General features: G+C 45.8%; 2 protein-coding genes across 7 annotated transcripts in view; one reads left to right on the top strand and one right to left on the bottom strand.

Annotated features, from left to right (window-relative positions):
* The window catches only part of szt2 (SZT2 subunit of KICSTOR complex), a 195,857-nt gene extending 193,576 nt beyond the window's left edge, over window positions 1-2,281 (top strand). For all 4 annotated transcript variants that reach the window (XM_078218778.1, XM_078218776.1, XM_078218777.1 and 1 more), the window contains one exon: window positions 1,029-2,281. In XM_078218778.1, coding sequence (XP_078074904.1) covers window positions 1,029-1,175 — 147 coding nt within the window. In that variant the 3' untranslated portion in view covers window positions 1,176-2,281. The remainder of the gene's footprint in view (window positions 1-1,028) is intronic.
* An 11,625-nt stretch (window positions 2,282-13,906) lies between these two features.
* On the bottom strand, window positions 13,907-43,862 carry hyi (hydroxypyruvate isomerase). 3 transcript variants are annotated; one of them, XM_078218771.1, is made up of 9 exons: window positions 43,756-43,862; window positions 31,648-31,854; window positions 29,300-29,411; window positions 28,108-28,222; window positions 26,624-26,702; window positions 25,589-25,638; window positions 23,516-23,585; window positions 20,402-20,536; window positions 13,907-15,708 (listed from the first exon to the last, which is right to left on the bottom strand). In XM_078218771.1, exons 2-9 carry the CDS (start codon window positions 31,847-31,849, stop codon window positions 15,620-15,622), a joined length of 852 nt encoding a protein of 283 aa, XP_078074897.1. In that variant the 5' UTR covers window positions 31,850-31,854; window positions 43,756-43,862; the 3' UTR covers window positions 13,907-15,619. The 3 variants fall into 3 exon arrangements, with proteins under 3 accessions (XP_078074897.1, XP_078074898.1, XP_078074900.1); XM_078218772.1 differs by having other exon boundaries at window positions 14,045-15,708; window positions 43,810-43,853; XM_078218774.1 differs by lacking the exon at window positions 43,756-43,862 and adding an exon at window positions 35,072-35,107 and having other exon boundaries at window positions 14,045-15,708.
* Window positions 43,863-72,089: the final 28,227 nt, after the last annotated feature.

Here is a 72,089-nt window from a genome sequence, read left to right as displayed (position 1 = left end):
GTCACTATGACCTTGGACTGCTCTTGCATTTCTATTAGTGATATTGCCAGTTGATGTAAGGAGGATGAACAATTTAGTGGCGACTGAATAGGCGCTGCCTATATCAGAGGATGAGTCACCTTGAGGCTACACATATCCTAGTGATTTTGATTTGATTTGATTTATTATGGTCACATGTATTAGTATACAGTGAAAAGTATTGTTTCTTGCGCACTATATAGGCAAAGCCTACCATTCATAGAGAAGGAAACAAGAGTGTGCAGAATGTTGTGTTACAGTCATAGCTAGGGTGTAGAGAAAGATCAACTTAATGCAAGGTAAGTTCATTCAAAAGTCTGATGGCAGCAGGGAAGAAGCTGTTCTTGTGTCGGCTGGTACGTGACCTCAGACTTTTGTATCTTTTTTCCAAGGGAAGAAAGTGGAAGAGAGAATGTCCGGAATGCGTGAGGTCCTTAATTACACTGGCTGCTTTGCTGAAGTGTAGACAGAGTCAATGGATGGAAGGCTGGTTTATAATGGCAGCTCAGCAAAGGAAGTTTCTGAGAAGGATGCACTTTTGTCTCATGGGGTTTGATTTAGCGAGGCCATTAGCCACGGGTGCAAATCCCTTAATGGCTCCAAATATCGCGAGATTTGCGCCAGAGCAGGTTTCCTCGCTGCCATCTTCCTGTCTTGAATGATAGCAAGTGCTGTGGAGCCATTTAAATACAGTCCCCCCCCCCTTGATTCAAGTACTCAGATGACCCCAGGGACAGAAGAATCAAACACTTTGAATCTCAGACAGTGTTTTTCACATGGGGAAATAAAATTGTCAGTGTCTAATTGTGGTCTGGTTCGCGCTGTCGGCCTGGCAGGAACCGCACAGATATTCACACTGAAAATAACACACTCATTTTTTCAGAAAGTTCTGCCCATGGTGTATTTATGAAGGCTATGGGAACACAGCAATTTACACTGTTTTTATACACATGTGGCTGTGCATTTCTACCACCCCATTCCAATATTAGAAGCTGTTTTCTCTCTTTCAGAATCTGAAGGTTGTATTCCGAGAGCCACTTCCTGCACAGCCACAGAACAGTGACAGCCCGCTACCTCAGCTTGTATCCATGTACTATCACCTGGAGTCTGTCATCAATACTGCATGCTTCAACCTGTGGACTGGCATGCTTCAGTAACAGACATCAAGCCTACCTGCATTGACTTTTGGACTAATCTGCTTTATTACATTCACATTTGTTACTCTTCAATTGCTCAAGGCAAGAAACTGTGATGTAGTGTATTCCACACGCAGAGAGAGAAAGAAGTATTGATTTTAATATGATTCAATCTTCTTATTCCTCTATGTGCACTTGCTTTGAATGCAGAAGCTGTTGGGGCCATCCTTCAACAGATCCGTGGGCAAAAAAGTCAGACAGTCCAACTTTATTAGATGTTTGCATTTGTTAATTTATTTTTATTTACTGAGTTTATAGCTTATTATGCTAATTAATATATGCCACCACATTTTCTTTTTGGTTTTATTTCAAACACACTTCTCCCTTTTCCCCTCTTCACCTCATGTTTTCATCCCCGCAGAATGGCATTTCAAGAAGATAGAACATTGCTTATCCTGTAGCCAGATAGACTTTCAGCTGCAGGGCAAGGTACATGAAAAGTCCTTTCTCTTCCCTTCTTTTCCTCCCTCCCGGATCAAAGTGGTGAACTGACAAACCTCTTCACTGTGTTGTGGATAGATTGAGCAGCTAGACCCTGTGGCAATGAGAGTCTGAGACTACTTGGTTGATGAGCAAGTTGTGTGGGTCTTTGAATCTGAACCTTTAAAAGATTTAATTTCATTAGGTGTCTGCATTATCACACGCACTGGAAAACAGTCGAATATAATTTTCTGTGAGATTCACAGGGATTTTGTTTTAAACATGCAGGTCTGTTGTCATCTCTTAGAAGACATGAAATAAAATCCTAATTTCTGTATTACACTCAGTGCATCAGTGGCCTGGTAGAGGTGTTGCTTTGAGCATGGCATCCTGACCACTCCTACAGTGAAATAAAGATGAATCTGTACTTAGGAATGAATGCTCGGAGTGCATAAGAAGTACCTTTGGTTTTAAAGCACATTCCTTTGTAGAATTTCAACAAGTCAACTATAGATTTAGTTGCAGCTGCACAATGTCTCCTTGCTTGGAGACAATTAATTATAAGTGAATATATTTGATGTATATTTTGTATATAATGAAAATGGCTGAATTATTATTGTAAAATAATAAAGTTCTATTAATCATTTCCTGTGTGAACAGTATATCTCTGTTATTTAAATGTTTTCTACGCTATGGATACAGACGCCCGTGAGCTTTTATTCTCTCCCAATATTATTGAAAAGGGCATCTTGACAAATAGATGAACAGAATGGGAATAGAGGGATAAGGTCCCCAGAAGGGTTAGGGGGTTTCAGTTCAGTCGGGCAGCATGGTCGGTGCAGGCTTGGATGGGCTGAAGGGCCTTTTTCCTGTGCTGTAATTTTCTTTGTTCTTTGTATAACTGTTTTGCTCCTCCATCAGTATTTCCATCTTTTCTTCCTCATTTTTGTTTTTGGGTGGTTCTCGGAAAAATGGGCCGAATTCAGAATAGGGTTCTCAAAAATCCAGGAGAGCCACATATTTCCATGTCTATCAGTGACAGAATTTGACTGATTCGGTCACCATATTCTAGCAATTTTAATTTTTTAAATAAGGAATCACGGAATGTAATTCCAAAACACAGATAAAAGTCATGGAACCTAGAATTTGATTGCTCCAGCCATCGAACAAAAGCAGCCAAGGTGATGCTTGTAAATGTGGTAATCAGTCTGGGAAAGTTGTCTGTAACGTTTAATGTCTCACCCTATCAAAGCTCAAGCTGTACAATAGGACACAAAACTATCAGTTTTTTGCAACTGTTCAATTCCCTTTCCTGTCGTTCTCATCATTCAAACAATACTTGTGCTTCAACTAAATGAAAAGGATGAAGCTTTGAAATAAACTCTGAATGAAACAGCCTGCAAACTAATGCAGTGGGTTAAAAGCAATACTGGATCCCGTATTTAAGGGACCTGGGTTCAATTCCTGGCTTGAGTCACAATCTTTGTGGAGTTTGCACATTCTCCCTGCGCCTGTGTGGGCTTCCTCTGGTTTCCTCCCACACTCCAAAGATGTGCGGGTCAGGTGGATTGGCCGTGATAAATTGCCCCTTAGTGTCAAGGAGACCAGCTAGGATAAATGCATGGGGTTATAGGGATTGGCCCTGGCTGGGATTGTGATTGGTGCAGACTTGATGGGCCGAATGGCCTCCTTCTGCACTGTAGGGATTCTATGATATAAATGTAGTGGAGAGGGTTCAGAGAAAGCTTACTGGATTGATACCTAGACTGAGTGGAGCTGTCTTGTGAGGAAAGGTTGGGCAGGCTGGGCTCATTTCCAATGAGGTTTAGAGAGTGAGGGATGACTTGACTGAAGTATCCAAGATCCTGAACGGTCCTGACAAGGTGGGCAGGGAATGGATGTTTCCCCTGGTGGGTGAGTCCAGAAATAGCAGGGCACTGTTTTAAAATTAGGGGCTGCCCTTTTCGGATAGGTGAGAAGTTTTCTCTGAGGGAGGAGGCAGGGAAGTCATTGAATATTTTTAAGGCGGGGAAGACAAATTCTTGTTAGGCAAGGGAATCAAAGATTATCGAGAGTCGAAGTTAATGTGGAATTCACAACACACACAGATCAACCATAATCTTAATCAATTTGACTAAAGACTAGCGTCTGTGATGTTGGGGGCCTCAGGAGTAGGCCAAGATGAATCTGAATAGAAGGCATTGAATGCCTTCTTTAGCATTCAGAAATTATTCCACTCCTGAGGCTTACAGTGCCAAGCAGAAAAGGGTTATTTTATAGCTTTGTGATAATTATTGCTATCATTTTTTGTTATCTGATGCTATGTACATATTTGTACCGTACAGCTGGGTGCATACTCTTGATCCTTTGTTTTATTTGCATTGCCTGCTTGATGGAAGTCTCAAACCTAATTAGTTTCTTTAGTAGGCATTGCATCATTCTGTCCCTTGTAAATGGGAAAATTGACAGAAAAATAGATAGTGTTAAGGTTCATTAAGAAGTGTGGAATGTTAGTCCTCTCAATGTTGTGGGGCTTTAATCTTATTTTCTCATCTTAACCTGGTTCTCCTTTCAAACTTATCTTATGATCTTTAGTTTCTAGTGCTCAAAACAACCTGATTCAAGTCGATGAGTTTCAGGCTTTTTGTAAGATTTGAGGCTCGCCCAGCCCAAGGGGGCTGTTCAGGCAAGTTGGGTGAGAACTATATTGGATGGGACTGGAATAAAAATTGCAGTTGTGTGCACAGCACCATAACCTCACCTGACAGCAATTTGCATATTTATCGGAAGGGCCCACCATAACCAGGTGGACACCTTTGCTTTTAATCATAGAATCCCTACATTACCATTTGGCCCATTGAGTCTGCACCAACAGCAATCCCACCCAGGCTCTATCCCCATAACCCCACATATTTACCCGGCTAATTCCCCCTGACACTAAGGGGCAATTTAGCATGGCCAATAACAACCTGCACATCTTTGGGCTGTGGAGCACCCGGAGAAAACCCACGCAGACAAGGGGAGAATGTGCAAACCCCACACAAGACAGTGACCCGAGGCCGGAATTGAACTCGGGGTCGCCTGGAGCTGTGAGGCAGCAGTGTTAACCACTGTGCTGCCCAGTTGTCTGCTGAGAAGCGGAGGTTGGAAGACGTGACATCAAGAAAGTTGCCTGATGGATTTTGACTGCACACGTGGCCGGTTTGCACTGAGAGGATGGAGTTCAAAAATACCCTGAAAGTTCAACTGAACATTCTTGGATAATGTATATCGCAAGACAATTGTTAAATGTGAACAGCAGGAGTGCCATTAAAGACCATCAGGAACTTTACCAGTCACAGTTACCCAATTATCTAGCTGAAAGACTCACCATCAATACTGACGCTGTTTCCCATTATCTAACCAATTAATAATTTAATTTGCAACTTCCTCCTGGACCCCTGTGCACTTTCTTTTTATCCATAAATCCCTCGCGAGAGACCTGAATAAATAAAGAATTAACATATTGCAAGTCTGCATTCTCATTTATTTAGCCAGTTGCAACATCAGTGAAATCGGAGAGCTGCCTTTTGTAAACCAGTGTTAATCACCATCTTTTTTCTTCTTGCTAGCTGTTCAGCATTTTTTTTAGAACATGAGATACCACTCGCATCTTGGACGAGGCACTTAAGTGGACACTAATTGGCAACTTAAGGGCCTCAATTGGTGACGGGATTGGAAGGCACTTTCCAGCAGGGACTTAATTGGGGTGGAGGCTGGAAAGTGGCAGGGACTGCTCCTGCCTGAATAAATGCTACTTGCCCCCCAAACTCACTATGATGGCAGGGAGGGGGGAACGACAGGGTGGCTGGGGATCCTTTAAGATCCCAGTGTTTTCAAAGAATCCCTGCAGTGCAGACGGAGGCCATATGGCCCATCAAGTCTGCATTGACTCTCTGATAGAGATCCGACCGAGGCCCTATCCCCGTAATCCCATGTATTTACCCCACTAATCCCCCTAACCAACACACCTTGGGACACTGAAGGCAGTTGAGCACGGAGGCATATCTTCGGATTGTGGGAGGAAACCCACACAGACACGGTGAGAATGTGCAAACTACACATCATCACCCAAAGTCAGAATTGAAACCAGATCCCTACCGCTGTGAGGCAGCAGTGCTCACCACCAGTGTCATTTGTTGGCAATGTTATTGCGGACCACTATTCTTACCTTCCTTGTCTTTGAGTGAACCATCTTTTATTTGTTACTTTGAATTAAACTTTCTCCTAAATTTAGTGGTGATTTCCATGTTGTGTTATTTCCATTATATCTGGATTACAATTCGAGCATTTTCTTTCCCTGTTTCCCCCAATGATCTTGAACTTTTTCACCTTCTTACCTCAATGTACCTGCTTAGCATTATATTTTACTGATATATGCAAGCTTCTTGAGTGTTGTTGGAGCTGCACTCACCTAGGCAAGTGGAGAGTATTCCATCATACTCCTGACTTATGCCTTGTAGATAATGAACAGACTTGGTGGGTCCGGGGCAAGAGATGAGTTACTTGCTCCAGAATTCCTAGCCTTTGACCTGCTCTGGTAGCCACAGCATTAATATGGCTAGTCCAGTTCAGTTTTCTGACCAATGGTAACTCCTGAGATATTGGTAGTGGAAGATTCAGCGATGGTAATGCCATTGAATGTCAAGGGGCAATGTTTAGATCCTCTCTTGTTGGAGATGGTCATTGCCTGGCACTTGTGCGGCACAAATGTCATTTGTCACTTGTAGCCCAAGCCTGGATATTGTCCAGATCTTGCTGCATTTGGACATGAACTGCTTTAGTATCTGAATAGTGCCGAACATTGTGCAATCATCAGTGAACACCCCCACTTCTGGCCTTATGATGGAAGGAAGGTGATTGATGAAGCAGCTGAAGATGTTTGGGCCTAGGACACTACCCTGAGGAACTCTTGCAGTGATGTCCTGGAACTGAGATTGACCTAAAAGCACCACAACCATCTTCCTTTGTGCCAGATATGACTCCAACCAGTGGAGAGTTTTCCCATTGACTCCAGTTTTGCTAGGGTTCTTTGATGCTATAATTGATCAAATACTGCCTTGATGGCAAGGGCAATCACTCTTCCCTCACCTCTGTAGTGTACTCCAGGAACGTGTTGAAGCTGGAAGTTGAATCTCCTCGCTGACACTGAATCTGGAAGATCCACCTGTGGATGCTCCCCTCACCCACTGCAGTGGTGTTCCAGGACCCAGGGTGGCTGTCAGCCTCTATCCTGAAATCCAGAGGCAGCCCCAGGCATTGTTCTGATTTCTACACACCATGTTGTTCCAGATGTGTACTGGATCAACATGCTGGATACATGAAGAATTGGGTGTGGGTGGAAGATTCCGGTCAGGTCTTCATCTGTATCCCATTAGCGGATTGCAAATCAATTTCACACTGGCTGCCAGCAGGTTTCCTGATCCACCGCGATGGGCACCAGCTGAAGATCCCATGGGAAGTTTATGCGGGCATAAAACCCTACTCTTTGATTTACCACATCTTCCCAAATTTGATCCCTTGCCCCCAGTATTTAGTTTCAAACCCTCTCTACTTCCCTAAATATGTAGCTCACAAGCGCACCAATCCCAGCAAGTTTCAAGTGTAGACCATCCAAACAGTACAGATTCCACTTTGCCCAGAATTGGTGCCACTGCCCCCACGAACTGGAACCCACTTCTCCTACACCAGTCTTTGAGCCACGCATTCATTTCTCTAATCTGATTTATCCCATGCCAATTTGCACGTGACTCTAAGATTATGACCTTTGAGGTTTTGCTTCCTAATTTGGTGCCAAGCTCCTCATCCTGACTATGCAGAACCACTTTTTTTGCCCTGCCTATGCTGTTGGTACCTACATGGTCCGTGACAACTGGGTCCTCCCTTCCCACTGCAAGTTCTTCTCCGTCCCCGATCAGATGTCCCGAATCCTGTTTCTTCATTTACACCTTTTCCAAAATGTCTATATTTTCCCTGCCCAACATGCCCCCAACATTTTTATTTCCAACTGTTTCTGCCTAAGTTCGCTCCTGATTGTCTTCAAATCAAGAAACCTGATACTGATATTTTATAACCCCATTGCTCCAAGCTCTACTGTAAACCAAATTTGCCAGTGACACTCAACGGTTACCAAAAATTCACCAGGACTATTTAATAAATGTCAGTTAAAGGATGGCCATGTACTCCCCAAAGTTTTATATTTTTGATTTTATTTTATTATTGTCACATGTATTAGGTATACAGTGAAAAGTATTGTTTCTTGCGCGCTATACAAACAAAGCATACCATTCATAGAGAAGGAAAGTACTTCATAGGACATAGAACAGTACAGCACAGAACAGGCCCTTCGGCCCACGATGTTGTGCCGAGCTTTATCTGAAACCAAGATCAAGCTATCCCACTCCCTATCATCCTGGTGTGCTCCATGTGCCTATCCAATAACTTCCTTCCGAGAGAAAGGCGGCAGAGTGGCACAGTGTTTAGCATTGCTGCCTCACAGTGCCAGGGACCCGGGTTCGATTCCTAGCCTTGGATGACTGTCTCTGTGGAGTTTGCACATTCTCCTTGTGGCTGCGTGGGTTTCCTCCGGGTGCTCCGGTTTCCTCCCACAGTCCAAAGATGTGTGGGTTAGGTGGATTGATCATGCTAAATTGCCCTTTAATGTCCCCAGATGTGTAGGTTAGGGGGATTACTAGGGCAAATACCTGGGGTTACTGGGATAAGGTCTGGGTGGGATTGTTGGCAGTGTAGGCTCGATGGGCCGAATGGCCTACTTCTGCACTGTAGGGATTCCATGAAAGGAGAGAGTGCAGAATGTAGTGTTACAGTCATGGCTCGGGTGCAGAAAAAGATCAACTTAATGCAAGGTAAGTCCATTCAAAAGTCTGACAGCAGCAGGGAAGAAGCTGTTCTTGAGTCAGTTGGTACGTGACTTCAGACTTTTATATATTTTTCCCGATGGAAGAAGGTGGAAGAGAGAATGTCCGGGGCGCGTGGGGTCCTTAATTATGCTGGCTGCTTTGCCGAGGCAGTGGGAAGTGTAGACAGAGTCAATGGATGGGAGGCTGTTTTGCATGATGGACTGGGCTGCATTCATGACCTTTTGTAGTTTCTTGCGGCCTTGGCCAGAGCAGGAGCCATACCAAGCTGTGATACAACCAGAAAGAATGCTTTCTATGGTGCATTTGTGGAAGTTGTAAAAGTATACCGCGCAATCCTGAAAGGTTTCCTGAATTTATGCTACCTGTTCAAAAAAACCTCTCACTGTTCTACTGCTTAATTACTAGCTGATTAAAATCTCCCGTAATCAGTACTCTCCCTCTCTCTGCTTTTCAAAAACTTGGATAATAACCGCAATTTCTCATCCTTGCCCTGCTAATCTATAATGATTCCAAAGTATTAACTTCTTTCCCTGGATATTACATTCTTCCACCCAATTGACAGTCTGCTTCCCCTTATCTGCCGCTGGTATGTCCCTCTTGATTAGTGTCAGGTCCTTTTATGCAGCATTACTCTTTTCTAATATAGTTTCCCGTCTCTTATGAATCCCACTGTATGAAGCTCATGTTTGTCCCAGGGCTTTAACTATATTTTTGGCACGCCAATTATCTTTCCTTCGTTTCATCTACAACCTTTCAATTATATCTTGATTATTGTAGCGTGATCTTGCACAAGGGTGGAAAGGTAAACAGCAGGTTCAAGGAGAGAGATGGCAGAAAGCATCTAATTTCACCAAAATCTTTCATTAGAGATATCAATTTTGACCTGGTTCTACGTTCAGAGTGACTTGCAAGCTTTAATGAAGCAATCTGGTTTTTGCAGTACATAATGAATACTTCAGTTCACTATTGTTCTTCTACACTCTGGCACAGGTACAAGCTTGGTACATGCAAACCAGCCTCCCATCCATTGACTCTGTCGACACTTCCCGCTGCCTCGGCAAAGCAGCCAGCATAATTAAGGACCCCACGCACCCTGAACATTCTCCCTTCTTCCGTCGGGAAAAAGATACAAAAGTCTGAGGTCACGCACCAACTGACTCAAAACAGCTTCTTCCCTGCTGCTGTCAGACTTTTGAATGGACCTACCTCGCATTAAGTTGATCTTTCTCTACATCCTAGCTATGACTGTAACACTACATTCTGCACTCTCTCCTTTCCTTCTCTATGAACGGTATGCTTTGTCAGTACAGTGTGCAAGAAACAATACTTTTCGCTGTATACTAATACATGTGACAGTAATAAATCAAATCAAAGCCAGCCGCAGCCATGGAAATGAAGTAGCAAAGGCAATAGGGGGCTTCTATCTAGCATGGTCATCGGGCACCCAAAGGCAAAGGTGGCAAAACAGATTGGCAGTAAGCCCATTGTGCCTGGGCTCCCTCTTGCCTTTCCCCGAGGATTGGCCAAATCTGCGGGTCAGGTAACCTGTTCAGGAAGCTCTGAAAGGTAAGTTGTCTCTTTTTATGAAGCCCCCCCTCCCCAGTATTGGCCACAGCCGCATGTCTATATGTAGTCCTTCAACTGGGGAATAGACCACGCCGATTAGGGATGGGAGGAGGAGCTGACCCACTCCTGCTGTTGCTAAGTTAAGGAGGATAATTCTGAAGTTGATCTCAGAGCGGGAAGACCTCACCCAGCTAAGTCCTGGCACAAGCAGGTGGACAGGGAAGTTGGGGTGTTCCTGTACATTATTACTCTCCCATCGAGACACTTTTATACTAATGTACTGCTGAGGGTAAATGCAAAGTACTCTTCCAGCCAAAGGCACTTTTCACAAAGGACCGAACATTATCGACTCCTGACAGCATTGGGAACCCACAGAGTTGTGCGTCTTGTGAGCTGTCGTTGAATTAGACGCTTCCTGTGCTCAGCTGCCAGATGTGTGGATTTAGTTCTGTGGATCTGTGTGCCTGACAGCCCCCTGTCGATACCTATACTAGTTACACTGATTCCTTTTCTCTCTTCGCTCACTCAACTATAGTGAAATTGACTTAATAAGAACGAGCTTTTTTGTTTTTCCTGTTACCTTCACAGACGTTCCTGCATTAGATTACGGATGTGCAGCCAGAGAAATCACAGCCTCCCTTCTTTCCCCGCACTGTGTGTTAAATATTAAACCACTTTGTGATCTGTAGTTCCAGCAGCATTGCCATGATTTGGTCAAACAGATTGGCAACACAGGAATAGGTTGAGATTGGATCCACCCAAGGTTCATTTTCAAAATCTTCCTTGTTTGGTTAGTTAATATGCTACATATGGGTATGGAGCATTCCAGTGTGTTTTTTTATGAACTGTCACTTATTATTGTGGGTTTGCGCAGCAGAATTTAGCAATTACACTGTTCCATCGGTGTCACAGTAGTTAACGCTGCTGCCTGACAGCGCTAGGGACCCGGGTTCGATTCCCGGCTTGGGTCACTGTCTGTGTGGAGTTTGCACATTCTCCCTGTGTCTGCATGGGTTTCCTCTGGGTGCTCCAATTTCCTCCCACAGTCCGAAGATGTGCGGGTTAGGACCATTGGCTATGCTAAATTCTCCCTCAGTGTACCTGAACAGGCACTGGAATGTGGCGTCTAGGGGATTTTCACAGTAACTTCATTGCAGTGTTAATGTAAGCCTACTTATGACACTAATAAATAAACTTAAAACTTACACTGAGCTGAAAAGGGATTTGTGACAATAGGGTACTGGAGGTCTGAATTATCATAATGCGTTTTGTTAAACTTTTTTTTATTCATTCATGGGATGTGGGCGTCGCTGGCTGGACCAGCATTTATTGCCCATTCCTGAAGGCATTTTTTATAAGAGTCAACCACATTGTTGTGGCTCTGAAATCACATGTAGACCAGGCCAGGTAAGGAGGGCAGATTTCCTTCCCTAAAGGACATTAGAGAACCAGATGGGTTTTAACGATAATTGACAACGGTTTCATGGTCATCGTTAGACTTTTAATTCCAGATTTTTATTGAATTCAAATTTCACCATCCACCATGGTGGGATTTGAACCTGGGTCCCCAGAGCATTACCCCCTGTCTCTGGATTACCACTCCAGCAACAATACCACTACTCCACCGCCTCCTACCTAAAGACTTATTCAGCGTCCCTTCATTAAAGGATGGGATAATCATTGCCGCGATTCAGCACTCCCTCAAGCAACATGGCCTCACCAACATGTTTTAACCCTAATGCAACAGGAGTGATTTATATTACAGCATGGTAGCATTTCTATTTCTCATAGCTGCCAGCTTTGTTTGAGTAAAAATTGATGATGGTTAGAAAAAGGCCAAATGTGTTCAAATCTTTTCAACCGGCGAACAGCCAGCTTGATTTAAGTTCTCCTTGCAAAGTTAAAACACTGGTTTGATGACCCCACTATATCAACAAGATACATTAGTCACCAGTACTTCCTTCTACCATGAACTAATGCTCCCCTCAACGTTGGTGTCAACTTAAGTGTGAGGAACACCCATTCCCATCAACAACTGTAGGGTGACATGGTGGCACAGTGGTTAACACTGCTGCCTCACAGCGCCAGATACCCGATTGCCAGCTTGGGTCACTGTCTGTGTGGAGTCTGCATGTTCTCCCCGTGTCTGCGTGGGTTTCCTCCGGGTGCATCAGTTTCCTCCCACAGTCTGAAAGATGTACTGGTTAGGTGCATTGGCCATGCTAAATTTTCCCTCAGTGTACCCGAACAGGCGCCGGAGTGTGGCGACGAGGGGATTTTCACAGTAACTTCACTGCAGTGTTATTGTAAGCCTACTTGTGACACTAATAAGTAAACTTAAATACCAAATCAAATATTCTAACAAAAAAGGATGCCGAGCCAAACCAAAGTAATGTGTACTGTGAGAGGTGATCAAGTCCTCTCATTGTTTATTTTTTGATGTGAATATAGTGTTAACTCTTTAAAAAAATAATGTGACAATCCCTTGATCATTTGGGGCAGCACGGTGGCACAGTGGTTAGCACTGCTGCCTCACAGTGCCAGGGACCCAGGTTCAATTCCAGCCTTGGGTGACTGTCTGTGTGGAGTCTGCATGTTCTCCCCATGTCCGCGTGGGTTTCCTCCAGGTGCTCCGGTTTCCTCCCACAATCCAGAGGTGTGCAGTTTAGGTTGTTTGGCCATGCTAAATTGACCCTGGTGTTAGGGGGATTAGCAGGGTATATATGTGGGGTTGTGGGAATAGGGCCTGGGTGGGATTGTGGTCGGTGAAACTCGATGGGCCGAATGGCCTCCTTCTGCAATGTAGGGATTCTATGTGAATAGTTGCTATCAGGAGCAGTGTTTATGGTCTTCTAAATTCAGATAGGAAACCATCCTGGTTGAAACATGACACGCAGGTAGGGCAGCAGCCATGGTGTAAAACAAAGAGAAAAGAGATTTACTAGGATGCTACCTGGATTTGATGGGTTGAGTTATAAGGAGAGGCTGGATAGGCTGGGACTTTTTTTCTCTGGAGTGTAGGAGACTTAGGGGTGATCTTATAGAGGTTTATAAAATAATGAGGGGCATAGATCGGCTAGATAGTCAATATCTTTTCCCAAATGTAAGGGAGTCTAAAACTAGAGGGCATAGGTTTAAAGGTGAGAGGGGAGAGATACAGAAGTGTCCAGAGGGGCAATTCTTTCACACAGAGGGTGATAAATGTCTGGAACAAGCTGCCAGGGGTAGTAGTAGAGGTTGGGAACAATTTTGTCTTTTAAGAAGCGTTTAGACAGTTACATGGGTAAGATGGGTATAGAGGGATATGGACCAAATGCGGGCAATTGGGACTAGTTTAGGGGATTAAAAATAAAAGGGCGGCATGGACAAGTTGGGCCGAAGGGCCTGTTTCCATGCTGTAAACCTCGATGGCTCTACTTGCAGCAATTCCATTCACTAAAACAAGAATATTGCCTCATCAGGCAAATTATTAAAACTTGGACGAGCCTGTCATTGTGTTTATTTCATAATGAGACTCACGGAACGAGTGACAATCAAGCCAGCTGGATTGAAAAGTGACTTGGCAACGTGAAGGCAAAAGGCGGTGATAAAACAGAAAGGAAAATCACTGCCTGGATGACAGTGAGCAACAGCATGGCACACAGATCTGTGTCAGCTCCCCACTGTTCACATGATTCATAAATAACCTGGAGGAATGTACTTACGTCAAATGTGATGATGATTTCAAGCTAAGTGGTTAGGTAATAAACCTAAGGTAGATAAACAACATCTAGAGACCGAGACCAATTAGACATACTGGCTAAGGAGCCAAATATAGATATTAACGCATAATTGTGAAAGTAACAGCAAATGTATAGATAACGAAGAAATACTATATTGTATAATCGAAAACTAACCAGATATAACTACAATCAAGCTGCTTCTGAGATAGCTAAATGAAACAGCTTTATTTTTGTCCTGCAATAAATCAGGGGAAGGAAATGAATCTGGGGGTGCTTACTGATCATCCCGAAAATTTGTAATCACTATGAAGTGCTTTGTATTCATTCTCGGGATGCGAGTGTTGCTGGCAAGCCCAGCATTTATTGCCCATCCCTAACTTCTCTCAAGGCAAATCTAATTAAATCCTGGGATAATGCCTGGTGACATTTAACTCCAGTTATTCTAAACCTGTATCGATGACTATAGTTGATGAGATCAGATTTGGAACGGTTACATGCTTTGGTAGCCTACTCTCCAAGGAGTCATTGCTATGACACAGTGGTTAGCATAGCTGCCTCACAGCGCCAGGGACCCGGGTTCAATTCCGGCCTCGGGTGACTGTGTGGAGTTTGCATGTTCTCCCCATGCCTGCGTGGGTTTCTTCCGAGTGCTCCGGTTTCCTCCCAGACTCCAAAGATGCGCAGGTTAGATGGATTAGCCATGCTAAATTGCTCATTAGTCTCAGGGGGATGAGCAGGGTGAATACGTGGGGTTACGGGAATAGGACCTGGGTGGGATCGGCGCAGGCTCGATGGGCCGAAAGGCCTCCTTCTGCTCTGCAGGGATCCTGTTTCTATAGGATTCAGGGAATAGCGACAGGAATTATTCTGGGATTTAGGGGATTGAAGTTGTGAAGAGAGATGTGTAGAACCACACTTGTCTCAGTTCAAGTGGAGGGACAGCAGGGAAGATTCAAAGATTTTAAAGTGTTCATAGAATCATAGAAACCCTACAGCACAGAAAGAGGCCATTCGGCCCATCGAGTCTGCACCGACCACAATCCCACCCAGGCCCTACCCCCATATCCGTACATATTTACCCACTAATCCCTCTAACCTACGCATCTCAGGACACTAAGGGCAATTTTAGCATGGCCAATCAACCTAACCCGCACATCTTTGGACTGTTGAGGCATACCAATTAATGCAGAAAGAAGCAACTGGAAGATCCAGGGCTTTAGAAATTAATTAGCCTCAAGTGAGACTTGGGACTTGAAGAAATATCTTGATGTTCATTCAATAGTGGCAATGTGGAACAGACCATCGGCTACAACAGCTGAGGCAGAAAATATAGATTCTTTCACAGGGAGAGTTGGTAAGCAGTTGATGGGGAATGTTGTTATGATGGTTAACCGAGTTACAGGTGCTATCCATTTGGGATGGGGAGAAATGATGTTTTTCAACAATGACGAACAACACACTACCATTGAAGGCAGATGATGAGGTCAATTGAATAGAATTCTGTTTTATAATCCTTAGGGATCAAGGAATCATTTTGCGGAACCTTCGCTGAGGAGATGAAGGGTGGATTGTGAGTTTGACATTTCTGACATCTTTAAATTCCACACTTTCTTCTACGCAGACCTGTTCTCAAGGTCTGAAGGTCGCCCTTATGAATGTTCGCTCAAATGATCATCCTTCATCAGCCGTAAATTCAGTCTGAATTAGAATTCGATTTCATAGAAATTAAACTGTTGTTAGTCAATTAGGAAATGCAGCAAATTACTCCTCGTCTCCATTACTGACATTCAGCTCCTTCAGCCGGCTTCTCGCTGCCTTGGTTTCTCCAGTAGCTCCTCAGCCAGCCAAGGCCGTCTACGGTGTTGCCTGTTTTAAAAAAAGAGAAAATAAAATAAATTCACGTTTTAAAAATAATGGTTGCCAAGCCTGATACTCCGAAGCTCCTCCTATTCTTCGAGGGTATTCATTTGAAGCCTTAAAAGAATTGTATTGATCTAATCGTGGACAATAGTGATCAGCAAACCCCCCCCAAAAATTAGTATAATGGGGCAGAACAGTGTCACTGTGGTTAGCACACTGAAGCCTCAAAGCACCAGGGGTGGCATGGTGGTACAGTGGTTAGTACTGAAGCCTCAAAGCACCAGGGGGTGGCATGGTGGTACAGTGGTTAGTACTGAAGCCTCAAAGCACCAGGGGGTGGCATGGTGGTACAGTGGTTAGTACTGTTGTCTCCCAGCACCAGGGGCAGCACGGTGGTACAGTGGTTAGTACTGAAGCCTCAAAGCACCAGGGGTGGCATGGTGATACAGTGGTTAGTACTGAAGCCTCAAAGCACCAGGGGTGGCATGGTGGTACAGTGGTTAGCACTGCTGCCTCACAGCGCCAGGGACCCGGGTTCGATTCCCAGCTTGGCTCACTGTCTGTGCGGAGTCTGCACATTCTCCCCGTGTCTGTGTGGGTTTCCTCCAGATGCCCCGGTTTCTTTTAAACTTTAAAAGAATGTTAAATTGTTCCAGAACTTGCCAACTGATATTTTCTTTCCGTTTATGGACACACTACAATAGATTTTCTAGCATCTTGCAACTTCATTATATAACTCAGAAACATTGACTTATTGTAAAAGATTGAATCAACTGTTTATTTTTTACTTGCCCAGTGAATGTATCAGCTATCAACAATTACATTTTCCGTTTAAGTTTATAAGTTTAAGTTTATTTATTATTGTCACAAGTAGGCTTACATTAACACTGCAATAAAGTTACTGTGAAAATCCCCCAGTCGCCACACTCCAGTGCCTGTTCAGGTACACTTAGGGAGTATTTAGACTGGCCAATGCACCGAACCAGCACGTCTTTCGGACTGTGGGAGGAAACCGGAGCACCCGGAGGAAACCCACGCAGACACAAGGAGAACGTGCAGACTCCGCAGACAGTGACCCAAGCTGGGAATCAAACCTGGGGCCCTGCTGCTGTGATTCAACACTGTTAACCACTGCGCCACTTCAGCAGAACAATACATTGTCAATGTACTGAAATGCTTCTGTTTTTATAATTAAAGGATGTTCTCTAATTTACCATGAGCAAACACTTCTAATCTTCTAATATATGTTTGTACAGTCAGTGTACAGCTTCTCATATAGGATCCAACAGAGGATATATTGACACTTTGACAGTATGTTTACACATCCAATGGAAACAACATATTAATAAGGGAGAAGATAATTTGTGAAAATCCCTAGCAATTAACTGGCTCAGAAAATACCATGGGTGGAATTTTACGAGATTGATTCCACGTGTCCAGCTAGCGTGAATATGGGAGACTTCCTGTTCTGTTTTCTGAACAAGTTTTCACACCCAATTTTATACACTTAGTCATTGAAAAAATGGTGTAGACTGTTTCTAGCTGCTGCAGACACTGGGCTGGGCTTAATTCATCAGCCAGCCTGAAGAGGGAGCTACTGCGCATGTGCAGGCCTTACAGAAGGGGTCTGACAGACAGACAGAGAGAGAGCTGTCAGGCCCCTGCTACTGCAGGCCCCTGGCAATTGCGGGGGCCTGCACCCAATCCAAGCCCCACATGGGCATCTAGCCCCCGCCACCCCCTCTGCTGCCCAGACCGTACGTACCCCCCCGGCCCCCCCGATCCGATCCCGGAGCATTCTGGGAGAAGTTGCCACAGTCAGTCACCCTGACTGTATAGTGGGTGGAGGAAGAACTGATGTCAAGGAGCGTTTATACCCGAAACACTACATTAGTGTTTCCCTCCCTCCCTCTTCCTCTAACTGACACTATGAGGAGGACAAGCAAGGTAAACGGGGCGGCACGGTGGCACAGTGGTTAGCTCTGCTGCCTCACAGCTCCAGGGACCTCTGGGTTCGATTCCCGGCTCGGGTCACTGTCTGTGTGGAGTCTGCGCGTTCTCCCCGTATCTGCGTGGGTTTCCTCCCATGGTCCAAAGATGTGTGGGTTAGGTGGATTGGCTATGCTACATTGCTCTTTAGTGTCAGGGGGACTAGCTGGGGTAAATGGGGTTATGGGGATAGAGCCTGGGTGCGGTTGTGGTCGGTGCAGACTCGATGGGCCAAATAGCCTCCTTCTGCATTGTAGGGATTGAATGAAAAGCAAGATGTGGTCTTACCCTGCTGCAGTAGTAGAGGACACAAGCAAAAGAGCTGACTGGTAAGTAGAAAGGTCGGGTAAAGTATTTAAGCATTTTATCACTTGTAGTCTCAGAGGTCATTTCTGTGGTTTATGGTTTGTAAAGGTTATATTCGGTAGTAACAAGGAGCAGGAAAAAAGGAGCTTAGAGAATTGGATATAATCTGAAATTAAACAGCTTTCAAAAGTTTAATTTAAAGGGGTAAAACACGACTGCTGAGCTCCAAGCCGTGGTTTGCTCCTCTTGCTCCATGTGGCAGGCTGGGGACAGTTCCAGTCCCCTGGGTCAGCATGTGTGTAGAAAGTGTCTCCAGCTACAACTCCTGGAAGCTCAGGTTTCAGAGCTGGAGCGGCGGCTGGAGACAGTGTGGAGCATCCGCGAGTCAGAGAGCATCGTGGATAGCACGGATAGAGAGGTAGTCACAGCACAGGCTCAGACTCCGCAGGCAGGAAGGGAATAGGTGATCACCAGGCAGAGCAAAAGGACTAAGCAGACAGTGCAGGAATCTCCTGTGGCCATTCCCCTGCAAAACAGATATACCGGTTTGGATACTGTTGAGGGGAATGGCCTTTCAGGGGCAAACAGCAACAGCCAAATTTGTTGGTTTTGCTGCAGAGGGGAGGAGTATAAAATGTGGGAATGCAATATTTATTCAATTGTAAGGGGAATGGATAGGTGTTTCTGTGGAGGCAAAAGAGTCACCAGGATGGTATGTTGCCTCCCTCGTGCCAGGGTCAAGGATGTCTCGAAACGACTGCAGAACATTCTGAAGAGGGAGAGGAAACAGCCTGTGGTCACAGTGCATGTTGGTACAAACAACATAGGAAAAAATAGGGATGAAGTCCTAAAAGTAGAATATAGGGAGCTAGGAAGCAAGCTGAAAAGTAGGACCTCGAAGGTAGTGATCTCAGGATTACTACTGTGCCACATGCTAGTCAGAGTAGAAACAGCACGATACATAGGATGAATATGTGGCTGAAAAAAATGGTGTGAGGGGAAGGATTTCAGATTCCTAGGGCTGATTCCTGGGATGGCAGGTCTGTTATCATAGAAATCATAGAAACCCTACAGTGCAGAAGGAGGCCATTCGGCCCATCGAGTCTGCACCGACCACAATCCCACCCCACATATTTACCCGCTAATCCCTCTAACCTACGCATCCCAGGACTCTAAGGGGCAATTTTTAACCTGGCCAATCAACCTAACCCGCACATCTTTGGACTGTGGGAGGAGACCGGAGCACCCGGAGGAAACCCACGCAGACACGAGGAGAATGTGCAAACTCCACACAGACAGTGACCCGAGCCGGGAATCGAACCCGGGACCCTGGAGCTGTGAAGCAGCAGTGCTAACCACTGTGCTACCGTGCCGCCCATTATATGAAGAGACACTAAATTGTTTGGGATTATATTCATTCGAGTTTAGAAGAATGAGAGGGCATCTCATAGAAACTTATAAAATTCTAATGGATTTAGGGTAGATTCAGAAAGAATGTTCCCAATGATGGGGAGTCCAGAACTAGGGGTCATAGTTTGACGATAAGGGGTAAACCTTTTAGAACTGAAGTGAGGAGAACTTTATGTAATTCACTGCCACAGAAAATAGTTGAGGCCAAAATCTGATTTCAAGAAGATATTAGATATCGCTCTTGAGCCTAAAGGGATCAATGGATATGGGGAGGAAGTGGGTTCAGGATATTGAATTTGATGATCAGCCATGATCATAATGAATGGCGGAGCAGACTCAAAGGGCCGAATGGCCTACTCCTGCTTCTAGTTTCTATGTCTCTATGGAATGTATTGCCTGTTAGGGCAGTAGGAAGCTGGATAAATACTTGAAAAGGCAAAAAATGCTATGCTGTTTTGGCCAAGGGATGGGCATTGGGATTATTTGGATAGCTGTATCAAAGAGGGCGGTATGGTGGCACAGTGGTTAGCACTGCTGCCTCACAGCGCCAGGGACCCGGGTTCAATTCCAGCTTCAGGTTACTGTCTGTGTAGAGTTTGCATGTTCTCCCCGTGTCTGCGTGAGTTTCCTCCGGATGCTCCGGTTTCCTCCTACAGTCCAAAGATGTGCGGGTTAGGTGGATTGGCCATGCTAAATTGACCTTGAGTGTCTGGGGGACCAGCGGGGTAAATATGTTGGGTTATGGGGATAGGGCCTGGGTGGGATTGTTGTTGACGCAGGCTTGATGGGCCGAATGATCTCCTTCTCCACTGTAGGGATTCTATGATTCTATTCTATGATTCGAAGAGCTGGCAGTGGCATGATGGGCCAAATGGCCTCATTCTGTTCTGTATGACTCTATGATTAGTAATGTACACTTGCCAATTTCAATCCTGTGCTAGTAGTGTCTAAATAGTGGAAAGTCTGAAGCCAATGCAAGTTCTGGGCTGCCCACCTTTTGGAGCGTATTCACAGCCTATGTAACCTTGATATCCCAGTTTCTCCAGCAGGCTGAATATGTAGCTGTAGCTGATCTCTCCGGGACTATCTGCTTCATTCCGGTTAGGAGCTTGTGCAATTTGGACATGACCTGATGGTAGAAAACACAACACATCAGAGCAGCAATGCAGCATATCCTTCGGGGATCTTAACCAAACAATATGCAAAGTAGGACTCGGGATTAAAAGTGCAATTATCTCTGACAGGAGATCTCTGCATGGAATTCACTGACAGCCATGTATGGCATCGAGCTTGGTGAACTGAATATTTTTTTAATGAAAAACACTGTTCTTAATTATGTTTATGGGAATGACAGCTTTAGCAGTGTATTGATGGTGGCTGGTTCATTCAATATAATATCTCATCAGCCTAGGCAAAAAAAATCTTCAGCGTCCTCTGCAAATTAACAGGCTTTAATGATGTGCCAGTCTCAAATATTATTGCAATATAATGCCCTTTCTGCTGATCTGCGCTGCACAATTCCACTCTGGGCGCTGCTTAGTGTGATTGAATCATCGGGGAATTAAACTACCCAATACAATCATCGGCTGAACCTCAAGCCAGGGACAGGTCATTCGGTGCTGGACAAATGAGCACTGAATAATTCTGCTTCTACATTCCATGCACAGCTCTGCTGTATGCGCCCAAGGACTCTTACATCCTGTACCTTTCCGATGAGACACAAGTCGAGTGAATAATGCAGCTTGCAGCTTTAGTAATTCTCGGGGGAGTGTTTTGTAACCGCAAGGAAAATGCAATCCTTAAAATTTAATTTCAATTCTAATTTCAGAAACTGGGCTGCTGAACCACTCCAATTAGCTTCTTATAATGTAGCGTTCTCTCTCACGGGCAGCAACCCTTTTGCGTGCCGGGAGGGGGGTACTTTACTCCCTAGCTCCTGAAGGCCAGTGCCAAATAATAAAACCCAAATAACACACAGTGAAGATTATCTCAGCACTTCCATGGCGGCCATTTTGTCAGCAGGGTGGCACAGCGGTTAGCACTGCTGCCCCACAGCACCAGGGTCCCAGGTTCAATTCCCGGCCTTGGGTCACTGTCTGTGCGGAGTTTGCACATTCTCCCCGTGTCTGCGCGGGTTTTCTCCGGGTGCTCCGGTTTCCTCCCACAGTCCAAAGATGTGCAGGTTAGGTTGATTGACCATGCTAAGTTGACACTAGTGTTTGGGGGATTAGCAGGGTAAATACATGGGGTTACGGGAATAGGGTCTGGGTGGTGTTTGGTGTAGACCCGATGGGCCAAATGGCCTCCTTCTGCACTGTAGGGATTCTATGATTCTCTCACCTCTCCTAGTCAAATAATTACACAGAACACACAGCACAGCACAAAAACAGGCCATTCGGCCCAACTGGTCTATGCAGGTGTTAATGCCCTGTTTGAGCCATCTTCCATCTTTTCTTATCTAACTCTTATCAGCTGACTGTAACACTACATTCTGCACTCTCTCCGTCTCTATAAATGGTATGCTTTGTCGGTATGGCGTGCAATAAACGATACTTTTCACTGTATACTAATACATGTGACAATAACAAACCAAATCAGCATGACCATCTGTTCATTGCTCCCTCCCGTGCTTCCTCTTAAATGCCTCCCTACTATTCAACTACTCCCTGCGGGAGCAAGTTCCACATTTTAACCCATTTGTTTCTACATTTCCTGTTCGATTCCTCTGTGACCATCTTACATTCATGGCCTCAAGTTTTGTTCCATCCCATGGACAGGAACACTCTGGCCAGAAGTCTACCACCTCGCCGGCCACGGAATTGGCACGGGCGAGGGTCCGACAGCAGATATCTCCGCTGACCTCGGGCGGGAATTTTCGATCTCGCCCGAGCGAGATGGTAAAATCCCGCCCTCTGTCTGTGTCACCTCTATCAAAACCTTCCAGAATTTTAACAATCTCTATTCAGATAAAGAAATACAGTTATCAGTTCAGATCGTTGACCTTTCCCCTCCCCCCCCTTCCCACTACATCTTTCTATACAAGCAGAAAAGATGTTTTTTCACCTCCTCCCACTCCCACTCTGACCTCTCGCTCTCCTCGGCTTCCTACACAGATACAATGAAGCTCAGCGTCACGGCAGCCCGGTGGCACAGTGGTTAGTACTGCTGCCTCACAGTGCCAGGGACCCGGATTCAATTCCAGCCTTGGGTCACTGTCTGTGTGGAGTTTGCACGTTCTCCCCGTGTCTGCGTGGGTTTCCTCTGGGTGCTCCGGTTTCCTTCCACAATCCAAAGATGTGCACATTAGGTTGATTGGCCATGCTATATTGTCCCTTAGTGTTAGGGGGATTAGCAGGATGAATGAGGATTACGGGAATAGGGTCTGGGTGGGATAGTGGTCAGTACAGACTCGATGGACCAAATTGCCTTCTTCTATACTGTAGAGATTCTATGAGAAGCTGGAGCAACAGCATCTCGTTTTTTGATCAGGCTCTTTACAAGGTTCTGGACTTAACATTGAGTTTAACTATTTCAGATCATAACCACCATTCCATGTTTTCAAGCAGCAACAGTTGCCAATGATTCTACTATTTCCATTTACACCTCTGCCAGACCCACCTTCTGTTTCTTTACTCCTGTTACCATCCCCTCGCAACATCATTTCCTTTTGTCATTTAATCTCCCACCCTAACAGAGACCTTCCCTTTTGATTTTTTACTCCCCTTCCCTTCTCCTTGCCTCTGGACCTCGCTACAAATCTGTCAAGTCGCCAAAGAGCTAAATTTTGGTGAAATGTTCATTTTACTTCACTCTGCAGATGCTGCCTGACTTGCTGAGTATTTCCAACGCTTTATGTTTTGATTTATTTATTATCAGTTTCGGTTTTCTGAATGTCATCTCTACGACACAGAAGACAACTGGCACCCACTCCTGGAGTAGCACAACACACAGGTACATTGCTATCCGTGTCTGTACATACATGCTGATCCTCCAAACCTGCTGGAAAATGAACTAACACTGCGCACAATGACGTTTCCAGCATTTGGGGGAGACCAGTGGGTACAATCACTGTAAAACACATATATGTATAAAGAAAGGAGGCACTTGCCTATTAGAGGGAAGTAGTTGGTGATGTTCTGAGTGAGATTCCCATCCATTATCTGGCAGTGAAACAAGTCCTGCATCCAAACACAATGCAGTTAATGCAGCCACATTAAAACAGTCTCTACACAGAAAACTACTGCACAGTACCTCAGTACGAGGCATCAAATACACAGAGCAATCTTGCCCAAAAATTATGTCTGGCCATGATACAAAAGCAGAATGAGACTGAGAATCACATCCCATACTTAGTCAAAGGGTAAGGTTTATAGAATTGTTTTTTGATCAGGCTCTTTACAAGATTCTGGACTCAACATTGAGTTTGACTATTTCAGATCATAACCACCATTCCATGTTTTCAAGCAGCAACAGTTGCCAATGATTCTACTATTTCCATTTACACCTCCGCCAGACCCACCTTCTGTTTCTTTACTCCTGTTACCATCCCCTCGCAACATCATTTCCTTTTGTCATTTAATCTCCCATTACAGTAGAGAAACAGGAACAGCAGGTCTATACAAAGGTGCTTAGCTTCACTCAAGCCTCCTCCCACCTTATTTCATCTCGACACCTCCTTCTATTCCCTTCTCCCTCATATATTTATCTAGTTTCCATTTAAAATGCATCTTTGCTCCTCGCTTCAACTATTCCATATGGTAACAGGTTCTGCATTCTAAGCACTCTGTGTAAAGACAGGGGCGGGAACCCAGGTTCAATTCTGGCCTCGGGTCCCCCTCTGTGTGGAGTTTGCACATTCTCCCCGTGTCTGTGTGAGTTTCCTCCGGGTGCTCCGGTTTCCTCCCACAGTCCAAAGATGTGTGGGTTAGGTTGACTGGCCATGCTAAATTGACCCTTAGTGTCAGGGAGATTTGCAGGGTAAATAGATGGGGTTACGGGAATAGGGCCTGGGTGGGATTGTGGTCGGTGCAGGCTCAATGGGCTGAATGGCCTCCTTCTGCATTGTAGGGATTCTATGAAGACGTTCTTCCTGAATGCCTTATTGGATTGATTAGTGACTTTTCTGGCCTTACCCAAACAGTGAGGCAATGCAAACCAAAGCAAATTTCACTGAGAAAGGTCCACTGGTAAAGATTAAGAGAGGAATTTTTCAACGTTTCATGACACCAGGGATGCCTCACGTGCAACAGAAGACCAGAAAATCATTGGCGAGCTGCCCACAAGTGTCCTGGCATGCAACATTGCAGGTCGTGAACCACTGATAAGATCCTTGCTGTTTGTGAGGCTGGCCAGGGGCATGAGGTTTGGTAAATGTTGCCCTGTAGGTGTAGAAATTACTGCTGGCGCTGACAGCACACAAATGTTTAATGGGGCGAATTTTACCGTCACGCCCGGCACGGGAATCGGGCGAGGGGCGAAACTTGGAAAGGTCCGTTGACCTCGGGCAGGATTTTCCGGTTTCGGGGAGAGCAAAGCTGGAAATTCCCGCCTTATATATCGGCATGAAAATGCTCTGTACACCACAACGGGGCATTAACTTACTCACTGCCAACTGAAACGTCTAATGTACAGTTTTCAGAGTAAATCTCGTTTTACAGAGTGTGACTGGAGCAATTAGGTGGAAGCCTCCATTGATAATTACAATAACGAATCCATCAATATTGCCAATTAGTCCCAGTGCGATCACTTCCACCCACTTTTATGAGTTATTCATGACACCTCAAGCAGAATTCATATTAATATAGAAATTAACTGAGATAGTGTGACGGCCAGCGCAGATCCTGACAGCTTCAGTCAGGGTGATGCACTCACTGAAGGGTTAAGATTTCTGGTGTGATAGCCACAAGGTCACTAGCAACGTGTCTGAGGTGGGTGGCTGAGAAATACTTTCTGCCTCCATTACACAGCAGCAATTGGACACGGGTTTGATATTAACACTCAGAGTGAACACAAATATGCCGGCTGCTGTCCCTCATCAAAGAGACTTGATCACTGATTCATCATGCTCCCTCTTCCCTTTCCTCCTCCCAGTCAAAGCTGTTCTCCATTATTCTTGCATAACCCCAAATCGTTGGCAGCTCGGGAAGTCGGGGAATTATTTTCCATTTACAGTAACACTCACCAGCTGGAGTTTCAGGTTAGGCCTATCCACTTGCTGTAGAATCCTCGCAGCTGAAATGAAACAGCACATCCTTTTATTAACCCGCATGCGGTGGATGCAAGGGAGAGGAAAAAAAGCAGCTGTTCACCAGCAGATTAAACCATTTTAAACCACATTACGACCTTTGAAGGCTGGGATAAGATAGTGATTTTATTCTACTGGGACCTCGTGTAGCAGAAGACTGCAGCATTTTGTGTGTCAGACAGGTTGTGCGTACCCTGTTGGGTATATATTTTGAACCTTAGTCTGGAGACAGGCAAGCCAGCATGTACACCATGAGTGATTGAAAACAGCAATTAATATAATCTCCAAGACAGGTGTTTATTTTAGCAAAATAAGTAATCGCAGAATCATACATCACAGATGGTGCTCATTTGGCCCATCATACCTGAGCCAGCTCTTTGGAAAATTTGATTAATTCGAGTCCTCTGGCTTTTCACTTTTCCTACTCTTTTAAAAGTTTAAGTCCGATTCCAGTTTGGAAGTCGAATCCACTTTCACCACCCATTCCGAATTATAGCAACTCTTCACGTCCAATAGTCTCGTCCCCTCGCTCCTCTCTGGTTCTTTCGCCAGTTATTTTAAACCCTGTATTCTCTTTTATCGAGTCTCCAGCCAGCACGGTGGCACAGTGGTTAGCACTGCTGCCTCACAGCACCAGGAACCCGGTTCGATTTCCGGCTTAGGTCACTGTCTGTGTGGAGTTTGCACATTCTCCCCGTGTCTGCATGGGTTTCCTCCGGGTGCTCCGGTTTCCTCCCACGGTCTGAAAGACGTGCTGGTTAGGTGCATTGGCCATGCTAAATTCTCCCTCAGTGTACCCGAACAGGTGCCAGAGTGTGGCGGCTAGGGAATTTTCACAGTAACTTCATTGCAGTGTTAATGTAAGCCTACTTGTGACACTAATAAATAAACTTAAAACTTTCAGTTAATTGGACTTCCTGGGGTGTTTTACAGACTCCTAATGGAGATGTCTACTCATAGATATATACTTACCTTGGTGCGGTGTATTCAGGAAGTACCGGGGATCTGTGATTCGAGTGTTAATAGGTTCAATCAACCCCAGCAGCCCTTCCTGGATAAAAGGAATACATTTAGAGTTACATTCAGGTACTTAGGCTCAGGAATGAATTAAAACAAAATAAATTTGCTCATTTAGAATCATAGAATCCTACAGTGCAGAAGGAGGCCATTCAGCCCATCGAGTTTGCACCGACCTCAATCCCTCCCAGCCCCTATCCCCATAGCCCCACATATTTACCTTGCTAGTTCCCCTGACACTAAAGGGCAATTTTAGCATGGCCAATCCACCTGACCTGCACATCTTTGGACTGTGGGAGGAAACCGGAGCACCCGGAGGAAACCCACACAGACATGAGGAGAATGTGCAAACTCCACACAGACAGCGACCCAAGCCGGGAATCGAACCCGGGTCCCTGGCGCTGTGAGGCAGCAGTGCTAACCACTGTGCCACCATGTCGCCCAGAGGTTGAGAGAATACAGTACCAACCAGCCCTCCTCCATTCCATCAAGAGGTCAGTGCTGTACAGCCACGGTGAAAGGGCATTGGGGCAGGTAGGGGGGAAAGGCTGTCCGCCCCAAATACAACAGCGGAGAGAAGAATAGCAAAATCGTGTTGAAAGCTCAACATTTTCAGCCAGCTAAATGGTGCCAAATGCTATTACTAATGTTGAATCTCACTAACTGCCCACATCAGTTGTGCTGAGGGCCATAACCTGCAGTCAATAGAAACATAGTAACCCTGCAGTGCAGAAGGAGGCCATTCGGCCCATCGAGTCTGCACCGACCACAATCCCACCCAGGCCCTACCCCCACATATTTACCCGCTAATCCCTCTAACTACACATCTCAGGGACAATTTTTAACCTGGCCAATCAACCTAACCCACACATCTTTGGACTGTGGGAGGAAACCGGAGCACCCGGAGGAAACCCACGCAGACACGAGGAGAATGTGCAAACTCCACACAGACAGTGACCCGAGCCGGGAATCGAACCCGGGACCCTGGAGCTGTGAAGCAGCAGTGCTAACCACTGTGCTACCGTGCCACCCCACTACTATGTCCACGGATAGCACAGAACCTGTTCCCAGTATTTCTGTCTCCAAAGATGCTGCCTGGTCTGCTGAGTATTTCCAGCATTTACTGCCTTCATTTCAATAGCGGCTAAGACTTATGAGTGTCTAATCTCACCGGCTACAGTAACAACCCAAAGCCAACTGTTTTTACCGTTAACGACACGGGAACAATCCGACAAGGACTGGTTCTTAAATTTGAACTTAATGCAGTGAACTGCAGAGGCTGGGAGATGGTTTGGATTAAAGGCCCTCTTTCAACACAGATTTATTGTGAACAGGAGGGAGGAGGAGGGCCCATTAATAGTCACTCTGCACAACAGATATCACCACGCACCACATGAATCATTACTTTCTGACTTTCTACTGTTCGGTTAGATTGCTACCTTCAAGAGGATGTCTGCGGCATACTTCAGATTTTCTATAAATGTGGCCTCCATCGCCTTGGCAACAGATGTTCTGTCTAGGCCCTCTGGAACACGTCCTGCCATCAAATGGATCCTTAAGCGGAAAGAATTTCACTGCTTCTTAAAGAAAATACTCTCACTGAGGTTACACATCATCGCTTCCAAACTTTACCTTGCACACCGCAATAACTCTTCAAATTCATTCTGGGGATGTGGAAGTTGCTGGCATGGCTGGTGTTCACTGCCTATCCCTAGTTGCCCTGGTTTGATACAACTGACCGGTTAATTGTTAGTCCACTTTCACGGGGGGAGTTCAGAGTCAACCGAGGAATCACGCATATAAGCCAGAATTTTACCGCCCCGCCCACCACGGGAATCGGAGCGGCCAAGGGGCGGACCATGGAAAGGTCCGTTGGCCTTGGGCGGGATTTTATAGTTTCGGGACGAGTGAGGCCATAAAATCCCATTCTGGGGAAGGGTGGCAACTTTCCTTCTTTAAGGAAGCTGATGCGTTTTTGTGACGATGCAATCTCGTCATTCTCGCTTTTCTGATTGATGATCTCTGGTTATTTCCAGATCTTAAAATGAACATGGAGTGTTGTTACTGAGTCTGCACTCTGACACTCTCCTTCGCTCCCCCCAGCCTTACCCTAGAACCATGGAATCTCTATAGTACAGAAGGTGGGCAGAATGGCCTTCGAGTCGACACCAACTCTCCAAAAAAGCATTCCTCCCACCTCTACCCCACCTTATCCCCATAACCCCACATATTTACTGAGGTTAATCCACCTAACCTACACATCTTTGGAGTGTGGAAGGAAACCAGAGCACCCGGAGGAAGCCCACGCAGACACGGGGAGAATGTACAAACTCCACACAGTCATCCAAGGCTGGAATTGAACCCGGGTCCCTGGTGCTGTGAGGCAGTAGTGCTAACCACTGTGCCACTCTCCCTCTTTTTCCTGCTCCAGTCTCTCTCTGTCTCCCTGGCCCTCATCTGAGTTTCTCCCCTCTCACCCTGACTCTGTCCTAATCTCTGTCTCTCACTCTCTCTCGGTCTTGCTCTTTGTCCTCCCTGCTCTAGGTCTACACAAAGCCATACGGAGGTTACCACTTCTGTACACACCCATTGTCAAAATATCTGTTAAAAGAGCACCTGGATGACACTTACTGTTTGCACCCCACAGTTTTAGCATATTTCACTGTTAGATCCAGCCCTGTTTGGAATTCTGTCTGTTGCATTGGCAGTGCTCCAAGTCCAAGCTCTCCTTTTGCTTTGTTTCCTGTAAATGAGAAAAGCCAACACAGAAAAATCCAAGAGGAATTCGAGTGAGCTGCATGACTGAAGGACAGTGGGAATATCCAGAGAGAGCATCAGCTGGGTGTCATGGCAACACCTTAGAGGTGAATCTGATGAGGTGATAGAGAGGTTGGCCTGTCCTGTGGACCCCAGTCTCCTGATCATCCTGAACTGTGCAGGCCCAACACTCTCAGATCTTGGACAGTAAAAGCTCAAACAATGAGTGCAGCATCAGAGAACGCCTACAGTGCAGAAGGAGGCCATTTGGCCCATCGAGTCTGCACTAAATCTCCATCAGAGCATCTTATCCAGGCCCTATCCTCATAGCCCCATGTAGTAATCCCACTAATCTACGCATCTTTGGACATTGAGGAGCAATTTAGCATGGTGAATTCATTAACCTGCACATCTTTGGACTGTGGGAGGAAACTGGAGCACACGGAGAAAACCCATGCACACCACGCGTGGTGGGTACCTGGAACGCGCTGCCAGAGGAGGTGGTGGAAATCGGCATATTAGCAACAGTTAAGAGACATTTGGATGGGTACATGAATAGGGAAGGAAGAGCAGGGTACTGACCGAGTAAGGGCAGAAGGTTTTTTTTTTAGTTTAGTTAGGGCATCATGGATTTCCAAAAGGCGTTCGATAAGGTGCCTCACAAAAGGTTGCTGCAGAAGATTGGGGCACACGGAGTTGGGGGTAGGGTGTTAGCGTGGATTGGGGATTGGCTATCCAACAGGAAGCAGAGAGTTGGAATAAATGGGTGCTTTTCTGGTTGGCAGATGGTGACTAGTGGCGTGCCGCAGGGATCAGTGCTGGGGCCTCAACTGTTTACTATTTACATAGATGATCTGGAGGAGGGGACTGAGTGTAGGGTAACAAAGTTTGCTGATGACACGAAGATAAGTGGGAAAATGAATTGCGTGGAGGAAACGGAAGGTCTGCAGAGAATTTGAATAGGATGAGTGGGAGGGCAAGGATCTGGCAGATGGAGTATAACGTTGGCAAATGCGAGGTTATTCACTTTGGAAGAAATAATAGCAAATTGGATTATTATTTAAATGGAAAAAAATTACAACATGCTACTGTGCAAAGGGACCTGGGGGTCCTTGTGCATGAGTCATAAAAACTCAGTCTGCAAGTACAACGGGTGATCAAGAAGGCAAATGGGATGTTGGCATTTATTGCGAGGGGGATAGAATATAAAAGCAGAGAAGTCTTGCTGCATCTGTACAAGGCATTGGTGAGGCCGCAGCTGGAATACTGTGTGCAGTTTTGGTCCCCTTACTTGCGAAAGGATATATTGGCCTTGGAGGGAGTGCAGAGAAGGTTCACCAGGTTGATACCAGAGATGAGGGGTATAGATTATAAGGAGAGATTGAGCAGATTAGGTTTGTACTCGTTGGAGTTTAGAAGGCTGAGGGGTGATCTTATTAGGGCATATAAGATAATGAAGGGGCTGGATAGGATAGAAGTGGAGAGATTCTTTCCACTTAGAAAGGAAATCAGAACTAGAGGGCACAGCCTCAAAATAAAGGGGGGGTCAGTTTAGGACAGAGTTGAGGAGGAACTTCTTCTCTCAGAGGGTGGTGAATCTCTGGAATTCTCTGCCCACTGAAGTGGTGGAGGCTACCTCGTTAAATATGTTTAAGTCACAGATAGATGGATTTCTGATTGGTAAGGGAATTAAGGGTTATGGGGAGCAGGCGGGTAAGTGGAACTGATTCACTTCAGAACAGCCATGATCTTATTGAATGGCGGGGCAGGCTTGAGGGGCTAGATGGCCTACTCCTGCTCCTATTTCTTATTATGTTCTTATGATCGGCACGGGCTTGGAGGGCCGAAGGGCCTGTTCCTGTGCTGTACTTTTCATTGCTCTTTGTTCTAGACAGGGACAAGGTGCAAACTCCACACAGATAATTACCCAAGGTTGGTCTTGAACCTGGGTCCCTGACGCTGTGAGGCAGCCGTGCTAAACACTGTCTGAGATACAAAAAAGACAATTGACTTTAATTCAATAAAAATTGATTCTTGATGATGCTTCCAAAACCGATGGGCTAATTGGACATAATGTTTGTAGATTCACTGCTCGAGTATTTGTGATTGAATCTAAATGTTCCATTAGGGTTGATTACCTATCCTCCCTGCTTTCTCCATCCTAATCATTTGCTTTGTCAGACATGCATTGCGGATCTGATATCAATTCAGTATATATTTACCTGGCGGGGTATTAATCAGTATAAGCTCCACTCCATTCTTCTCCAAAGCTTTCTTTAACTCTGCCGCTTCAGTGTCGTATGGCCATGCCACCTCCACTGCTTTGAATCCAGCCTGGGCAGCTGCCTCGACCCGATGGGACAGATTATCCAACTCTGGGAAAAGCCAGGAAAGGTTGGCAGCGAAGTGTAGCGGACACGACATCGGGACTGCAAATCAAATGGCAGGAAAAGTGTCAGGGAAAAGCTTTGAAATATGTCCAAAAGGTGAAATCTCATTCTCTGAGCGGTATGGACAGGGGGGGGGGGGGGGGGGGGGGGGTGGGTGTAGGGAGCAGCTGTTCCCCCTTGGTTGAGGGGTCAATCACAAGGGGACATAGTTTTAGGGTAAGGAGCAGGAGATTCAGAGGGAACTTGAGCAAAAACAATTCACTCAGAGGGTCGTGGGAATCTGGAATCAGCCTGAGAAGGTAGCGGAGTCCGGAAACCTTACAACCTTTAAAAAATAAAAGCAAATTGCTGCGGATGCTGGAATCTGAAACCAAAAGAGAAAACGCTGGAAAATCTCAGCAGGTCTGGCAGCATCTGTAAGGAGAGAAAAGAGCTGACGTTTCGAGTCCAGGTGACCCTTTGTCAAAGCTCAAAGAGCTTTGTCAAGAGCTTTGACAAAGGGTCACCTGGACTTGAAACGTCAGCTCTTTTCTCTCCTTACAGATGCTGCCAGACCTGCTGAGATTTTCCAGCGTTTCACCTTTAAAAAATATTTGGGTGAGCCCTTGAAATATCATAACATTCAAGGATACACTCAGAGGGTCGTGGGAATCTGGAATCTGCCTGGGAAGGTAGTGGAGTCCGGAAACCTTACAATCTTTAAAGAACAAAAGCAAATTACTGCCTTTTGTGGTAGTTATTCTCAATACAAAACCAATGGGCCGAAGGGCCTTTTCATAGAATCATAGAATCCCTACAGTGCAGAAGGAGGCCATTCGGCCCATCGAGTCTGCGCCCACCACAATCCCACCCAGGCCCTATTCCCGTAACCCCACATATTTACCCTGCTCATCCCCCTGACACTAGGGCCAATTTAGCATGGCCAATCAACCTAACCCACACATCTTTGGACTCTTTTTCTGCACTGTACGAGTCTATGGCTGTGACTCTAAATGTCACGGAGCACAGATAGAAAAAGACGCTAAAATTGCTTGTGCGTATTACCATTACCACACAGCTATTACATATAATGAAGGATATGACTGAATTACTACGATTCACCATTGTCACATACCATTTGTACTCATCTTTAATGAATCATTCTATAATGCTTTAAACACCAGGAAGCAGGTATGATGAAGATATGCTATTTTTCAATGGCCTATTAAACAAATTTAACAGGCTAAAAATCTTCTCATTTTTGGATGACATTCATTAAACAACAAGTATTCCACAATGTTTCTACAAAATATAAATTCATTTGAGAATTCAATTATGGATCTTTATTATCCTTCACAGCGGGTGATCATTTGAAACTACCAACTGTGGGTACATCATTTTGTGCACTTGTTTTAAAGGGCAGTAATAATTTAAAATCTGCCAGGAGATAAACTGTCTTCTTCATTAATTTGTCCGTCTTTTGTTCAGGCTTTGGTTTTCATGTCCTTTAGCAGTGAAAGTTAACAAATCATGAAAATTCCCAGCAGATATTTCTACAGAACTGTCACAAACAAAAATGCCCAGGTTCAGAGTTAACGCCATTTAGATTTCTTGTCAAATTCGTACTTGCAAAGAGTCAGCCCAACGAATTTAAAGCTGCTTTGTAAATGCACGTTGGATTCACTAGAAGGAATTCAATGGGGTTGGAGGAGGGGGGGGGCGTCAGTCTCTGGTACCAGAGTGGCGCACCAATCTGCCCTATAACACGGCCAGTCTAAATACCAAAGGGCCCCAGGACCATCCGCCAAATGTCATGAGGTCAGTGACCAAGATATTGAAGTAAGTTGTCCCCTGAGTCAAGCCGTACTGACGCAGTTTGACTCCATCAACGCGCAATCCAGGAAGTGAGGTTGGGGGGGCGGAGTCCATGGGGGGAGGGGGGTTGTTGGTGGTGTTAAAAGAATATGTTACATGTACAAAAAAAGCATTAGTATGCAAGAAAGGCCCCAGGAAAATTCTAACACCTCATCTCTACAAAGAAACCAAGAAAGTCTCAAGAACAAATTCAAGAACAGCTTCTTCCCTGCTGCCATCAGACTTTTGAATGGACCTACCATATATGAAGCTGATCTTTCTCTACACCCTCACTGTGACTGTAACACTATATTCTGCATTCTCTCCTTTCCTTCTCCCCTGTGTACTCTATGAACGGTATGCTTTGTCTGTACAGAGCACAGGAAAGAATACTTTTTACTGTATCCCAATACATGTGACAATAATAAATCAAATCAAATATCAAATCAGGAAAGCATTTAGTCCTGGTCGTGGTGGATACATGAGTCTGGCTGGGGGCGCCTACGTGCGTGGGAAACTCGTGAGAAAGGATACAGACTAACTGACCAATAACATGAAAGAGAAATGCACTCTCCGTTTGCACTTGGAGAAAGATAAATTGCACTGGAGTGGAAATTAATAATGGCCCATTTCTGCCCCTCCTGTCTGAAGTTGCGCTGATTTGCTTAGCTTGGGGGTGAGCTGCCAGTCCCCTTATCACATTTCTACATACAATCCCTACAGTACAGAAGGAGAAAATACACCCCATTGTACCTACCACAATCCCACCCAGGTCCTATTCCTGTTAGCCCACACATTTACCCCGCTAATCCCCCTGACACTCGGGGCAATGTAGTCAATCAACCTAATCTGCACAGCTTTGGACTGTGGGAGAAAACCGGAGCACCCAGAGGAATCACGCAGACATTGGGAGAATGTGCAAACTCCACACAGTCACCCGATGCTGAACCCGGGTCCTTGGCGCTGTGAGGCAGCAGTGCTAACCACTGTGCCACCATGCATCCCCACGTGCAGCTCTTAGCACTTTGTATGAATGTTGAATCATTGGCCACACCGGCTGTGGTGACGAGGAGGCAAGTCCCAGAATCTGGAGGATTAATCCAGAAACTCAGCTCATGTTCTGGGAACCCGGGTTCGAATCCCGTCACGGCTGGTGAATACGGTGGCGCTAGCCGAACACTCCTGCATTTCCAGGCTCCACAGCAACCTTTATCTGTTGGCAGAAGATGCCCGAGGCTGCAACAGGTCAGGCCCTAGGCCCTGTAAAGGAGTGCACACCTGGTCCCCAAAGTCAGGTCTTGTTGAATGCCCATAAAACAGGCGCAATAAGCACCAACTTGTACCTCACCAAGTCACCTGCCTGCGTGCGAGAGAGAAAATTGCGGCAAATCAGCCAGGTCTGACAGCTTGCAGACGTAATTACCTCTTACTATCGTAGAGAGGAAGTATGAGACTTTACACAGCATAACTAACCCAGCGCTGCCACAGACTGCAGCCTAGAAGATAATGAATTCTACAATCATTAACTTTTATGGTTAATTATTAAATTTTATTCCATCAATGAGAATTAAAATACTAGAGTTCTGGAACTTGGCAGTTGATTTATTATTGATATTTTTGTTCTCCCTATTGCATATAAATTGACTTAAATGAATCAACCCCATACTGGTTTTAAATTAAGTCATTCTAGTAAAAGACCTTAGGGCCAATCATCCTGTTCCATATAAAAAAAAAGAACCTGCTTGGGTTCCCATAACAACAAAGCACTTAAGAGGGAAGAAAGCTGGAGATGCAGAGAAATGGTGAGAAAACACTAATGACAGCTGTTAACGATATTTACAATGAGATGAAAAAGCATGAATTTGGAAAACAGTTGTGTCCAACTCGCTGATTAAATTCACCAATCTGAAGGGCGGCAGGGTGGCACAGTGGTTAGCACTGCTGCCTCACAGCTCAAGGGATCCGGGTTCGATTCCCGTCTTGGGTCACTGTCTATGCGGAGTTTGCACGTTCTCCCCGTGTCTGCGTGGGTTTCCTCCGGGTGCTCCGGTTTCCTCCCACAGTCCAAAGATGTGCAGGTTAGGTTGATTGGCCATGTTAAATTGACCCTTAGGGTCCCAAGGCTTATAGGGATTAGCAGGGTAAATATGTGGGGTTTTGGGGATGGGGCCTCGGGTGGGATTGTTGTTGGTGCCTCCTTCTGCACTGTAGGGAATCTACGAGGATAGGGATCTCTCAACGTGGCAGTGGGTAGGAGGAGGTGTTTGCTGCGAAGGATGAGAGGCTGCAGAAAGTGATACTGGACAAAAGCACACGCCATCATAGTTCGTCCGAATTCCAACTCAGGGAAACAAGACAATTGTTCCGATGAAGAACCCCAAAATAGACAATCGTTCCGATGACAATTGTAAGAACAGGGGCAAGGAAGGAAAACTTGCATTTGTATCACACTCTTCACTACCACTTAACATTTCCAAATGCTTTAAAGCACTTTTGAAATGCTGCGATGGTTGTAATGCAGGAAATCCAAGCGCACAAAGTGAGTGAATATTCACAGAGTCCCGTTTGGCAGAAGGGATTTGATCAGGGATCCAGTTCTACTGGGTCACTAAGCCTTTTGCAGCTGCAATGAAAGATAGTGACAGGGCCTTTGGAGCTGGGTGGCTGTTTCCTTCCCCTGGCCCTGATATCGCTGTAAGAGGCAGCAGGAGAGATGGGCTGACACGCTAACCAGAATACTTGTCTGTTCCACCTATTCTGGAGCCCACACCATCGTATCCTGAGGGCCATCAATCTTAGGCTGATTGACTGCAATTAGAACAGCCCAAAGAATGATTTCTTTTTGTCTTGGACCTCAAGTGCAGCTGAAGGATGCTGCTGTTCCTAGCTGCTTCCCAATGCGAGGACGCTAAGTAAGTACCATCAATGTCATAGGCATTCCTTCCATGCTTGTAACAACAACCTGCATTTATATAGTGCCTTTAATGTAACAAGTGGATGTATTTTCATTTGAGAGACAGGTAGAGGGAGTCAGCAAATTTCCCAGCTCCGCGGGCCACCAAGGGAGAAAGTGTCTCGAAAGGAACCATTAACCTTCCAGGGCTGTGTGTGTGTGTGTGTCTATGTGTGTGTGTGTGTGTGTGCGTGTCTATGTGTGTGCGTTCAGGAGTCGGTCCTGCCATCCCCAGAAGCAGTTCGGAGGTGGCCACAGTGACTGTCGAGTGCTGAGGCAGGCTGGTTAAAAAGGTTCTCTGGGACCATGGCCCATGACCACATTTCATTCAACATTAGTCCTTCCATCACTCGCCCCTCCACACACTCCCATATCCCAGTCATGCTCCTCCACTCATCCCCAATGGTCCCTCATACCCTCCATGTCGACTCGTAGCCCATTCTCCCAGTATACACACTGTATAGAATCAGTCAACCCTTTAGTAACAATGGCAATTTGGGAACAAGCTTAAAAAAGTAATTCATAGCCTTCTTCAAAACCCTGCTGTCCAGATTATCTCCCTATTCCTCTTCCTGGTACCATGTCCTAAGAGAACATGGACAACCATGGACTTCCATTGGATTGGTCCACGATGAGATTTGGCAAAGTACTGCAGTGGTTTGTCATTGCCTTCTGCAGTATGGCCGACCGGGAAACTCTCCTGCCATTTTGGAAGGATTTACAGACTGATCATCAATTTGTTTGGTCACATTATATGAACAGACCTTCCATGGCCATCAAGTCCTGAAACGAGACTTGAACCCAGAGTTTCTGGCCCAGAGGTAGGCACAGTACAACTGAGCCACAAGACCTCCCTTTCCTAGAACTCCCTGAATTAATTTGCCTCATTATAATAGCGACTGCACTTCTTAATGATTTCATTGACCGTGAAGCACTTTGAGTGTCCTAAGGTCACAAAAAGCACTATCAAAATGCATGTTATTCACTCCTATTTGGGAATCTTAGATTATGCAAAATGGCCAATGGGCTTTTGGCTGGCTCTCCAAATTTTGTTTTCATTCATTCGTGGGACATGGGTGTCGCTGGCTGGCTAACACTTATTGCCCATCAATGTGTTGCCCTTGGAGGACAGCTGAGAATCAACCACATTGCTGTGGCTCTGGAGTCACATGCAGGCCAGACCAGGTAAGAATGACAGATTTCCTTTCCTAAAGGGCATTAGTGAACCAGATGGGTTTTTCCAACAATCAACAATGGCTTCACGGTCATCAGTAGATTCTTAATTCCAGATTTTAAAAAAAATTAAATTTCTACCATCGAACCATGGCAGGATTCAATCCCGGGTCCCCACAACATTAGCTGAGTTTCTGGACTAGTAGTCCAGCAATAATACCAATAGACCATTGGCTCTCCTCAAATCTTCTGTTCCCGCCCACAATGACGGCAGGACCAGAAAATCCCAACCTTTGAGGGGTCATTGGGGGTGTGTGGAGGGCATTATTTGGCATGGGGGGTTTAAGGGCCATTGTTTAGATGGGTGAAGGCATGAGTTGTCATGGGAGGGATATTGTGGGTGGGTGAGGTGTACGAATTGACAGAAGGGGCATGGGTAAGATTTTCCGCAGTTATAAAAAGATTCCCTCATCCAGACTATGGTTCATGACACCTTTGAGGGGGCAGTGAACCAGGAGTCCTTGAGAAGCTAGTCTCACAAAAATCAAAGTCATAGAATCCCTACAGTGCAGAAGGGGGCCATTTGGCCCATCGAGCCTGCACTGACAACGATCTCATCCAGGTCCTATCCCTATAACCTCACATATTTACCCTGCTAATCTCTGTGACATTAAGGGGCAATTTAGCATGGCCAACCCACCTAACCTGCACATCTTTGGACTGTGGGAGGAAACCGGAGCACCCGGAGGAAACCCATGCAGAGGAGAACATACAAACTCCACACAGACAGTGACCCAAGCCAGGAATCGAACCCGGGTCCCTGGCGCTGTGAGGCAACGGTGCTAACCACTAGGCCACTGTGCTGTCTAGAAGCTGGCCAGATCAGGAGTGCAAGGTGCTGTCACACTTTCTCCCCACTAGCAAAACTTGGGGAGGGGGACAATATATCTCAGTAAGTACTTCACTTGCTGATGCAGGGACTGACTAAGCAGCAGGTATGATTCCACCAGTTGCAATTCTGAGAAGGGAGAGATACAAAAGGGTCCAGAGGAGCAATTTTTTCACACAGAGGGTGGCGAGTATCTGGAACAAGCTGCCAGAGACAGTAGTAGAGGCGAGTAGAATTTTGTCTTTTTAAAAGCATTTATTCAGTTACATGGGTAAGGTGGGTATAGAGGGATATGGGTCAAATGCGGGCAATTGGGACTAGCTTAGTGGTTAAAAAAAAGGCAGCATGGACAAGTTGGGCCGAAGGGCCTGTTTCCATGCTGTAAACGTCTATGACTCTATAATTCAGTGCAGTGGGCAGTCAGGATTTTCTGGGCTATAATTTACGTCATGCAGGGATTGTCAGTTATTGAAAACTAAAAGAAAAAGGGCGGCACGGTGGTTAGCACTGCTGCCTCACAGCACCAGGGACCTGGGTTCAATTACGGCATTGGGTCACTGTCTGTGTGGAGTCTGCATGTTCTCCCCGTGTCTGTGTGGGTTTCCTCCAGGGGCTCCAGTTTCCTTCCAGAATTCAAAGATGTGTGGGTTAGGTGGATTGGCCATGCTAAATTGCCCCTTTGTGTCAGGGGGACTAGCAGGGTAAATACGTGGAGCTTTGGGGTTAGGGCCTGGGTGGGATTGTTGTTGATGCAGCCCCTTAAATGGGGCGGCATGGTGGTGCAGTGATTAGCACTGCTGTCTCACAGCGCCAGGGAACCGGGTGCTCCGGTTTCCTCCCACAGTCCAAAGATGTGTGGGTTAGGTTGATTGGCTATGCTAAATTGACCCTAGTAGCGGGGGATTAGCAGGGTAAATACGTGGAGTTACAGGAATAGGGCCTGGGTGGGATTGTGATCGGTGCAGGCTCAATGGGCCGAAAGGCCTCCTTCTGCACTGTAGGGATTCTATGATTGATTCTATGACTGAAAATCTTGCCTTTGATGAGAACTGGACATCACAGCGCTGTACAGCAAATTAAGGACTTTTGAAGCGTGGACACTGTTCTGATGTAGTTCATCACATAACCAGAGTCTCTCGTATTACCGTATCATCACTTTTACAAAAAGAGTATGTGTTGGCAGTGAACTTGTAAAGGGGGCTGTTTAAAATGTATCTGAGTGGATCTTACATGGCATTGTTCACAGTTGGGCTGGAGCACAGTTATGGGCTGTAGCTGCTAAGACAAGTCTTGTCTCTTTGTGACTCCTAAACAGGTACCTTCTGTTATGAAGCAGTTTAAACAGACAGATGCTGAAGTGAATTAAAGGGCAATTGGTGAAGGAACTTCTGATAACTTGGAAATTACGTTCCAGCTCCAAATTAGGGAGAAGAGTTGAAGCTTGGAAAAGCCAACAGGAACGGAGTGGCATTGCTTTCGTGCTTACAAAAAAAAATGTTTTTCTGTTGAATTGCGAAGTGCGACAGGTGTGTGGTTTATACAGTGTCAAATCTCTCATAATGCTGTAAGGACACCAGTGTAATACATGTATCATTCAGTTGGAACTGCGGGTCTTTACACTGCAATGTTTAATTGTGAAGCAAACAGGCGGGGAACAATTAGATTAATCGTTGTTTGATCAGAGAATGTGGCAGATTGGGAAGGTGCACGTCTGTTTCAAGCTGAAGTTCGAAGTTACCATTATTTTGTGACAATCTTGTATTTGCAATGAAGTGTAACTTCTGGGTGTATTGGATGAACCATTTTAAAGATCAGAAAATAGGGATACAGGTGCAGAGAATTCTGAGCAATCTTGAATCTTACCGAATTAGATCCTTGTCCCTGAATTCTAACAATCTGGATAAGGGAACCATCAGACAAAAGGTATAAGGGAAATATGCCAATCGGCCCATCGAGTCTGCTCTGCCATTCCATGAGATCATGATTGATCTGATGTAATAATCCTCAACTCCACTTTCCCACCTTATCCCCATAACCTTTGATTCCCTTATGGATTAAAAATCTGTCTATCTCAGCTTTGAACATTCTTAATAACCCAGCCATAATAGTCCTCTGCAGTAATGAATCCCACAGACACACCACCCTCAGAGAAGAAATTCTTCCTCGTCTCTGTCTTAAATGGGCAACCCCTTATTCTGAGATTATGTCCTCTGGTCCCAGACTCTCCCACAAGGGGAAACAACCTCAAAACATCTACCCTGTCAAAGCCCTGAGAACCCTATACGTCTCATTAAGGTCACTTCTCATTCTTCTAAACTCCAATGAGTACAAGCCCAATCTACTTAACCTCTTCTCATGAGAAAATCCCTCCATATCAGGATCAACCTAGTGAACTTTCTCTGGACTGCCTCCAATGCCAGAATAATTTTCCTTAGGTAAGGGGACCAAAATTGTTTGCAGAATTCCTGGTATGGTCTAACTAGTGCCTTGTATAGTTTTAGCAAGACTTTTGGGCGGCACGGTGGTTAACACTGCTGCCTCACAGTGCCAAGGACCCGTGTTCGATTCTCAGCTTGGGGTGACTGTCTGTGTGGAGTTTACACATTCTCCCCGTGTCTGTGTGGGTTTCCTCCAGGTGCTCCGGTTTCCTCCCACAGTCCAAAAATATGCGGGTTAGGTTGATTAGCTATGCTAAATTGCTCCTTAGTGTTAAGGGGATGTCAGGGGGATTAGAAGAGTAAATACGTGGGGTTACGGGCATAGGGCGTGGGTAGGATTGTTGTCGGTGCAGGCTCGATATGGCCGAATGGCTTCCTTCTGCTTGGGATTCTGATTCCCTATTTTTATACTCCATTCCCTTTGAAATAAAGAAAAACATTTCACTTTAATGTGTTTAGAGTCATAGAGCTTTACAGCACAAAGAAAGTACCTTGGGCCATCAAGAACCTATCTATTCTAATCCCATTTTCCAGCACTTGGTCCGTAGCCCTGTATGCAATGACGTTCCAAGTGCTCATCAATTTGGCTCAATGCAGCTACTAAATATGTTCTACTAGGTTCTCCCTCCTTGCTGGCACAGGTATAACTGGCACACTCCAGGAGCAAATCCTTCATCTTCTTTATCATTTACACAGGCCACTTATGTAGTAAAGACAAGAACCTGCATTTGATGAGAAATCACATAGCAGTAGTCAAAATGTCCTGGGCTGCCCTTTGCATTATTAGCCAAACTTTGACACCAAGCCACATAAGGAGACGCAAGGATCTGATAGAGTCTGCACGTTCTCCCCGTGTCTGTGTGGGTTTCCTCCGGGTGCTCCGATTTCCTCCCACAGTCCAAAGATGTGCAGGCTAGGTTGATTGGCCATGCTAAATTGTCCCTTTAATGTCAGGGGGATTAGCAGGGTAAATCCATAGGGCTAAGGGGATAAAGCCTGGGTGGGATTCTTGTCGGTGCAGACCCAATGGGGCAAATGGCCTCTTTCTGCATTAATGCGGGGATTTTATGATAAATTAAAACTTCCTTCAAATCAATGTCATCAAAAAACCGGAGATATGTTACCCTGGCTCCATCAAACACTTTTAAGTGGCCACCCTGTTCTTCCATCTGTAGAACACCTAGCCACATGTTCCGGTTTGTAACTTTGCCTGCCTTTGCTTACTGCTTGTTCCCTGATGCGTGATATTACTCACGAGGCTTGAGATGCTCAAGGAAATAAAGGCTTTTATTTACTATTACAACGAAGCTACCATATATAGTACACGATCCCAGACTGAGGGGTCCCAGACAGAGCAGTGACCTTTATACCTCTCCCAGGAGGCGGAGCCCGACTGGGATGTACCATAATAATTATAATACAGGTAGAACAGCCCAACCCTAACCCCAACAGTAACAAGTAGAACAACCCAACCCTAACCCCAACAGTAACAAGTAGAACAACCCAACCCTAACCCCAACAGCAACATATATACAGACTCGTAGTACTGGCCAGACCCTGGCTCAGTACTACCTAGTGGGAACCAACGATGGTTCACCACATTCCCTCAATCCACTGCCAGAGCTCACTACACCCTGATCTCTGGAATGCTCTCCGAAACCTGATCTGCTTCACAACCCCTCTCTCTCTGTGCCTAAAGCCATTTGAAAACATCTCTGATCTTGGCTCCATCCACCTCCTCCTCTCATAGAATCCTTACAGTGCAGAAGGAGGCCATTCGGTCCATCACACCTGCACCGACCACATTCGCACCCAGTCCCTATTCCCGTAACCCCTCATATTCACCTTGCTATTCCCCCTGACACTATGGGGCAATTTAGCATGGCCCATCCACCTAACCTGTACTTCTTTGGACTGTGGGAGGAAGCCAGTGTACCCGGAGGAAACCCGCGCAGACATGGGGAGAACATGCAGACTCCACACAGACAGTGACCCAAGCCGGGAATCGAACCCGGGTCCCTGGCACCGTGAGGCAGCAATGCTGACCACTGTGCCACCGTGTCACCCCATGCCTCTCCTGCCCCATGATTACCTCTCTTCCTGTTTAAAGTGCTCGGAGACATTTCTTTTCCATTAGACGTATTACATCATTGCAAATTGTGGCTGTTTGTTGTACACTGAATTCTCAAACTGCGACAAACAATGTTTACAAGAATAACTTAACTTGACCAGTTACTTATTTGCGAAAAGAATTTGATGTCCGCTGCACCTCCAGCCACATCTGGACCATACTGTCAGCAAAGTGAGTCCTTAGAATTTCCAGAATGGAATTCCAAGAACCATTAAATGTTTTTAAAGAACTGCTGTATAAAGTTCCACAGTATGTATCCGTATAAATCCCAGTTCTCAGGGTCTAACCTGTAAATCCCACAGATTTGCAGTTTGCAAAATAGGCCTTGGGTTTCCAGCAGCCTAAATTTGAAAACCAGCCCAACAACAACACAGGTTTGTCTGCAAACAAAAACTGGAGGAAATACTAAGGCCTACTACAGATTCTGTCATCATGCATTTAACCACAGACATGTTTTGTTACAAAGCAAACTGCCTACCAAACAAGAATACGTTTGAAGGAATTTTTTTAATTCGAAAAATACCTTTTTAAAAGTGCAATAATAATTCAGTCCACCCCTAAACTGCTTCTCATTCACCTTCCACTGAGTGCACACATTGGCCCGGCAAAAATGATACGCTCCATAGCACCACTCAGTGGCTCGTACTGAACTTATTTTATCCCCTAGCAGGAGTTCCAGTCCGATCGAGGCTGTCTTGTCATAAGTTATATTGGTTAGTTGTGTTTTGTAATCTGGACTATGTGCAACATCGACTCCTTTAATCACATTTTGGTTTGACGTTTTAAGTTTCCTTTCCATTTTATTTTCTGTTTCGGGTGGTTTCCTTCTTTTTGGGGGCTGCCTCTTTTAATTTGTCCCACAGTTAATTTGTGTAGTTTATTCGTTTTGTCAAAAAGATTGACAGTGTGTAACCATCGTGTAAACTCCTCAGTGCATTACATCAGAGGTAATCTTTACTCCCACTTGCTGCATTAACATGTTCAGTGTACTTGTGCTTTCTTTCAGATTGGGTACATTGGGCAGAAATTTAATTTTTAAGAATTCATTCACTGGGATGATTCACTGGCTGAACTAGGCCAGCATTCATTGCCAATCTCTATTTGCCCTTGAGAAGGTGGTGGTGAGATGCTTCCTTGAATAGATGGAATCCGAGTTGTGTAGGTGCAGCCACAGTGCTGTTAGTGAGCATTTTCCAACATTTTCACCCAGCAACAGTGAAGGAATGGCTATATATTTCCAAGATGTGGAGATGCCGGCGTTGGACTGGGGTAAACACAGTAAGAAGTTTTAACAACACCAGGTTAAAGTCCAACAGGTTTATTTGGTAGCAAAAGCCACATTTGGTTGCTTTTGCTACCAAATAAACCTGTTGGACTTTAACCTGGTGTTGTTAAACTTCTTACTGTATATATTTCCAAGTCAGGAGTGGCTTGGAGGGGAACTTCCAGGTGGTGGTGCTCCCATGTATCTGCTGCTCTCATCCTTCAGTCGAGATGGTAGCAGTCGTGGATTTGGAAGCTACTATCTAAGGAGTCTTGGTGAGTTCCCTCAATGAATCTTGTTTTTGGTACACATGACTGCTACTGTGCATTAGTGGTAGAGGGACTGATTGCCACTCCACACACAAACAATCAAGCGGGCTGCTTTATCCTGGATGGTATTGAACTTCTTGAGTGTTGTTGGAGCTACACTCACCCTGGCAAGTGAAGAATATGATGTGGAGTGAAGAATATCCATAGAATCCCGACAATGCAGAAGGAGGCCATTCGGCCCATCGAGTCTGCACCGACCACAATCCACCCAGGCCCTATTCCCGTAACCTCACATATTTACCCTGTTAATCCCCCTGACACGAGGGTCAATTTAGCATGGCCAGTCAACCTAACCCGCACATCTTTGGAGTGTGGGAGGAAACCGGAGCACGTGGAGGAAACCCTTGCAGACACGGGGAGAACGTGCAAACTCCACACAGACAGTGTGGAGTTTCAAGGCCGCAATGGAACCGGGTCCCTGGTGTTGTGAGGCAGCAGTGCTAACCACTGTGCCACTGTGTCGTCCATTCCATCACACTCCTGTCTTGGGCCTTATAGGTTGTGGACAGGTTTTGGGGAGTCAGGAGGTGAATTACTCACCGCAGGATTCCGGGTCTCTGAGTCGCTCTTGTAGCCACAGTATTTATCCGGCTAGTCCAGCGGAGTTCCCTTCCCTTTCGGACCCTAATGCTTGTTTGATTTGGACAGCCTGGATGCATCGAAGCCACTCATGGTGTGTGCCACACTTTGCAGCCCACTCTCTTCCTCTGCAGCGAGTGTGGCACAGACTGCCCATGTCAGGGTCGGGCACCTGAGATACACCAGGCGATGTTATAAGAACACAAGAAATAGGAGCAGGAGTAGGCCATCTAGCCCCTCGAGCCTGCCCCGCCATTCAATAAGATCATGGCTGATCTGAAGTGGATCAGTTCCACTTACCTGCCTGATCCCCATTACCCCTAATTCCCTTACCGATCAGGAATGTTAAACAGGGTCGACCACCAGGGCCCCAACCACCCTTCCCTGAGGCAGAAGACTGCCAAAAGAAGTTTTGTTAAAAGTCATTATCTGTCAGGTTACTCATCGGTGCTGGATTATTAACGCTGTGATTAAAAATGCTTATTATTTTTATGATAAACCCATTAATCAAATTGCACTGAGTCAACACTCTTAAATACATCGAGGGATATTAATTAAAACAATTTGAAAAATAACAGTTTCGAAACGCTGTCTCGTCATGCCGGTTTGTGGCAGATTTTAAATTCAGTGTCACCCAAATGAGTTAGAGTGGAAACTCAGAAGAAAAGAAGGTATTTCTCAAAACAGATGCAGTTTTGCACCCGTTCCACCCGATTGGGGAAGTTTTTCTGCTTTAGACGCCATGTAATCATCACAAGAAAAAGAAAGTAAATACGAAATAGGCTCCCACTGTGCAATGCACATGTAATATATACAACAGGATGCAGCATTATACAACATGAAAACAGGAGCCACAACAAAACCAAACACAAAATCCTGCAAAGCATATTGCAGCTCTGTCAACCTGCAAGGTATTACAGTGGCTAACATGAAGTGAAGGAGCAGGAACAGGGCACTACTGAGGATACACTGTTCGGGTACACTAAGGGAGAATTTAGCATGGCCAATGCACCTAACCAGCATGTCTTTTGGACTGTGGGAAGAAACTGGAGCACATGGGGGAAACACACGAAGGCACTGGGACTGCAAACTCCAGTGGCCTTTGCTACCAAATAAACCTGTTGGACTTTAACCTGGTGTTGTTAGACTTCTTACTGTGGTTACCTCAGTCCAACGCCGGCATCTCCACATCATGACTGCAAACTCCACACAGACAGTGGCCCAAGCCGAGAATCAAACCATGGCCCTGGCGTCGTGAGGCAGCAGTGCTAACCACTGTGCCACCGTGCAACAACTTGCAGCAAACGTGTATTATGATTAACCCTCAGGAAGTTAATTTATTCTACATTCAGAACCCAGCGGAGGTGTGTTCACAACTCTCCACTCCAGTACACACACACACATAGAGTAAAGTAGGGGCAGAAGATAGGAAAGAATTTCAATATGTAACAGGCATCAGATAGTTGTAAAGACAGCACAAAAGATATGTAGGTTAGATGGATTGGTCATGGGGAATGTATGGAGTTGCGGGGAGAGGGCCTGGGTGAGATAAACTTTCAGAGAGTCAGCGCAGACTCGATGGGCCAAATAACCTCCTTCTGCACTGTAGGGATTCCATGCAAAACCATCAAAATGAATATTCATTCACACGAATTCCAGTTTCTGAGAAGTCAAAGTTCAGAGAGTGCTTACTTCATGACTGAGTTCAGTCCCAATGAGATGACAATGTGGAACTCCTTGAAACAAACAACACTGCAAGAAGTTGGACTTTTTACACCTAGACCGCTTGATCAGCGATTGTTAAAATCCAGCTTGCTTTGTGAAATTGAGAGATGGCAGTTGACTGATTGTTCAGAGGGGCTGCTGGAGTCCTTTCCAGTTGATGTTAAAATGGCCGTTTGCCTGTGAGTGCAAAGATGTAATGCCAAAACTGTCTAAAAGTCCAGGGGCTTGGGTCACGTGAAATGTTTTTTTGGCTTGTTAGCAACATCCTGTTTGTGAAGAATACGACCTCAAGCTTTATTTATTCTTGAGACATGGGCGTCGCTGACTGGCCAGCATTTATTGCCCATCCCTAGTTGCCCAAGGGCAGTTGAGAGTCAACCACATTGCTGTCGCTCTGGAGCGACATGTAGCCCAGACCAGATAAGGATGGCAGATTTCCTTCCCTAAACGACATTAGTGAACCAGATGGGTTTTTTCTGACGATCGACAATGGTTTCATAGTCATCAGTAGATTCTTCCAGATATTTTTTATTGAATTCAAATTCCACCATTTGCCGTGGTGGGATTCGAACCCTGTCCCCAGAATATTAGCTGAGTTTCTGGATTAGTAGTCTCGCGATAATACTACACGGCCATCGCCTCCCCATTGTTGTTACTGCAGCAGGAAAAAGCAAGCTTCACTTACTGTTCCATTTCTTTGACACAACTTTTCGGAACTTAACACTTTTCAAGTTATAGCCTTGGGCTCATTCATAACTTGCGGAGTATGCAATGAGCAATGACCTGATCGGGGAGCCTGTATACTGCAGGATAGCTTTGAAGCACCCTATGGCATCAGGCTTGCCTAGTGAGCAAATGACTTGGGCCTTATTTGCGAGGTTGCCCTGAAGGCCACTCTTATATTGTGTGGAGCTATAGAAATCCTAAAGTGGATATTGACCAGTGAAGGTAGGCTCACAGCAATGGTAGAGCCCCCACTGGTGGAGTTCTCAATGAGCACAGGATAAAAAGGAGCTTGCTTGACTGCTCCATTTCAGAGACGTACTTGAGCATGGGATGGAGCCAATGAAGGTGTGTAAAGAAATTCTTACTGCAGATTCAAATGGGCATATTGGAAATATGCAAGGGTTGAAGGTTAGAATCAATTTTCAATTGAAAGTGCATTTTATGTGGAAACCAATGAAAATATTAGCAACAACTGGGCTTAGAGGGAATCCCATGACAACATTACCCATTTGGGCATACATGGTGTCATTACAAATCAACAGCATAAGCTCATAAATTCAATGAATTCAGATTCTGGCGGCACGGTGGTACAGTGGTTAGCACTGCTGCCTCACAGCGCCAGGAATCCGGGTTCAATTCCGGCCTCGGGTGACTTGTCTGTGTGGAGCTTGCACATTCTCCCCGTGTTTGCGTGGGTTTCCTCCGAGTGCTCCAGTTTCCTCCCACACTCCAAAGATGTGTGGGTTGGGTGGATTGGCCATGCTAATTTGCCCCTTAGTGTCAAGGGGGATTAGTGGGGTAAATACGTAGTGTTACGGGAATAGAGTCTGGGTGGGATTGTTTTCGGTGCAGGCTCGATGGGCCGAATGCTCTCCTTCTGCACTGTAGGGAGTCTATGAATGGTAGTGTCTCTGGGTTGCCATGATGTTGTGATGCAGTTTATAGCTTCCTTGAGTTGTACATTAGTGAATAGGCTAGCAATGTTGAACAAGCGCATGCAAGCCACTGCTATTGACATGCATGTCTTATTTAAATGTATGTTGTGACCTTTTTAGTGTGTTTTGGGCCTCTGGGCTTAACATAGTGGGTCATGTTACTGGCAATTGGGAAAAGCTCCAAGAAGCTTCTGTCTCTTTGCTGGACCTCAGCATATTCACTGATTAAGAGGATGATGCGCTAAATGTATAAAAAGTTGACGATGTGCTTGCTGCTCGCTGCGTGCAGCTGAATATTGTTATCCTGAAGCTCAAACTAACTATTTAAGGTGGCAGAAAGAAGCAGAATAGGGCAAAGTCCAAATGGTAACCCTTTCTCCATAACTGTTGCTGACTCGTCCCAGCATTTTATGGTTTTATAATTAAGAAGGACCTATCTTTGGAATAGAATCATTGAAACTCAGAATCCCTCCAATACAGAAGGAGGTATTCGGCCCATCAAGTCTGCACCGACAACGATCCCATCCAGGTCCTATCCTCGTAGCCTCATGTATTTATCCTGCTAATCCCCCTAACACTAAGGGGCAATTTAGAATGGTCAATCAACCTAACCCGCACATATTTGGGGTGTGGGAGGAAATCGGAGCACTCGGAGGAAACCCACGCAAAGACGGGGAGAATGTGTAGACTCCACACAGACCAAGACCCAAGTTGGGAATCAAACTCGGGTCCCTGGTGCTGTGAGGCAGCAGTGCTAACCACTGTGCCACTAAAATATCCCAGAGAAAAGATTAACAGCATGTTGCTCCGCAGCATGTTCAAAATCCAGGAAAATAAAAGTGGGGGACATGAATGGAAATTAGCGCAAAGTACACTGAAGATAGATATCGGAAGAGCAGAGCACCTAAAAGGATGGTAAATGTTTGGAATAATCCACCAAACTGGGAAAAGCATTCCCAAAATACGATTGGATTAAATGATGTGGGGATAAGGTGGGGTGAGTTCTGTATCTCTTTTTTTTCTTCTGAGTTTTGAGTCTGTACAAACAGAGCAGCCTGTCTTTTCAGGATACCTCAGTCCTTGCATTATCCCGAAGTTTTGCACCAAGCTGTGTGCAATGCTGGATGCTGCAGCTTCAGAATAACTTCCATTTATAGCGTGCGTCTCACAACCACTGGATATCTCAAAGTGCTTTACAACCAGTGAAGTACTTTTGAAATAGAATCAATGTTGTAATGTGCCAGCCAATTTTGTTCACAGCAAATGCCCACCAACAACAATCTGATAATGACCTTATAGACTGTTTTATCGCAATGTTAATCGAGGGAAAAGCTTTGGCCCGATAATCACTCTTCAAAATGGTGTAACAGGATCTTTTGCATTCACCAGTGGCGCTTTGGTTAAGGCCTCCCCATCCGAAAGACAGCAGGTCTGAGAGGGCAGCTCTCCCTCAGTATTGCACTGGGATATCAGCCTTGATATTTATGCTCAAGCTTTGAAGTGGGACTTGACCCAAGAACCTTTTATTTTTATTTATTCGTGGGACATGGGCGTCGCTAGCTGGCCATCATTTATTGCTCACCCTTTGTTTCCCAAGGGCAGTTGAGAGTCAACCACATTGCTGTGGCTCTGGAATCACACAGAACCACAGTGCAAAAGGAGGCCATTCAGCCCATCGAGACTGCACTGGCAACAATCCCATCCTATCCCTGTAATCCCACATATTTATCTTGCTAATTCCCCTGACACTAAGAGACAGTTTAGAATGGCCAATCTACCTAACCCTCACATCTTTGGACTGTGGGAAGAAACTGGAGTGCCCAGAGGAAACCCACACAGACACAGGTAGAAGGTGCAAACACCACACAGACAGTCGCCCAAGGCCGAAATTGAACATGGGTCCCTGGCGCTGTGAGGCAGCAATGCTAACCACTGTGCCACTGTGCCGCCCCATGTGGCCCGTCACATGTAGGCCAGACCAGGTAAAGACGGCAGATTTCCTTCCCTAAAGGAGATTAATGAACCAGGTGAATTTTCCCGACAATCAACAATGGTTCCATGTTCATCAGTAGATTCTTAATTCCAGATTTCTTTTTTTTATTGAATTGAAATTGCACCATCTGCTGTGGTGGGATTCGAACCCAGGTCCCCAGAACATTAACTGAGTTTCTGAATTAATAGTCTAACGATAATATCGCCAGGCCATTGCCTCCCCTTATAGAATCCTATAGAATCCCTACAGTGCAGAAGGAGGCCATTCAGCCCATCGAGTCTGCACCGACCGCAATCCCACCCATGCCCTATCCCCATAAACCTACGTATTTACCCTGCTAATCCCCTGACACTAGGGTCAATTATCATGGCCAATCCACGCAGCTCGCACATCTTTGGATTGTGGAAGGAAACCGGAGCACCCGAAGGAAACCCACGCAGACACGGGAAGAACGTGCAAACTCCACACAGACAGTGACCGAGGCTGGAATTGAAACCGGGTCCCCTGGCGCTGTGAGGCAGCAGTGCTAACCACTGCGCCACCGTGCCGCCCTGAGATGAGAGAGTGCCACCAACTGAGGGGCAGTCAACAGCATCTCTCTCAGCCTGGCCCTTTTGATGAGAAATTAGTGCTTATCTCATTGTGCACTGAGAAATCGCATCACTGGGGCTGAAACAGTCAGAAGGCCTGAGATTATAAGCAAGATCCTGCTCAGAAAATCCTTCACCTTTTCCTACCAATGGCCAATGAGTCATGCTATACAACTGGGGGAATCTGTCTGGGTATAAGCCGCACGTGCAAACAAACCTGACTTTGGTGCTAGATTGCTGCAGGCTCTGTAATATAGCAGTGTGATGGGGCAAGTTGCAGGTTGAATAGATGCTGAGCCTTATTGAGGTTGTCATTCAGCTGCTCTACAGGGACCAGAACTGTCAAAAAGACTTGCTGGAATATTCAAAGAATGTTGATTCTGTGTAAGGATTGTGTGTGTAGTTGTTATCGGCACCAACGAGACAATAAAGGTCTGTAAAAAGTTTCCTTTGATGCTCCCAGGATTGCACCCAGGGATATAAAAAACTCCAGTAAAGCTAAAGTAAGCAGTATGTTCTTCTGAGGAAGCGCAAGAATGGTTTTATCTGGAATTTCAGAATTTCTTGTGTTGAAGTATTAGTGTAGTCTGTTGGCGTGTTGAAGCTGGAATCTCCATGGTACAGCTGCGTTGGAGTAGTTCAGTACAGTATCAATGAGGTGTGAGGAGTAACCCTTTGGGGTCCACAGTAGGCCTATTAAGCACTCCAACTGTCCCCTGCGTTGAATCTGTTAGAAATTGTAGTCCTCAATGTCACTCACCAATTTCAATTATCTTCCCGCTCCTAATGGTGCACTGATGCGCGATTAAATCACTCGGGAGGCTAGATTGTACCCGGGAAATAAAGGCTTTTATTACCAACAAGAATGGAGCACACTATATACAATACAATCCCAGACTAAAGGGTCACCAGGCAGTGCAGTGACCTTTATACTTCCCCAGGTAGGCGGAGCCAACTGGAGTGTACCACAGAACAATATCAACAGGTAGAACAGCCCAACCCTAACACCAACAGTAACAACAGTAACATATCTACAAACCCCCATAGTGCTGACCATCCATGGCTCAGCACTCATAGTGGTAACCAACTATGGTTCACCACATGCACAAAGACAAACTTTTGTCTATTTCCATAGCTTGTAATTCCTAGAACTAGGTTGCTAGTCTGTCACCAGAGGGGCTTGAGGGGCACTACTCCACATCAAGCACAACTGACCCAGGAGTCCCTCCTGCTCTTACCACCAGCCATTGCAGTGTTTGAAGGACTTGCAGTTTGACACTCAACCTGTTTGACCGCATTATAAACACATACCTTCCTTGGCCAACATTGGAAGGCGATGGCCTAGTGGGACAAACACTAGACTGTTAATCCAGAAACTCAGCTAATCATAGAATCAAAGAATCCCTACAGTGCCATTTGGCCCATTGACAGCACCGACAGCAATCCCACCCAGGCCCTATCCCCGTAACTCCACATATTTACCCTGCTAACCCTTCTGACACTAACGGACAATTTAGCATGGCCAATCCACCTAACCTGCACATCCTTGGACTGTGGGAGGAAACCGGAGCACCCGGAGGAAACCCACACAGACACCGGGAGAAAATGCAAACTCCACACAGACAGTGACCCAAGCCGGGAATCAAACCTGTGTCCCTGGTGCTGTGAGGCAGCAGTGCTAACCTTTGTGGCACCGTCCTGCCCCAAATGTTCTGGAGACCCTGGGTTCGAATCCCGTCATGGCAGATGGTGGAATATGAATTCAGTAAAACTACCTGGAATTAAAAATCTACCGATGGCCATGAAACAATTGTCGATTGTCGGAAAAAACCCATCTGGTTCACTAATGCCCTTTAGGGGAGGAAATCTGCCGTCCTTACCTGGTCTGGTCCACATATGACTCCAGAGCCACAGCAATGTGGTTGACTTTCAATTGCCCTCTGAAATGCCACTCAGTCCAAGGGAACTAGAGATGGGCAATAAACGCTGGCTTGACAGCAAGGCCCATGTGCCACAACTGAGTAATAAAAAAAATGTCCTGTGGGACTAGAACCTGAAGCTTCTAGTTCAGAGGGTGGGATGCTACTCCCTGCACCACAAGACCTCCTCAATGACCCTCTGGTAGTTCTAAATAGGAGTCATCAACTTTTCCTCATGATTATCTTGTTGCCATGACAGATTAAAGAGGAAAGGTGAATCTCTGCTCATCATTAAAAAGGCTCTATCAAGCTGTTTATTAATCCTTTCACTCAGTATAAAGTTAAAGTTTATTAGTCACAAATAAGGCTTACATTAACACTGCAATGAAGTTCCTGTGAAATTCCCCTAGTCGCCACACTCCGGCGCCTGTTCGGGTCAATGCACCTAACCAGCACGTCTTTCAGACTGTCGGAGGAAACCAGAGTATCTGGAGGAGACCCACACAGACACGGGGAGAATGTGCAAACTCCACACAGACAATGACCCAAGCCTGAAATTGAACCCGGGTCTCTGGCGCGGTGAGGCAGCAGTGCTAATTGCTGTGCCACTGTGCCACCCCAATATCTCTCACAGCATTAGTGATGAACATCCAGCAATTGTCTTCATGAGATAATTCTGGGGCAAAAAGTGAAGAGTTTTCTTCAGAGCAAAATGTTCTCTTTTCTAAGCGAGGGGACGTTTGACTCCGCTCACACATTAGTGATGCTAGCTCGAGCCTCCTAAAGAGGGTGCTGTTTTACTTCATCAAGATGAGCACTGAGTAAATGCCAATCGTGAGTCCTTCCACACACAGCACCAGCACTGCAGTGAGATTTATCATCAATGTCTCTGCTGGAATTTGAATCGGAAACATCTTTCATGCGGAATATGTGGAAAGTCTGAAAAGATCGACGTATGTATGGATAAAAATTTCACAGCAAACAAGGAGTCAGAGGGGAATGATGTGAACATTATTGATTTGAGCTTATCTTTTGATGTATTTAGCATATCGTTAAGCAGTATAGGAGATTCACATGGAGACATCTCACCACCTACAGGTTCTGTCATTGTTAAATGGTCTGTTAGACGTTTTTCTATTTTTCCAAAACTGTACTTTATTCATAAAATATGTAAAGGTACCAATACATAATAAAAAATGTAATATTACATAAAGTGCAATATAGTTCAATTTCTTCCAATACAATATGTGACTTTGAGGTACCTCATGACTGGTGCAATTATAGGTGATATTTACAATATGCACTTACATTTCAACACAGACAAACACAAGTTCCAGCTCCCCTGTTTATTATGGTGGAAGAGCCTTAGACTGTGTCACTTCACCATTGAGCCTTTGTGGTGGCTAACCCAATGATTGTATCTCCCAGCACGTAGTCTTGGGCCTAGGAATGTGCCCGAAGTTTTTTTATTCATTCATTGATGGGACATGGGCGTCGCTGGCTGGCCAGCATTTATTGCCCATCCCTAGTTGCCCGAGGGCTGTTGAGAGTCAACCACATTGCTGTGACTCTGGAATAACATGCAGGCCAGACCAGGGAAGGGTGGCAGATTTCTTTCCCTGAAGGACATTAGTGAACCAGATGGGTTTTTCTGGCAATAGTTTTATGGTCATCAGTGGATTCTTAATTTTTTTATTGAATTCGAAATCCATCATCTGCTGTGGTGGGATTCGAACCCGGATCCCCAGAACGTTAGCTGAATTTCCCAGTGCCTACACTACGTAATTGTTAGATTTATCCAAGTCACTGGGCAGGATTTTCTGCCCTTTGCTCCGGCATGTTTTGTAGTGGTGGAGGTGGCCCGCCATTGGCGGATGGCAGGATCTTCCCATCCCACCGCTGCCAATGGGGTTTCCTGTTGTTCGCACCATCTGCTGTTGAGGAATTTGCGGTCGGGGGTCACTCTCGGCAGGATTGGAAGATCCTGCCAGCGGGAAGACCCAGAAAATCCCAGCCACCGTGGCGTAGCATAAAGATGCTGTGCTTGTTCTATAGGCCAAGGCATGAATCACTGTGCAGCAAGGCTGTGGGCTCAATGGCGCTATCACAATAAGCTGGGAAGTGGAAGTGAGCTGTGTTCCCAAAGGGGAGGAGAGAAGATCAGAGAATAGTCTTCCCTGTTCAATCTTGCCCACCTCCAAGTGGCTGGCTATGTAATGATATGAGCAAGAAACTGGGTACACATTAACCACTTGAGGAGAGGTTGTGTGGAGCAAGATGAAATGGTGGCACATTGGTTAGCAGTGCTGCTTCACAGTGCCAGGGACCTGGGTTTGATTTTAAAAATTCTTTCATGGTACATGGGCGTCGCTGGCTGGCCAGTATTTATTTCCCATCCCTAAGTTGCCCTTGGACGGCAGTTGAGAATCAACCACATTGCTGTGGTTTTGGAGTAACATGGAGGCCAGACCAGGTAAGGATGGCAGACTTCCTTCCCTAAAGGACATTAGTGAACCAGATGGGATTTTCCAACAATCAACAATGGTTTCATGGTCATCAGTAGATTCTTAATTTCAGATATTTTTATTGAATTCAAATTCCACCATCTGTCGTGGCGGGATTCAAACCTGGGCCCCCAGAACATTAGCTGAATTTCTGGATTAATAATCTAGCGATAATACCACTAGGCCATCACCTCCCCTCAAAAGACATTAGTGAACCAGATAGGTTTTTCCGACAAAAGTGCCCGGCTTGGGTGACTGCCTGTGTGGAGTCTGCCCATTCTCTCCATGTCTGCGTGGATTTCCTCTGGGTGCTCTGGTTTCCTCCCACAGTCCAAAGATGTGCTGGTTAAGTGCATTGGCCATGCTAAATTCTTCCTCAGTGTACCCGAACAGGCGCCGCAGTGTGGCGACTAGAGGATTTTCAGAGTAACTTCATTGCAGTGTTAATGTAAGCCTACTCGTGACACTAATTAATGAATAATAGAAGAATAGGTGTGACATATATGATAGTTTATTAAACTTACCCTTTGACGAGTGGATGACCCTGTCCCGTGAGCCTCTGCTTCAGCTCTGTCCTGTGATTGGTTAGCAGGCTTCATTTACAGTGGCATCAAACTGCAATTGGGTCTTAACCCCCATGGGCTAGAGAGAGGAAAAATCAGTCAAAGGTCCTGTACAGTCTGCTGATTCCTCTTGGAGAGTGGGGTTGGGTTAATTAAATAACCACGTTCACGAGGGGTCATAGGTTCAAGGTGAGGGGGGGGGAGGTTTAACACGGATATCAGAAGGACGTATTTTACACAGAGGGTGGTGGGGGCCTGGAATGTGCTGCCGGGCAAGGTGGTGGAGGCGGACACACTGGGAACGTTTAAGACTTATCTAGATAGCCACATGAACGGAGTGGGAATGGAGAGATACAAAAGAATAGTCTAGTTTGGAGCAGGGAGCGGTGCGGGCTTGGAGGGCCGAAGGGCCTGTTCCTGGGCTGTATTGTTCTTTGTTCTTTGTTTGTTCTTAACATGCCTACGTTTACTGTTTTGACACATACTTGGGTAAAGTAGGGGAAGGGACAGCTAAAGAATTGTCATTTAGCATGGGTTTTCTCAGTAAAGGGGAAAAAAAAACTACGAGAAAGAGAATAAAAATATAATGACCTACCAAAAATAAGTCACTTCTTTAATCAGAGTAAACATATCAGAGGCAATTCTGTCGCCAGAACTCATAATAGACATTTCACAATTATGAAACTGTTCTAGAACTCTCAATTCTTCAGATTTTCTTTGTAGGCCATAATCACCTATTCCCTCTGATCCTGTCACAGTACATAGTACAACTGTCTGTGATTCTGATTCCACACTGCTTTCCAACCCTTTGTTCTTACCAGTGCCATCTGAAGTTGTGCTCCCACTTCCTTCGTCACAGTTGCAGAGACAGATGATAGAAAACAGCATTATTTTTCAAAGCTGATGTTAATTGGGTGAAATATTTCATGTTGCTGCCTCACTGAAGCAGCGTTTTTTTTAAAATGAAACTTCTGCAGAAAGTGTTCCTGAAATCCACTCTTTGCTCAGTTCTGGAGACGGGTCATTGACCCAAAACCTGTTTCTCTCCACAGATGCTGCCCGATTGCTGACTATTTCCAGCTTTCCCTAAATGAAGTGTGATCCTTCCTCTCAATCCTCATGAGTATCTGAGTAAATTGGTTGATCTCCTGATAGTGTGTCACCCCTATCCTGGCAAAGCGAGATCCATTGTTGCCAATCTTGACCAGCAGCCACTACATGATGATGCCACTTACAGATTGGACTGGGATGGGGGACAGTCCAATGTATATCCTACTTGGCTCATCATTATGGCAGGTTTTTCTTCTTTATTTGTGGCACATGGGCGTCGCTGGCTGGCCAGCATTTCTTGCCCTTCCCTAGTTGCCCTTGAACTAAGTGGCTTGCTAGGCCATTTCTGAGGAGAGTTGAGAGTCAACCCCTCTCTTATAATGTAGATATTTCCTGCCTGCCATTCCATCTCTGGTGAAGACAACCTCTTTTTAAATGCTTGCTACTTAAAAACATGTAAAGTTGAAGGCACCTTAATTTTAAAAAATTTATTCATGGGACATGGGCGTCGCTAGCTGGCTAGCATTTATTGCCCACCCTTAATTACCCTTGGAAGACAATTGGGAGTCAACCACATTGCTGTGGCTCTGGAGTCACATGTAAGCCAGACCAGGTAATGACGGCAGATTTCCTTTCCTGAAGGAACCAGATGAGTTTTCTCAACAATCGGTTCATGGTCTTCAGTAGATACTTAATTCTTTATATTTTTTATTGAATTCAAATCCTACCATCTGCCGTGGCAGGATTTGAACCCGGGTCCCCAGAACATTAGTTGAGTTTCTGGATTAATAGTCTAGCGTTAATACCACTAGGCCATTACCTCCCATTTTGTTACGCATCTCCAAGCCATTCACTATCCTGACTTGGAAACATATCAACATTACTTCGCAGTCGCTGGGTTGAAATCCTGGAATTCCCTCCCTGATGGCATTGTGGGTCAACCCACAGCACATGGACTGCAGCGATTCAAGAAGGCAGCTCACCACCACCTTCTCAAGGGCAACTAGAAATGGGCAATAAATGCTAGCCAAGCCAAACGGCGCCCACATCCCATGAATGAATAAGAAAAATCTCGGCACGGTAGCACAGTGGTTAGCACTGCTGCTTCACAGCTCCAGGGACCTGGGTTCGATTCGCGGCTTGGGTCACTGTCTGTGTGGAGTTTGCACATTCTCCTCGTGTCTGCGTGGGTTTCCTCCGGGTGCTCCAGTTTCCTCCCACAGCCCAAAGATGTGCGGGTTAGGTTGATTGGCCATGCTAAAAAAAAAATTGCCCTTAGTGTCCTGGGATGCGTAGGTTGGAGGGATTAGTTGGTAAATATATATGGATATGGGGGTAGGGCCTGGGTGGGATTGTGGTCGGTGCAGACTCGATGGGCCGAATGGCCTCTTTCTGTGCTGTAGGGTTTCTATGATGATTTCTAAGATTAATCTTTATTCACAGAGGGAGCGAATTGTAGTAATGCTGATTACTCACGAGGGGTTTAAGACTCCCAGTAGCACATGCAGCACAAAAAATGGAACTGGTGCCAAAATCCTCAGCTGGGATTCCCAATACAACATCCATCATCATAGTCCTGAACCAACATGCCAGGAGTCCAGTTTTCATACTTTTCTAATATTTAATCTCCCGTGTCTAATTATATTGTCACCAGGAAGATTTGTCTACATTTACGAGCACTTGCTGGAGATCTTCAAAATATTACAGAAACCTTCCTTATTGGTAGTTTCCACTGATTCGAAAATAGCTTGGGAGATAACTAAACTGTTTTGTGAGCATAATTTGGTTAGTTATTTTAGGATGCCAGAAGCAGATTAATTAAAAGATGCCTCTCATTGTTTATACAGACACTTGATATCCTAAATTTTCACCCACTGTGTTAGTGAGGCTTGAATAAACGAGCTTCTCCTATCTATTTGCCCATTTGTTTACCTTAAGCATGAAATAGTCAGCTGTCCATTTCTGTCTATCAGCCAGTTCATTGTGCAATAACAGATCTGCTGCATAAACTTTTACAGCTATCAGAGAGCTCAAGGAAAACAGCGTTTATTAGTATTCAATGTTGAAGTGGCTGTGCAGCTGTGTTGGATGAGAGGTGCCTCCGTATGTGGATACGTGGAGTGGTGGGAGACGTCCGAGGTTTCTCACTTTGCTGTCAGTCTTCCTCCACAACAATGAAGGAGAATTAGCCGATCCCACCAGGCTGCCCTAGGGGTAGCAATCGATTAAGCGCACCGTTAAAATTGGCTTGGGAACATCTACTTGTCTGGCTGCAGAATGTATGTTGGGCTGGGTCATTTGCAAATAGACAACAGAGAGATTTCTTAGGAGATTAAGATATGCAGAAAGCAAAAAAAAAATCTAAGACCGGGATGTTATGGGGGCCGGGGGGGGGGGGGGGGGGGGTGCGGCACGGTGGCACAGTGGTTAGCACTGTTGCCTCACAGCGCTCGGGACCCAGGTTCAATTCCAGCCTCGGGTCACTGTCTGTGTGGAATTTGCACGTTCTCCCCGTGTCTGCGTGGGTTTCCTCCAGGTACTCCGGTTTCTTCCCACAGTCCAAAGATAGGTGGAACGGCCATGCTAGTGTCAGGGGGATTGGCAGGGTAAATATGTGGGGTTACGGGAATAGGGTCTGGGTGGGATTGTGGTCGATGCAGGCATGATGGGCTGAATGGCCTTCTTCTGCACTGTAGGGATTTGAATCTATGATTTCATGCCGGCAGGATTTTCCCATCCTGCTGCGTGCCAAATTCTCCGACCTCACTGCAGTGGGAGCGTGGCGTGAATGGCCGGTAAGATTGTGCCCTCAGTTTCTAGGAACATTGGAAATTTTAGGAGCAGACGTATTTGGTTTAAAAGGCCTTGTCCTTTTGCTGTTGATCTCAATCTCATCTTCTTCATACAGCGCAGAAGGAGGCCATTCGGCCCATTGAGTCTGCACCGACTCTCCAACAGAGCATCTTACCCAGGTCCTATCTCTGTCACCCCGTGTATTTACCCCACTGATCCCCCTACACACCTTGGGTCACCAAGGGGCAATTTTTCATAGTTAATCCACTTAACCTGCACATCTTTGGACTGTGGGAGGAAACGGAGTACCCGGCAAAAGCCCATGTAGATATGGGGAGAACGTACAAACACCACATGCACAGGCCGGAATCGAACCTGGGTCACAGGTGCTGTGAGGCAGCAGTAATAATCATTGCGCCATCGTGCCGCATCCGGGGGTTTTGTGCCATCCTCTGTGACAGGGCAGGTTGATGGCACACACTCTGCCATCATTAACTGGATGCCATATTTAAAAGGTGCATGACATCACTGACCCACCATTGAACAAAGAAGATGGACCTCCTCAGAATCACTGAAGCTGGAAGAGCCTCCTGATCGATGCTCCTCCCACCCACAGGTGTTGTGTTCAAGTGTCCAGGATCGCTGGCTGCCTCCATCACAAACCCCAAAGGCAGTCCCAGGTCTTCTTCAGGTAAGTCCTGAATTTTGCACGCATTGTTGGACCTGACATTTTCTGGACTGGCATGTTTTCTGGCTGACACTGTGGCACAGTGGCACAGTAGTTAGCACTGCTGCCTCACAGTGCCAGGGACCCGAGTACGATGCCCGGCTTGGGTCACTGCCTATGCGGAGTCTTGCATGTTCTCCCCGTGTTTGCTCTGGTTTCCTCCCACAATCCAAAAGATGTGCTGGTTAGGTGCATTGGCTGTGCTAAATTCTCCCTCAGTGTACCCGAACAGGTGCCGGAGTGTGGTGACTAGGGGATTTGCACAGTAACTTCAATGCAGTGTTAATGTAAGCCTTCTTATGACAGTAATAAATAAACAGACTTTTGAGAATTGGGCGTGGGGGCAAGATTCCGGTCCGGCCTTCATCTGCATCCCATTAGCGGGATGCAAGTTGCTTTCATGCTGACCCCCAGTGGGATTCCGGATCTGTCATGGTGGGCAGCATTGGGAATATCCTGCCTTAATTTCGCACTGCTGTGAAACTGATTTTTGGACCTCTTGCTGACTACTACACCCCCTCTCGCTCACTACTGAACCCACTATCGGGAGCATGCAAGAATTGTGCCTGAGGTATTTGATTTCTAATTGGTGTTTGCCACTGTGGGCATACATCACAGTTACATGGCATACGTAGTTACCACAAAACACGTATTTCCCAAGTGATTCAATGTTTGTCTGGAGCTCTGCATGACAACGTTCCGATGAGACAGGGGGGTGTTGGTAGGGTACGGGAACCGTGGTGCACGAAGGTTGTGATGAACCTGGTGAATAAGAAAAGAGAGGCGTACAGAAGGTTCAGAGAGCTAGGAGGTGTTAAGGATTTAGAGGAGTATACGGGATGTAGGAAGGAGCTTAAGAAGGAAATTAGGAGAGCGAGAAGGGGTCATGAGAAGGCCTTGGCGGGTAAGATTAAGGAGAACCCCAAGGCTTTCTACAAATATGTCAAGAGTAAAAGGATGAGATGTGAAGGCATAGGACCCTTAAAAGGTGAAGGGGGAAAAGTTTGTGCGGAACCGTTAGAAATGGCGGAGCTGCTTAATGAATACTTTACCTCGGTATTCACGGTGGAAAGGGATCTGGGTGGTTGTACTGCTGGTTTGCGGTGGACAGAAAGGATCGAGCATGTGGACATAAAGAAAGAGGATGTGTTGGAACTATTGAATGGCATCAAGGTTGGTAAGTCGCCGGGACCGGATGGGATGTACCCCAGGTTACTGTGGGAGGCGAGGGAGGAGATTGCGGAGCCTTTGGCGATGATCTTTGCATCGTCGATGGAGACGGGAGAGGTTCCGGAGGATTGGAGGATTGCAGATGTGGTCCCTATATTCAAGAAAGGGAACAGGGACAGCCCGGGAAATTACCGACCGGTGAGTCTAACCTCAGTGGTTGGTAAGTTGATGGAGAGGATCCTGAGAGACAGGATTTATGATCATCTAGAGAAGTTTAGTATGATCAAAAGTAGTCAGCACGGCTTTGTCAAGGGCAGGTCGTGCCTTACGAGCCTGGTTGAGTTCTTTGAAAATGTGACCAAACACATTGACGAAGGAAGAGCGGTGGATGTGGTCTATATGGACTTCAGCAAGGCGTTCGATAAGGTCCCCCATGCAAGACTTCTTGAGAAAGTGAGAGGGCATGGGATCCAAGGGGCTGTTGCCTTGTGGATCCAGAACTGGCTTGCCTGCAGAAGGCAGAGAGTGGCTGTGGAGGGGTCTTTCTCTGCATGGCGGTCAGTGACCAGTGGAGTGCCCCAGGGATCTGTTCTGGGACCCTTGCTGTTTGTCATTTTCATAAATGACCTGGATGAGGAAGTGGAGGGATGGGTTGGTAAGTTTGCTGACGACACCAAGGTAGGTGGTGTTGTGGATAGTTTGGAGGGATGTCAGAAGTTGCAGCGAGACATAGATAGAATGCAAGACTGGGCGGAGAAGTGGCAGATGGACTTCAACCCGGATAAGTGTGTGGTGATCCATTTTGGCAGATCCAATGGGATGAAGCAGCAATATAATATGAAGGGTACCATTCTTAGCAGTGTAGAGGATCAGAAGGACCTTGGGGTCCGGGTCCATAGGACTCTTAAATCGGCCTCGCAGGTGGAGGATGCGGTCAAGAAGGCGTACGGCGTACTGGCCTTCATTAATCGAGGGATTGAGTTTAGGAGTCGGGAGATAATGCTGCAGCTTTATAGGACCCTGGTTAGACCCCACTTGGAGTACTGTGCGCAGTTCTGGTCACCTCATTACAGGAAAGATGTTGAAGCCATTGAAAGGGTGCAGAGGAGATTTACAAGGATGTTGCCTGGATTGGGGGGCATGCCTTATGAGGATAGGTTGAGGGAGCTTGGTCTCTTCTCCCTGGAGAGACGAAGGATGAGAGGTGACCTGATAGAGGTTTACAAGATGTTGAGAGGTCTGGATAGGGTAGACTCTCAGAGGCTATTTCCAAGGGCTGAAATGGTTGCTACGAGAGGACACAGGTTTAAGGTGCTGGGGGGTAGGTACAGAGGAGATGTCAGGGGTAAGTTTTTCACTCAGAGGGTGGTGGGTGAGTGGAATCGGCTGACGTCGGTGGTGGTGGAGGCAAACTCGTTGGGGTCTTTTAAGAGACTTCTGGATGAGTACATGGGATTTAATGGGATTGAGGGCTATAGATAGGCCTAGAGGTGGGGATGTGATCGGCGCAACCTGTGGGCCGAAGGGCCTGTTTGTGCTGTGGCTTTCTATGTTCTATGTTCTATGTTCTATGATTCCCCTGGTTACCATGGGAACTTGACAATTCCCTCCTTGGCAGCTTGCTTGTGTCTGGTGTGCAGGAATATATTTTTTAAATGCGTTAGAAATCAAAGCATTTGAATGCTGGGTTATTAACCTGAGGATGTGGATTAGTACTTTACTCAGTTAGCACAGGTTAGGCAAAAATATTGTCAAAGTTGCCCCGAAGCATGATTTTACATTATTAAGTTTAAAATATTTTGGATTTGCACAAGAAAGAATCAGCATCAACTGTGGCCACATGTTGTTGACATGTGGGGCACATTGCTTTGGCTGATACATGTACTGAAATCATTAATACGTTCTTTTTAAATACACCGCTAATGATGCTTTAGGACATAGAACCATAGAACCATAGAACATTACAGCTCAGAAACAGGCCTTTTGGCCCTTCTTGGCTGTGCCGAACCATTTTTCTGCCTAGTCTCACTGACCTGCACCTGGACCATATCCCTCCACACCCCTCTCCTCCATGTACCTGTCCAAGTTTTTCTTAAATGTTAAAAGTGAGCCCCCATTCACCACTTCATCTGGCAGCTCATTCCACACTCCCACCACTCTCTGTGTGAAGAAGCCCCCCTAATATTTCCTTTAAACTTTTCCCCTTTCACCCATAACCCATGTCCTCTAGTTTTTTTCTCCCCCAGCCTCAGTGGAAAAAGCCTGCTTGCATTCACTCTATCTATACCCATCATAATTTTATACACCTCTATCAAATCTCCCCTCATTCTTCTATGCTCCAGGGAATAAAGTCCCAACCTATTCAACCTTTCTCTGTAACTCAGTTTCTCAAGTCCCGGCAACATCCTTGTAAACCTTCTCTGCACACTTTCAACCTTATTAATACCCTTCCTGTAATTAGGTGACCAAAACTGCACACAATACTCTAAATTCCGCCTCACCAATGTCTTATACAACCTCGCCATAACATTCCAACTCTTATACTCAATACTTTGATTTATAAAGGCCAATGTACCAAAAGCACTCTTACGACCCTATCTACCTGTGACGCCACTTTTAGGGAATTATGTATCTGTATTCCCAGATCCCTCTGTTCTACTGCACGCTTCAGTGTCCTACCATTTACCTTATATGTTCTACCTTGGTTTGTCCTTCCAAATTCCAAACCTCACACTTGTCTGCATTAAACTCCATCTGCCATTTTTCAGCCCATTTTTCTAGCTGGTCCAAATCCCTCTGCAAGCTTTGAAAACCTTCCTCACTGTCCACTACACCTCCAATCTTTGTATCATCAGCAAATTTGCTGATCCAATTTACCACATTATCATCCAGATCATTGATATATAATGGACCCAGCATTGATCCCTGTGGCACACCACTAGTCACAGGCCTCCACTCAGAGAAGCAATCCTCCACTACCACTCTCTGGCTTCTTCCATTGAGCCAATGTCTAATCCAATTTACTACCTCTCCATGTATACCTAGCGACTGAACCTTCCTAACTAACCTCCCATGCGGGACCTTGTCAAAGGACTTACTGAAGTCCGTGTAGACAACATCCACTGCCTTCTCTTCATCCACTTTCCTAGTAACCTCCTCGAAAAACTCTAATAGATTGGTTAAACATGACCTACCACGCACAAAGCCATGTTGACTCTCCCTAATAATTCCCTGTCTATCCAAATATTTGTAGATCTTATCTCTTAGTACTCCTTCCAATAATTTACCTATTACTGACGTCAAACTTACCGGCCTATAATTTCCCGCATTACTTTTTGAGCCTTTTTTAAACAACGGAACAACATGAGCTATCCTCCAATCATCCGGCACCTCACCCATGGATACCGACATTTTAAATATATCTGCCAGGGCCCCTGCAATTTCAACACTAGTCTCCTTCAAGGTCTGAGGGAATACCCTGTCCGGTCCTGGGGATTTATCTACTCTGATTTGCCTCAAGACAGCAAGCACCTCCTCCCCTTTAATCTGTATAGGTTCCATGACCTCCCTACTTGTTTGCCTTATTTCCATAGACTCCATGCCAGTTTCCTTAGTAAATACGGATGCAAAAAACCCATTTAATATCTCCCCCATTTCTTTTGGTTCCATACATAGCCGACCACTCTGATCTTCAAGAGGACCAATTTTATCCCTTACTATCCTTTTGCTCTTAATATACTTGTAGAATCTCTTAGGATTATCCTTCATCTTGTCTGCCAAAGCAACCTCATGTCTTCTTTTAGCCCTCCTGCTTTCTTTCTTAAGTATTTTCTTGCACTTTTTATACTCCTCAAACATCTTATAATGCTCCCTGTTGCCTATACATGTCATACATCTCTCTCTTCTTCTTTATCAGAGTTCCAATATCCCTCGAGAACCAAGGTTCCTTATTCTTATTCACTTTGCCTTTAATCCTGACAGGAACATACAAACTCTGCACTCTCAAAATTTCTCCTTTGAAGGCCTCCCACTTACCAATCACATCCTTGCCAGAGAACAGCCTGTCCCAATCCACACTTTTTAGATCCTGTCTCATTTCTTCAAATTTGGCCTTTTTCCAGTTTAGAACCTCAACCCGAGGACCAGATCTATCTTTATCCATGATCAAGTTGAAACTAATGGCGTTATGATCACTGGAACCAAAGTGTTCCCCGACACACACTTCCGTCACTTGTCCTAACTCGTTTCCTAATAGGAGATCTAATATTGCATCCTGTCTAGTTGGTATCTCTATAAATTGATTTAGAAAATTTTCCTGAACACATTTTACAAACTCTAACGCGTCTAGACCATTAACAGTATGGGAGTTCCAATCTATATGTGGAAAATTAAAATCCCCTACTTTTCACAACTTTATGTTTCCTGCAGTTATCTGCTATCTCTCTGCAGATTTGCTCCTCCAATTCTCGCTGACTATTGGGTGGTCTATAATACAACCCCATTAATGTGGTCATACCTTTCCTGTTTCTCAGCTCCACCCATATGGCCTCGGTAGACGAGTCCTCTAATCTGTCCTGCCTGAGCACTGCTGTAACATTTTCCCTGACTAGCAATGCCACCCCCCCACCCTTCCTGATGGCATCTATCCTAGACTGCTCAGGGAGACAAGAGATGTAATTGCTGGGCCTCTGACGGAAATCTTTGTCTCTTCGTTGAACACAGGTGAGGTCCCTGAGGATTGGAGGATAACGAATGTGGTACCGTTATTTAAGAAGGGTAGCAGGGATAACCCAGGTAATTATAGGCCAGTGAGCTTGATGTCCATGGTAGGGAAGTTGTTGGAGAGGATTCTTAGAGACAGGATGTATGCGCATTTAGAACGGGACAATCTCATTAGTAAGAGGGAGGTCGTGCCTTACAAATTTGGTGGAGTTTTTTGAGGAAGTGACAAAAACGGTTGACAGAGGAAGGGCCATGGATGTCGTCTATATGGATTTCAGTAAGGCATTTGACAAAGTCCCTCATGGCAGGTTGGCTAAGAAGGTGAAGGCTCATGGGATACAAGGAGAGGTGGCTAGATGGGTAGAGAACTGGCTTGGCCATAGGAGACAGAGGGTAGCAGTCGAAGGGTCTTTTTCCGGCTGGAGGTCTGTGCCCAGTGGTGTTCCGCAGGGCTCTGTACTGGGACCTCTGCTATTTGTGATATATATAAATGATTTGGAAGAAGGTGTAACTGGTGTTATCAGCAAGTTTGCGGATGACACGAAGATGGCTGGACTTGCGGATAGCGATGAGCATGTTGGACAATACAGCAGGATATAGGTCGGCAGGAAAATTGGGCGGAGAAATGGCAGATAGAATTTAATCTGGATAAATGCGAAGTGATGCATTTTGGAAGATCTAATGTAGGGGGGAGTTATACAATAAATGGCAGAGCCATCAAGAGTATAGAAACACAGAGGGACCTAGATGTGCAAGTCCACAAATCCTTGAAGGTGGCAGCACAGGTAGAGAAGGTGGTGAAGAAGGCATATGGTATGTTTGCCTTTATAGGACAGGGTATAGAGTATAAAAGCTGGAGTCTGATGTTGCAGCTGTATAGAACGCTGGTTAGACCACATTTGGAGTACTGCGTCCAGTTCTGGTCGCCGCACTACTAGAAGGACGTGGAGGCTTTAGAGAGAGTGCAGAGAAGGTTTACCAAGATGTTGCCTGGTATGGAGGGTCTTAGCTATGAGGAGAGATTGGGTAAACTGGGGTTGTTCTCCCTGGAAAGATGGAGAATGAGGGGAGACCTAATAGAGGTGTACAAAATTATGAAGGGTATAGATAGGGTGAACAGTGGGAAGCTTTTTCCCAGATTGGGGTCACGGACTCAAGGTGAGAGGGGCGAGGTATAACTCAGATATCAGAGGGACGTTTTTTACACAGAGGGTGGTGGGGGCCTGGAATGCGCTGCCAGGTAGGGTGGTGGAGGCAGACATGCTGACATTGTTTAAGACTTACCTGGATAGTCACATGAGCAGTCTGGGAATGGAGGGATACAAACGATTGGTCTAGTTGGACCAAGGAGCGGCACAGGCTTGGAGGGCCGAAGGGCCTGTTTCCTGTGCTGTACTGTTCTTTGTTCTTTGTTCATCCCTCTCCCTCTATCATGTCTGAAACATCGGAACCCTGGAACATTGAGCTGCCAGTCCTGCCCCTCCTGTAGCCAAGTTTCACTAATGGCTATAATGTCATAATTCCTTGTGTCAATCCACGCCCTCAGCTCATCTGCCTGGCATTACAATACTCCTGGCATTGAAGTAGACACACCTCAGAAGATTATTACCACCACACACAACCCTTCTATTTGTGATTTTGCATGAACTATTACCATCATTTATTTTCACCCCCGCTCCACTATCTGCTCTGGCACTCTGGTTCCCATCCCCCTGCAAATCTAGTTTAAACCCTCCCCAATAACACTAGCAAACCTCCCTGCAAGTATATTGGTCCCCTTGTAGTTCAGGTCTAACCCGTCTCTCTTGTACAGGTCCCACCTGCCCCAGAAGAGGTCCCAATAATCTAGAAATCTGAAACCCTGCCCCCTACACCAGTTCCTCAGCCACGTGTTCATCCGCCCGAGCATCCTACTCTTACCCTCACTGGCACATGGCACAGGTAGCAATCCTGAGATTACTACCCTCGGGGTCCTGCTTTTTAACTTCCTACCAAGCTCTCTATACTCACTCTTCAGGACCTCCTCACTCTTCCTTCCTACGTCATTGGTACCGATGTGTACCATGACATCTGGCTAATCACCCTCCCACTTCAGAATGCTGTGCACGCGATCAGAGACATCCCTGACCCTGGGACCCGTGAGGCAACAAACCATCCGGGAGTCTCTGTCACGACCACAGAACCTCCTGTCTGTACCTCTGACCCTATAGATAGGGTGAACAGTGGGAAGCTTTTTCCCAGGTCGGAGGTGACGATCACGAGGGGTCACGGGCTCAAGGTGAGAGGGGCGAGGTATAACTCAGATATCCGAGGGACGTTTTTTACACAGAGAGTAGTGGGGGCCTGGAATGCGCTGCCAAGTAGGGTGGTGGAGGCAGACACGCTGGTATCGTTTAAGACTTACCTGGATAGTCACATGAGCAGTCTGGGAATGGAGGGATACAAACGATTGGTCTAGTTGGACCAAGGTCCCCTATCACTATCGCTCTCCTCTTCTTCCACCCTCCCTTCTGCGCTGCAGAACTAGACTCAGTGCCAGAGATCCGGCTGCCGCAGCTTGTCCCAGGTAAGGCATCCCCCACAACAGTGTCCAAATCGGTATACCTGTTGTGGAGGGGAATGACCACAGGGGAACCCTGCTCTGCCTATCCTTTCCCTCACTTGACGGTAACCCAATTACCTGTGCTCTGTGCCTTTGGCGTAACTGCCTCCCTGAAGCTACTATCTATAAACTCCTCATTCTCCCAAATGATCCGCAGGTCATCCAGCTCCTGCTCCAGTTCCCTAACGCGGTATGTTAGGAGCTGCAGCTGGATGCACCTCCTGCAGGTGTCATTGTCAGGGATACCGGAGGTCTCCCTGACTTCCCACATCCTGCAAGAGAAGCATTCCAACATCCTATCTGGCATTCTTTCTACTCTGAAGAAACAAAAACAACTTACCGGAACCTACCCTCACCTCTGCCTGTTCACCCCAAAGCCTGTTTGAGCCAAAGCCATCCCACTCTGCTCCCTCTCACTCCCTCCACTCACAACACTGCCCGTTGGGCAGAGTGGCCTGCTTTTTAAACCTTCTGCGCGCTACTGGCTGACGTCAGGCGCCTGCGCAGTCTCACGTTCCACTCGCTGCCTCCCTTGCTCTGACTCAAAGAATTCACTGGGGCCTACTTCCGGTTTTACACTCCCAGCTGCCTTAGAGAAAAAAAAACTCAGAAAAAAAGAGTAAGTGAGCAAAGGAACTCTTATTCCCTGTTTCAGATTGCTCTGCTACCTCGCTCCTGCTGGAATTAAGGGCTGTCGAGAGTAGAACAATACCTTTTGTGCAGATCTACTTGATCAAAACCACCAGATCCCTGTTGCAAACATCCTTCCAATGAAGCCCGACAAATCTACGGCCTGTTCTGATACTGTCGCTGATTTCCTTTCGTCCAGTTATATAAGCTAGTGTTCCAGTAAATGCAACTTTTTTCAATCAGCCAGACCTTCAGGATCATGGCCTCCCTAGTATTTTGTTTTCCTAATACACTTCATTGTCGTAGAGTAAAAATCAATCAAGGGTGAAGAATCTAGCATCTAGTTTAAGTACTCCCATCAATACAAAAGCTAATGAAAATTGGTCATGATATTAAGGAATGTCCGCTGTCAAAACCTTAACTCCTTTTGCTTTTGGAGCTCGAAACAGCATCCAGTAATTCCAGAGATAGAATCACACGGTCTATTCCATTTTATTCTGTGACTTAATCTCAATTCTTCGATACCCACATTTTTTATTTGCATACTTTGAGTAACAGGGATCAAAGAAAATCCCCTGGGTAATGGCCATTTTTTTTTTGCTTTAAGTGTTCCCATTAACAGAAAGATTTTAAGCCATGCTTTACCTTTACCAAAGCTGTTAATCTCTGGGGTGAAACTTGTCAAACATACATCAAAATGATTTGATTTATTATTGTCACATGTATAGGGATACAGTGAAAACTATTGTTTTTTGCACTTTACAAAGCATACCATTCATAGAGTACATAGGGGAGAAGGAAAGAAGAGGATGCAGAATATAGTGTTACAGTCATAGTGAGGGTGTAGAGAAAGATCAACTTAATATAAGGTAGGTCTATTCAAAGGTCTGATGGCAGCAGGGAAGAAACTGTTCTTGAGTCGGTTGACACTGAATTTGCCTCATCCACAATGCTTGTAATTTCTTTTAGTCATTTGTGGGACATGGGTGTCGCTGGCTGGCCAGCGTTTATTGCCCATCCCTCGTTGTTCTTGAGAAGGTGGTGGTGAGCTGCCTCCTTGAATCGCTGCAGTCCACCTGCTATGGGTTGACCCACAATGCTGTTAGGGAGGGAATTCCAGGATTTTCCAGTGTAGCGACTGTGAAGGAATGGCAAAATATTTCCAAGTCAGGATGGTGAGTGGCTTGGAGGGGAACTTGCAGGTGGTGGTGTTCCCAAGTATCTGCTGCCCTTGTCCTTCTAGATGGAAGTGGTCGTGGGTTTGAAAGGTGTTGAGTTTCAGTGGTGGAGGGAGCAGATGTTTTGTGGATGTGGTGCCAATCAAGCGGGCTGCTTTGCCCTGGATGGTGTCAAGTGTTTTGAGTGTTGTTGGAACTGAACCCATCCAGGCAAGAGTTTTCCATCATACTCCTGACCTGTGCCTTGTGGAGGGAGTCAGGGCGTCACGGTAGCGCAGTGGTTAGCACTGCTGCTTCACAGCTCCAGGGACCTGGGTTCGATTCCTGGCTTGGGTCACTGTCTGTGTGGAGTTTGCACATTCTCCTCGTGTCTGCGTGGGTTTCCTCTGGGTGCTCCGGTTTCCTCCCACAGTCCAAAGATGTGCGGGTTAGGTTGATTGGCCATGTTAAAATTACCCCTTAGTGTCCTGAGATGCATAGGTTAGAGGGATTAGTGGGTAAAATATGTAGGGATATGGGAGTAGGGCTTGGGTGGGATTGTGGTCGGTGCAGACTCGATGGGCCGAATGGCCTCTTTCTGTACTGTAGGGTTTCTATGATTTCTATGTGAGTTACCCGCTGCAGTATTCCTAGCTTCTGACCTGCTCTTGTAGCCACTGTGTTTATGTGGTGAGTCCATTGCATTTCTGGTCAATGGTAACCCCAAGGATGTTGACAGTGGGGGATTCAGGGATGGTTACACCATTGAATATCAAGTGGCAGTGATTAGAGTGTCTCTTATTGGTGATGGTCATTGCCTTGCATTTGCTTGGCGCGAATGTTGCTTACCACTTGTCAGCCCAAGCCTGGATATTGTCC

This window comes from Mustelus asterias, chromosome 8 (genome assembly GCF_964213995.1).
Source record: "Mustelus asterias chromosome 8, sMusAst1.hap1.1, whole genome shotgun sequence".
Classification (NCBI taxonomy): domain Eukaryota; kingdom Metazoa; phylum Chordata; class Chondrichthyes; order Carcharhiniformes; family Triakidae; genus Mustelus; species Mustelus asterias.
The sequence above is the reverse complement of the archived record's forward strand: the minus strand, read 5'-3'. Positions and strand labels throughout refer to the sequence as shown.

Bases quoted from the DNA above. Each gene is read 5' to 3' on its own strand.
- hyi (XM_078218771.1), bottom strand. From the start codon at position 31,849: ATGTCGTGTCCGCTACACTTCGCTGCCAACCTTTCCTGGCTTTTCCCA. The intron at 29,412-31,647 runs GTAAATATATAC...TCTCATTTACAG, and splicing joins ACTGATTAATACCCCGCCAG to GAAACAAAGCAAAAGGAGAG. The intron at 15,709-20,401 runs GTGGGCAGCCCA...TTTTTAAAACAG, and splicing joins CTGTGAATACGCTCCAAAAG to GCAACACCGTAGACGGCCTT.